This window comes from Podarcis pityusensis (assembly GCF_964106645.2).
Source record: "Podarcis pityusensis genome assembly, chromosome: 3".
Taxonomy (NCBI): domain Eukaryota; kingdom Metazoa; phylum Chordata; class Lepidosauria; order Squamata; family Lacertidae; genus Podarcis; species Podarcis pityusensis.
In genome coordinates, this window is record NC_138026.1 from 91,629,011 (window position 1) to 91,701,099 (window position 72,089).

The following is a 72,089-nucleotide window of genomic DNA, read 5'->3' on the forward strand; positions in this document are numbered from 1 at the left end:
AATGACATGTGTTGTGCATGCCTATGAATGCAACCCTAACATAGGATGCGTATGACATCCTTTAAAATGCTTTCACTATCCTTTGGTTCATAATCGGGGACCAAGTAATAACTGCATTTCGGAGCAGGGGGCAGTTTCCCCTTTGACTGGCTACTGACATCACACACACACACACACACACACACACACACACACATACACACTCTCCTCCTCCCAGCATTCTGTGGCTTAGATTTACTTGCTTGAATCAGTCAGAGAAACTGGTCTGTTTTGTACCTGTTCCCATCTGAAGGCAGACCTGTTTAGGGAAGCTTTTAACGTCTGATGTTTTATTGTATTTTTAATATTTTGTTGGAAGCTGCCCAGAGTGGCTGGGGAAACCCAGCCAGATGGGCGGGGTATGGATAATAATAATAATAATAATAATAATAATAATGGCGGCTGACTAGAATTTAGATTGTGGGGAACCTTTGGTCCTCCAGATGTTGCTGAACTACAATTAGAAGTATAAAATCATAGAATTGTAGAGTTGGAAGAGAACCTGAGTGCTGTCTAGTCCAACCTCCTGCAATTCAGGAATCGTGGCCAAAGCCATCCCTGGGTGGGCTTGAATCACCAACCTTCTGGTTAATAGCCAGATGCACTGACCCATTGCACCACAGTAGGTCTTGTTGGCTGGCTTGTGGGCAAACCAGAAGTGTCATTGCTGAGCGGTCAAAGAACCCCCACAGAACTCTGGCTACATTTCCCCTTAGAGCCATTAGTGATTTCCAGTTGCTGAAAGCAAAAAGTATGTTTTCCCACCAGCAGGAAAGTTAACACCATATAAATGAACATCCTTTCATTTAATCATTTTCATAATGGAAAAACACGTAGGAAAAAACATGGAGCCATTTAACAAATCACATGCTTTTCTTGTCCTTCCTCCAAAATCTCAGGTGGCACTCATGGTTTGCACACACATACACTGCCCTTGCCTCTATCTTGTGTTCACAACAACCCTGTGACAAAGACTGGACTCCAGAAAGTTTAACTGGCCCAAATTCACCCAATGGGCTTCATGGCCAAGCAAGGATTTGAACCCAGGTCTCCCCAGTGCAATCGATCTACACCTTATGAGCCTGAACCTGAGATCAGGGGTTTTGATCAGCCCTGGCTAGAGGTGACTGAGGGCAAACAATGCCCAAGAAGCTCTAAACAGTGATGGCATTGGTTCACAGATTTAAGGACAGTAAATTTAACTTCCTTTTGAGAGCCAGCGTGGTGTAGTGGTTAAGAGTGGTAGACTCGTAATCTGGGGAACTGGGTTTGCGTCTCTGCTCCTCCACATGCAGCTGCTGGGTGACCTTGGGCCAGTCACACTTCTCTGAAGTCTCTCAGCCTTACTCACCTCACAGAGCGTTTGCTGTGGGGGAGGAAGGGAAAGGAGAATGTTAGCCGCTTTGAGACTCCTTCGGGTAGTGATAAAGCGGGATATCAAATCCAAACTCTTCTTCTTCCTTTTCTCATCTTGGAATGTTGAGGTGCAGGGTTGATTCCTTTCTCCCAATTAATGCTTAGAATATATGTAAGACTATCTGTGTGCACCCTGGGAGTGTTGGGCACAAAAGCTAGGAAACAGACAGAAGCCACAGCTCTACTGCACACGGGCTACAGAATGCAATCTGTTGTATATACACGTTTCCAGAGTACAGTAACATTTAGTGGCAGTGTCTTCTCAGGGAGCTGGTAGGGGGAGACTTGCTCTTTCTCCACTTACTATACAACAAGACTGAAAGATTTGTTATTAGAATATCTGAGAAACTGTGCCTCCCACTCCCACCCCAGAACAAAGCACCCTCATAAAACCAAGGAGTGATGATGGATCTTGGCAAGAGCCAGCTTCTCCCGTCCTGGCTGACAACAGATCCAAACTTGTTTTCAGCATTCAGCAGGCAGAAGATGGCAGGATGCATAAACAGCTGAGCTTGAATCACCTTAACAATGACATAGAACGTACAAAAGCAGCAAGCAAAATCTCAGGATGGCTGAGGAAAACTGATTGTCAACGAGCACCATTAAAAACTACATACACACACACTCAAGAGAGCAAGAAAGGCCTCAGCTTGAACCCTCCTGCACCCAAGAAATAGTCAAGGGGTGTCTCTTGGGAAACAGGTTGTCCCATCCAACTCTTGCTTTTACATCTATAAATGTATCTATAAATATTTCATTTGCTTCTTTGATATTCACACCAGAGCCGTTTCCTCAGCAAATCACAAAGGAGGCGAAATGCTTCCAAGTGTTCCCCACCTGCAGATGGAGAGAATGGTAACATCTCTAGCTAGCAGGTCCCTTTCCTTTGATGTTTTGCTCCATTGCCATCCTCCTCGGTGACATCTCAGCCTAGCCAATGGCTCCCCTCCCGCTTTTGGAATGGCTTGCCTGTCACGCCGGAGCATTGGCTGTGCTAGTCCGAAAATCCACAGGGCAGCGCCTTCACAGTGGAGTTGGCTGTCAAAGTGATCAGTGAAGGTCACTCTCTGCCGCTCTGCACCTCCGCTCCGCTGGACAGAGGAAAAAGAAGGACAAAAACGAAGTTATCTTTGTGCTTCATTGGTGCCAAACCGCATCACAAGTGCTGAGGGATCCTATGTTCGTTGTACCCTGTGAGAGGCAGAAGAAGAATGTTCCCACAGGTTATTTTGTAGTTGAAACTCAAGTGAAAGCCATCATGCAAAATAATACCAGTAATACTCTTGTGGTCCCTTTGAGCCATAAGACTCCAAGGGACCAGCCCCCTGTGGGATTGCATGGAGCTGGTGTGAAGGTATAAATCAAACAGAGGAAGCGGAAGGCATCTTCAGAGGGATCATTGTGCAAGACGGTGTGCATTGCGTAGTTCTGTGACTGCAATGAGTGCACAAATGTTTTGCTTTTATCTGCATGGTTTTGTTTCTTTACGGAGTTTTGTATTAAGACTAAACAGATAAAATTCACATAAGGCTAAATGAGCAAAACATGACTACTACTACTACTACTACTACTACTACTTCTACTAACTATTTCCAGCATAATTCATGTGCAAGTAGTTACTGGATCACTTAGGAATACATTCCAAGTGAGCCAAATGTTACATGAGAGGAGTCTTTTCAGTGTACTTCTAATGATTTCCTAACAAAACAAAAACTAGTCTGCAACAAGAACATTTGAAAGCTAAGAAAATCTTTGGTCGTATAACACTTGAACATATTAGAATAGCTTTTACATTATCCCACAGAAATGTAAGTATTACTACCAGGGAGTAAAATATAACCAAGTGAAGGAAAGCAAAATTACTTCACAGGGTCAGAAATTTGAGCATGTAGAACATGCACATCCCAGTTATAAATTGGGAAGAGGACCCCATCTTATACTCTAGATTTCTGATGGATTTTACCTTAGAAAACACAATACTAAGTTATTAGTGTACAGTAAAAATAAGAAAAAGAGGTGTGTGGGAGAAACATACCTTGTGAAACTTTTGTTGTTCATTTAGAGAATGTGAAAGAAACATAAAAAGAGAGAAAAGGAAAGACGTAACTATCAGGAATATTCAAAGCACATCAATAACGGAAAAACACAAGCAAGTAAAGTGATAAGCAATTAAACAGAAATTTACTACAATTAAGAATGGGCTTGCAAAACTAATAGAGGATTTCCCCCCAGCTCCATAAATTGCAAGAACTTACATTTGGTTTTTATGAATGAAGTAACCACAACAAAATTATAAATTTAAAAGCTTGTGCCTACTTCAAGCTAAGACAATAAGACTTGGTGCATGGAGAACAACTTACTTAGCAGCACAACTATGTCATGCATGCATTTTAGTTAAGAGAAGTGGACATAAAACAGAAGGTACAGGAGAGCACTACACAAAGTTCACTTTTAAGACCTTGAGCCTATGCAGACTTGATTGGAAGCAAGGGCAAAGTGATACACATTAGGGCAAAGAAACACAACCTCACATGTACAGTGATGGTATCTGAGCTGGCAGCAGGGCCACCATCTGGGGTGGCTATGAGGCGCCCCAGAATTTTTTCAAGAAATATTGGAGGTATGGTCATGTTGACTTGCCCTGTCTGCTAGTACAGAAACTGCAAACTTCCGTGTGATTCTTCTTCCCATTTGTAAACAGAGAACAATGACAGCAACACCACTTGGGGAAAAGGGCAAATAACTGAGAAGTGGAGGGCTGTATGTCACAGTATCCAACACGGTTTGAGTTGAAATCACAGAAAGCCTTGGGAAAAGAGGGCGCCTTAAATGGCAGGTGTCTCATCAAGATGAACTTTAAGCCCCAATGCAGAGCTGCCTTTCCCCAGCTCTTAAATATGCACATTCTCTTAACATTAGGTCTACCTCTCAGACAGAAAGTGAAAACAAATGCATGTGGTTGGAAATTCACACAATGCATCATTTCTGGGTCTGTGCCTCTTCAGAAAGTTGGTGTGAGGTAGGTAGCAAGCTTCAACGCTCCTTCATTTCAAAAACTCCCTGCCAGTAGAAAGCTAGAATGTGCAAAAAAAGTAAGGTCATCTTTCTTGCTAGCTTTCCAGGAGCAGATGAAAAATTAAAAAGTCATTGAAACGTGATATTCTCCTTCTGAAATGGTAGTGTAACAGGAAGACTTCGTTGCGTGGTGCTTCCACACATGGGCATCAGCACGTAGATCCACATTGTGTGCCCTCTCGTAGTGGATGTCATTGAAGGCATTTTCTGTGGCAGTTCCTAAACTGTGGAATTCCCTTCCTGACGGTGCATCTGCTGCCTTCACTGTATAGCTTTCATCATATCTCTTTATTCTGCCCCTTGACACCTGAAATACACATTTTTAGGACCCACTTTGTTTTCTCTGATTATAAATTACTTTAACAAGAGTTGAATATTGTATTTTTATATTGCTGTACTCCACCATGGAGACCTTATTGTATAAAGTGAGTAAGAAGTCCTTTATTCTTATTTTTTCATTATTGTTAATAGAAACAATGAATGCTTGAATGCACAGAGGCATGGCAAAGCCCTTCATATGCATGCCCTCTAGAGGCCTTCCACCTCCTGTCCAATGAAATGATCAAAATACTTAGAAAGAAGGCAGAAACTGGGTTCACTAATAGGCCAAATTTGTTTTCTGATCTGTTTCTTTCCAGCTGACATATACGAGTGATACAAAATGAACATTTTTCTTAAAAAGAGAAAAAGAAAGATACACGAGCTGCTTGCATACAGAAGGCTTAGTCAGGCACAGTTTTAGACAGATAATTGGTTCTATTAATTCATTGTGTGTCTCTTATCAAAAGTTGCTGTCCACCCACCTTCACACATGAAAGGGTGGCAGACCTGTGTTGCCGTGGCTCTCTGGAAGAACAAACGTGGGCATGGGCTTTTTGAAGCTCCGTACAGTCATAAAAATATAGCAGCCCTGTAATAGCTGTCAGGTTCAGAGACCTACGATTACTCTAGGGCTGAAAAGTGGACTGCAAGATTGCAAATTAACCTCTAATTACTACTCCCTAATGCAGGCGTAGCCATCACGGTTCCTAACAAATCCTTTAAATCAGGAGTCTGCCACCCGTTAGCACCTAGCTGACACTCTAAATCAGTGTTTCCCAAAACTGGATCTCCAGCTATTTCTGGACTACAGTCCCCATCATCCCTGACTGCTGGTCTTGCCAACTAGGGATGATGGGAGCTGTAGTCCAAAAACACCTGGAGACCCAAGTTTGGGAAACCCTGCTCTAAATAGTGGGGAACTCCAAGCATGAACTCTCCCCACTCAAAAATTCTGGCCCTACTTTGAGGTGGGTATGTCCCTCTCAAAAACAGTTCTGTGAAGCCTGATGTTGTACCCAACTGGGAGAGCAGAGTAGGTCAAACCATGTGCCTTTTATCAAGGAGAAGGAAGAGTGGATGGGGCAAGGATGCAAACTCTATATTTAGCCCTTGCAATCAGATCCCACCAACAGGACAAACCACAAGATAATAGCCTTAGCTTATTGTTGCCAGATGGCAAAGCGGTGAACTTCCTCAAGCCCATAAAAAGAATGAAAAAAGAGGCTATTGCAACTGTACTTACTGGCAAGAATGACCATGTCCATTCCCCAAAATATACTCATGATCCAGCCAACCATCACAATCGCTGTGAGGATCTGAATCAGAGCTGCTGCAATGTTCAACCAGAACACACAGCAGATGTGCCTGTCGGGGAGGTCGGTCCGAGCTCCACACAACACCGTGAAGGCAGACACAAACGTCCCTGTGGAAAGAAAGAGCATCAGTGAGGATGTGGAAGGAAGCAGGTGAGGGTCACATGCATGCCAAACAAAACGAGAACATATCAAACCAGCTTCATTTCATTTCATTCCTTTATAGAAGTATTAACACACCGTTAGTTTATGTTTTTTAAAAAACACAACCACCACCACCGCAGTTTACAAAAGCGGTAAATAAAATCATACCATAAAAACTACATAGAATTGTAGAGTTGGAAGGGATCCCCAAGGGTTATTTAATCCAAACCTCTAAATGCAGGAATCTTAACCAGATCATTACATGACAGATGGCCATCTAGCCTCTGCTTATAAACCTCCAAGGAAGGAGAGTCCGCAACCTCCTCAGGGAGTCCATTCCACTGTCAGACAGCTCTTGCTGTCAGAAAGTTCTTCCTGATGTTTAGTTGGAATCTCCTTTCTTGTAACTTGAAGCCATTGTTTGGGTCCCACCCTCCAGAGCAGGAGAAAGCAAGCTTGCTACATCTTGCATGTGACAGCCCTTTAGACATTTGAAGATGGCTATCCTATCCCCTCTTTTCCAGGCTAAACATAACTAACTCCCTTAAACGTTCCACATAAGGCTTGGTTGCCAGGCCCCTGATCAGCTTGGCTATCCTCCTCTACCAGGGAAGGCTGGCGGGTACAGGGAATGGAAAACTCTTTTGCAGGTAAAACTGAATCCCCAAATGTGTTTGATCATGTTAATAAAACACAGAGCTCTGTAGCTGTGTTATATGAAGAACTCTTTGTCACTTGGTCACAATCAATTTTAATTTTACAGGTAGGTAGCCGTGTTGGTCTGCCTTAGTCGAAACAAAATAAAAAAAATTCCTTCCAGTAGCACCTTAGATACCAACTAATTTTGTTATTGGTATGAGCTTTCGTGTGCATGCACACTTATCTGAAGAAGTATCTGAAGAAGTGTGCATGCACACGAAAGCTCATACCAATAACAAACTTAGTTGGCCTCCAAGGTGCTACTGGAAGGAATTTTTTTATTTTGTTCCTTCATAAAGGCTAATACTCTGCCCGTAGAAGATACATTTTATAGGAACATGTTTTTGATAGGGTGCATTTGATACAAGTGGTACAAAACATACAATAGTTTTTTATAAAAAAACACCTGAAGGAATTGTTGTGAGCACTTTAAACTTCTGGGGAAAGAAAATGGAAAAGCAGGATCAATGGACTGGAAGAGACACCCCTGCCTCCATAAATTTCAGCCATGGCAAACCCACCAAATCTGCAGTCTACTGATAACATGAATATCTAAGCATCCAAGGAACATACACAACATTAGGGTGAAGACATGGACTAATCTAGCGCCTTAGGTTCTTTTTTTTTTTTTAATATATATTTATTCAAGTTTTTCAATACATAAACATATTTAAACAAATAACATTAATTATTTGACATCTTTTCATCATTACTTTGGACTCCCCCACGCCTCCCGCACACACTTGCATCGTTAAAGAATTGTTTCCAAACAAATTATCATTTTGTTCATAATCTTGGATTTGATCATTAGCGTATAGTTTAAACTTAAGTCTAATTTAGTGGTAGACAATTACTTCTACTCTGACATCCCAATCAACATTCGGCCAAATTACAATACTTTTGCAGATAAGTCTTGAATTTCTTCCAGTCTTCTTCCATCCTCTCTTCTCCCAAGTCTCGAATTCTGCCGGTCATCTCAGCTAATTGCATATAGTCCATCAGCTGCATCTGCCATTCTTCCAGCGTAGGTAGATTTTGAGTTTTCCAGTTCTTAGCAATCAGTATCCTTGCTGCCGTTGTTGCATACATGAAAAATGTTCTGTCCTTCTTTAACACACTCTGGCCGACAATGCCCAAGAGGAAGGCCTCCGGTTTCTTAGTAAAGGTGTACCTAAACACCTTTTTTAACTCATTATATATCATCTCCCAAAAGGCCTTCACTCTCGGGCAAGTCCACCAGAGGTGAAAAAAGGTTCCTTCATTTTCCTTACATTTCCAACATTTATTGTCAGACGAATGGTATATTTTGGCCAATTTGACTGGGGTCATGTACCATCTATATATCATTTTCATTACATTTTCCTTCAAAGCATTACATGCAGTGAAGTTCAGCCCAGAGGTCCATAACCTTTCCCAGTCTTCAAACATAATATTATGCCCAATATCCTGTGCCCATTTTATCATTACCGATTTGACCATTTCGTCTTGTGTGTTCCATTTCAGCAACAAATTATACATCTTTGAAAGTACTTTAGTCTTAGGTTCTAACAGTTCAGTTTCCAACTTTGACTTCTCCACCTGGAATCCTAACTTTTTGTCATTTTTAAATACTTCTTTAATCTGAGCGTAGTGTAACCAGTCTCGCACTTTATCTTTCATTTTCTCTAAACTCTGCAATTTCCAATTGTTACCATCTCTTTCTAATATCTCCCAATATTTTGGCCAATTGGCCTCCATATTGGCTCTTTTTCGGGCCTTAGCCTCTAGGGGTGACAGCCACCTCGGAGTTTTATTCTCCAATAAGTCTTTGTATCTTATCCAGACATTAAATACTGCTTTCCTGACAATATGGTTCTTAAAGGCCTTGTTTGTCTTAACCTTGTCATACCATAAATATGCATGCCATCCAAATGCATTATTAAAACCTTCTAAATCTAATACATCCGTATCTTCAAGAAGTAGCCAATCTTTTAGCCAGCAGAAAGCTGCCGCTTCGTAATACAGCTTTAGGTCTGGCAGGGCAAAGCCCCCTCTTTCTTTCGCATCCGTTAATATCTTAAACTTAATTCTGGGCTTTTTGCCCTGCCAGACAAATTTGGAAATATCTTTCTGCCACTTCCGGAAGCACTCTGTCTTGTCTACAATCTGTAGTGTCTGAAACAAAAATAACATTTTTGGCAATACATTCATCTTGATGGCAGCTATTCGGCCTAACAAAGAAAGTTTTAATCTTGACCAACTATCCAAGTCTCTCTTAATTTCTAACCAGCATTTTTCATAGTTATCTTTAAATAAACTCAGATTTTTTGCTGTTATGTTTACCCCTAGGTATTTCACTTTCTTGACCACCGTTAACTCTGTCTCCCTCTGAAACCGTTCCGACTCAGTATCTGTCAAATTTTTCCCCAATACCTTGGTTTTTTGTTTATTTAATTTAAATCCCGCCACTCGACCAAAGTTTTGAATCAGTTGTAATACTCTTTTCGTACTAGATTCCGGCTCCTGTAATGTCAGAACTAGGTCATCTGCAAACGCTTTAAGTTTATATTGTTTCGCTCCGACCTGGATCCCTTCCACCAGCCGATCCCCTCTAATCATATTCAGGAGCACTTCCAGAACCGAGATAAATAGTAGTGGGGAAATCGGACAGCCTTGTCGTGTACCTTTTTCAATTTTGAACTCTTCTGTAACCACATTGTTAACTATCAGTTTAGCCTTTTGTTCTGAATATATTGCCTCAATCCCATTCTCAAACCCCCGTCCCACTCCCATTTCTTTTAGATTCCCTTTCATGAATTTCCAGGATATGTTGTCAAAGGCCTTCTCCGCATCTATAAAGATTAAAACTGCTTTAGTGTTTATGTTTGTTTGCAAAAGTTCCAATATATCTATGATGTTCCTTGTATTAGCATACATATGTCTACCTGGGAGAAAGCCTGCCTGGTCTTTATGAATTACTTCATTTAGAACTTTCTTGAATCTACGTGCCAAGACATCTGCAAATATTTTGTAATCCACATTTAAAAGGGAAATGGGACGGTAGTTCTTTAGTTGTGTCTTTTCACTTTCCGATTTTGGTATCAATGTGATAAAAGCTTCTTTCCATGATTCCGGCGCCTTCTTCCCCTCCATAATTTCATTGCTGACCTCCAACAATGGTTGTATCAGGTAGTCTTTCAGTGTCTTATAGTAGATGGAGGTCAGCCCATCTGGCCCTGGCGATTTGCCCTGTTTCATGTTCTGGATGGCCTGCTCAATCTCTTGTCGTGTTATTTTACCATTCAAAATTGTTTTGTTTTCTTCTGACAGCTTTGCTAATCCATTTTTCTCCAAGAATTGTTTAATCTCAATTTCATCTTGTGGCCTTTGAGTATATAACTTTTTAAAATATTTCTGAAAACACTTTCTGATCTCTCCAGGGTTCTGGATGTTTCTTCCTTCAATCTCTAGGTTTGTTACCGTATTTAGTTTTTGTCTCTTCTTCAACTGCCAAGCTAGCAGTTTTCCACATTTGTTAGCCGATTCAAAAGTTTTTTGCTTCATTATTTTAATCTTCCATTCTATTTCCTGATTTATCAATTTAGAATATTGTGCTTGATAAAGTTTAATTTCTCGTAGAATCGGCTGGGACTTTGGGTTAGATCTTAACTTCTTCTCTAGCTCTTTAATTTTTTCCAAAATTTTGTCCTTCCTTTCATTCTGTGATCTTTTCTTTATGGTATTCTGTTGTATCAGGAACCCTCTCATCACGGCCTTGCTTGCGTCCCATATAGTTCTTTTTTCCACCCTGGTGTTCATATTAACCTCAAAGTAGTCCTTTAGAGTTTTTTGGGCCTTCTTTACAATCTCTTGGTCTCTAAACAGGCCATCATTCATCTTCCATCTAAAGGAGCCGGTTGGGATCAGTGTCATATCCATTCTCAGTGCGTTGTGGTCGGAGCATGTCTTTGGGCAGATTTCCACCTTTCTAATCTTAGGTGCCAGACTTCTAGTTATCCATATTTGGTCAATTCTTGTCCAAGTCAGTTGGGCTTCAGAGAAGAATGTTCCTTCTCTTCCCAGGGGGTTTCTCACTCTCCAAATATCAATCCAGTCCATATTGTCAGTCATTTCAAAAAAGGTCTTTGGTAGTCTTCCCTCTTTAGTAACATTTTGATTCTGTGACTTATCCATATTGGTTGATACGACTCCATTCATGTCTCCCATCATGATGATGTTGTTGTAATCCAGATAATCCAGCATAGTCTCATGCAACTTCTTATAAAAATCCGATTTTCCTTCATTTGGGGCATAGATTCCTAATATCAAAATTTTTTCTCCTTGATGTTGTATTTCTATTGCCAAAATTCTTCCATTTTCATCTTTAAACAGAAATTTAGGTGAAAGGCTCTCTTTTGCATAAATCACTACGCCTCTCTTTTTGACTATGTCAGAAGATATAAATTCCTGGCCGAGTCTTTTATTTATTAACACTTTTCTGTGGAGCCTAGTCACATGTGTTTCTTGTAAACAAATAATGTCCAATTGTTCTTTTTTTAAAATGTGAAAGATTTTTCTCCTTTTCTCCGGACTGTTGCAGCCATTTATATTCCAGCTCAGAAGCTGCAGAGACATCCTGAATAAATCTGGTTATTCTTGCTGGGGTGGTACCTTGTTCTCCGGTCCTTGAGGGTCCGAGGGCGCAGGCTCCCCTGAAGGTTCGGGCCCTGGTGCTCCAAGTCCTTTGTGAAGATCTTCTCCGTGTGCTTCCAGAAACTTGTCTCTATCCTCCACTGTTCTAATTTTGATCTTTTTCCCTCTGAAAGTAAAAGATAATCCTTGAGGAAACTCCCACCTGAAGATAATTGAGTTGCTCCTCAACAATCTTGCTAGTTCCGTGTAGTCAGATCTAAGGTCCAACAGTTGTTTAGGGATATCCTTGTAAATTTCAATTCTCTTGTCCAGAATGTCCAGTGACTTCCCGTAGTGCAGGCCCAAAATCTTATCCCTTTCCTCCTTGGATCTCAGTATAATCAAACAATCTCTGGGCTTCTCTTTCCTCCTAAATCTTCCAAGCCTGAAAGCAGATACTATTTTAAAATCTTTTTCCTCTAACTTCCAAAACTTGGAAAATTCTTTGGTCAAAAACTCAATTAAATTGTCTTCTTCTCCTTCTGGTATTGACCGTATCCTCAAGTTGGCCTCCCTGTTCCGCAGCTCTGTCATCAAAAAGTGAATCTGATGTTCTCCAACTTGTTTGCTGAGTGGTCTAACTTCTTTCTCCAATTCTCCCAGTCTTTGACTAGTATCCTCAGCCAATTTCCGGTTTTCACCTACAGCCTCCTTCAACTCTCCAATGGATTGGACATTCTGTGCAACTTGTCCAGTTAATCTATTCAGACTTTCTGTATTCTGGTCAATTTTAGCCGTTTGCAAATCAACCTTTCTATCCAAAGCCTCCAATTTTTCAAAAATTTTATCTAAAACAGAAGCACTCCCTCCTGAGGCCATGTCTTCCAATTGTAATTCTTCCGTTTCTCCCTCCCCTGCCTGTGACAGGGAAGCCGCCTCTGTCTCAGGAGGCAAAGTGGAAGGCAAAGCAGGCACAGATGATCTACGCTGTGAGGCTGCAGATAAAGTTAAGGTTGTTTGTTTGGTTCTTCCCCTTTTCCTTGTTCCACTCATTCCAAAGTTATCTAAAGACCAAGGTCAAACTGAGTTGTTCCCATGAGAATGTAGAAGCCCAGATGCAACAGTCAAACAGAAGGCCGGGAAAAGGAAAGTAAAACACAGTCACTGCTGTAAGTCCAAAATCCTCTAGAGGGAGCTTAAAATGTCTTAAGGGAGAAAGTCAAGTCCAATTCAAATTTATAGATCTAATTCAACATCCAACGACCTCCACAGAGTTAAATTTTTACAGAGTATACGTAAGGCAAAACAGTGTTTCAGACAGTGCCTAGACTGCAGATGTTTCAAAATAACAAGTTCCAGCTCAGAATGTTTCAAAGTCTAAATTCAAAGTATCCAATGTTGCAGACTGGTGCTCAGTTACTCAGGCAGCTCCAGCACCTGGGATTCTTATTTAATTTGTAATCCACTGGTTCAACAGAAGAAAGATATCCTTGTTCCCAAATAAGTCCAAAAGCAAACAGCTTAAAATCTCTTTGCCCTGGTAGCTATTTTAAATAGGTGCCAGCAATTGATTAAAGCATCGCTTTTAGTCTCCACTCCTCCTGTTCTTTGCTTTCAAGTTCAATGTTAGCGGAAGACGGGCTTCCTGTTTATCGTCACTCCGCTTTCAGCCAAATTCAAGGTTTTAAAGGTCTCCAAAAATTCTTAAAGTCCAAATTACTCACGAGTTGCAGCTTTTCCGAATTTGAAGATTGCAGGAAGAAAGGTCAGTGCTCACCGGCAACAGCAACGCGGCTTCGCTCCGTTGATTGCGCAACGACCCACAGCGCCGCTACCCCCTCCGCGATCCGGAGCCCCTTACGGGGTCCCTTCAACGTTTTGGGGGCTGCTTCTGACGCCCGCCGGGTCCCGAGACTACAGGCTGCTGCCGCCTGTAGTTTTCCTTAATGGGTCTCCGCTTCGCCCGTTTTCAGCGGAGCTACCCTCTCCTTACAAGGATCGGGCAGCCATTGCCGATCGCGCCGCCTCCGGAAGTCCTAATCTAGCGCCTTAGGTTCTTTATTGCTGCTATGATTTTCAGTTATTGTTTTAATTCAACTGTCCTGGAAAAATAGTATCAGAGGAGGCTTAAATCTTCTAGTGCTCATTTCCTAATATAGCAGAGAGGCAGGTGGGTGATCAGGCAGAGGTGAAAGCAGTGTTGGATGTGAAGCTTCAAGCACTTTAATTTTGGGGGAGGTGGATGCTCGTCTCCCAGGCCTCTTGGGAAAGACAACCTACTTAAGAACTCCCACCAGTGAGAGGGGGGAAAATGTGCCATCCCTGCTCATTTAAAAAACCTCAAACCTTTTGCAAACTCAAATTAAGTTGCTTTCTTCTATTGTATAATATCTCAAGACACTCCCCCCTCTTTTCCTGCTGTTGCCTTTATTTCCAACTCCCACTTTCTCCAAACTCTCCTCAAGCTAGTTTAGAAGCACTGCAGAGAAAAAGAGTGGGTGGGAGCCGCTGAGGTCGAAGAAAGCAACTCTATATTGAAGCTGGAAGGTGGTAGTGGGAAGAAAAGATGGGGAGACTCTTCTCTTAATGAGACAATATCCTTGAGGGCTTCATTTTCACAAGACTGAACAGCTGTAGAAGCCCAAGGGTGAGATGATGCATTTTATAAGCAGTGCCTGCTTGTAGGTGGGGGGTGGGGTGGGGTGGAGGAAGAAATTCAATTCACTTAATATTTAAATATGAATTTACTTAATTCGCACTTTCCGAAACAATAAGCGAATCAAAACACAGCCGTTCTTTGAATTCCACCCATCTCCCAATTTTGCGGTGCAGTTCTCCAGACACATAATGTGTACAAAAAATTGCACATACTAGGGTAAAGTGTACTTAAAAATGCGTGTTTTACCAGAATATGAATGTGTTAATTGCCAAAATCGTTTTGCAAAATTGCACACAAACATGTATATAAGGGGAAATGTGCACTAAAATGCAGGTGAATTTTCATGAGAAAAACAACAACAAAAAGCAGAATTTTTAAAGGCAGAATCAGGAATTCAAGACGACCAAGCTGCTTTAAACTGTGCCCCTAAATGACCATGTGTGCAGCCTGGGAGTTTATAAGTGTGTGGTGTCATATTGTGTTTTTACTACTTTTTGTTGGGAGCCGCCCAGAGTGGCTGGGGCAACCCACTCAGATGGGCAGCATGTAAATTAACAACAACAACAATACTTGAAATGCAGTGATCAGTGAGTGAAGTCAGAGCTGGGCTTAGTAAGTGAATTCTTTGGACATCAGGCAATAGGAAACACAGGGGTCCTAAAGAGGTACCCCCCCCTTTGCGCTTTAGTGCACTTTCCCTGCTTTCATTTTATTTTCAAGTCCTTGAAATCTCCATAGCTTGCTCCTTTTCCTCTATCAACAAGGATGCATCTTTCCTGTGGTGGGCTCATCTGTGACCAGGTAGTTCCTAGAAGTTGGTGTTTTTTTTTGCACAATACTACACAGTAAGTATGGGTGGGTTAAAGAACCCCCACCACCACCGAAAGGCAAATGTGAAAACTTAGGCTTAGCTATGTGTCTCTTGTAGTGGATAAACCAGAAGCGTTGCTGAATAAGTTTTATATTGCAGAAGGCATGGTTCATAGTTTTTCTCATGCCCCCCACAGCAGTCATTTTGTGACTGATGCCCACAGCACTCAATCAAAATTTGAGATATACTGTACCTACTGGCCCCAAAATATTGTTGATCCCTGTATAAAAATTCAGTCTTTAAAAATGTGTCCCATTATTACCAACCTCATAAACAAACATCTGTTTATACCTTGGAGTGGGGGAAGGGGAAAAAAGTCATGGGGAAGTTTAAAAAGATTCATGTTCTTGTTTGGTTCCAGTTAGGCAACATACTACTTCACAAATTGAGAGGTTATACCTTTGGAAAAAGAGGTAAATGAGATGCAAAATGCAACACCTAATTGCTAACGTAGTGGTAGGTGTTACTGAATGACTCAGCCACTGGCAGTGAGCCAACTCTCTGGTTCTTTGACCCAGTGCTGCAGTTTCTACTTGATACCATGTTTGGTTATATTGCTGTTCTAAATGTTTGTGTTCTTACTTCCCCACACGGTCACAGCAGGTTAGAATGACAAGCGCTGGTGCAGATTCTTCCGAAAGGCTTCACTCATATAAATAAATGTTTGGTCCCCTCACCTCCACAAATCACAGAGAAGGAAAAGTGATCTTCCACGAGTGTCGCCCTTACACAGCTCATGTAAGCAGACTTCCTCCCAAGAGGAGTTATTTTCTTGGGTATGCTGGCTCCAGCTCTAATGAACTTTTCCGACACCAGCACTTCAAATGTTATTCTTAGCGGTATACTAACGTTAGCTGATTCAGAGCCAAGCAGGGCATTCTGTCATTCCCACATAACACTGGAGAGTAGACCTGCAAATGTTTTAGCACTAAAAAAAATAGCTTCATAAGCATACACACACACACACTTGTGTGGTACAGATGAACCACACTTAGCCTCTGAAGAAGTAATCTTTCAAAAGGTTGGACTCACCCACGTTTACTGTGTAATATTGTGCAAAAAAAATAACTTCTAGGAACTACCTGATCACAGATGAGCCCACTCCAGGAAAGATTCTTTCAGCTGTCAGCTGTGATGATATGGTAAGGGCCCCTTAAGATGACCTGTTTATTGAACAGTCATCCCTATTTGCTTGCAGAAAGCTTGTGCAGAGATTATATACAATGCCAATTCTCTGAGCTCCTGTTCCTATTTGTTTGCAGGGAGGTTATACAACAGGGAGCATTAATCCAGATTTGTGTACATGGTGGTTGTTTGGCTTTCCATCGACTGATTGTTTCCCCATCATATCCAGAATTCTGTTCCCGGAGTGGCTAACCTAATATTTCCAAGAGCTGGACATGACTGCAACCCCCCAGCAAGTGGTACTCAGAGGCACACTAGTCAGAGTAGCCATATTGCCTTCCGTGGATATAGTACATATTGTCTCTGATACTGGAGGCAACATGGCTGTCATGACTAACAGTCATTGGTAGCCTTATTTCCTATCAATTTGGCTAATCCTCTACATCTTGTGGTAGCAAGATGTATGTGCTGTGTGAAGCCACACTTACTTTTGTCTGTCCTAAATTGCCTCAGTATCATTATTGTTTTTATTAACTTACCATATAGGAACATTCCCTATATTTGCTGTTTCCTGGCCACTTATGGCTGAAAAAGGATGTCCTAATAACTATCACTGCACTGACAGTCAGATCTCTCAGGTATTATCTACAGTGGTACCTCCAGTTACGAACTTAATTCGTTCTGGAGGTCTGTTCTTAACCCGAAACCGTTCTTAACCTGAGGTGCACTTTCGCTAATGGGGCCTCCCGCTGCTGCCACACCACCGCCGCACGACTTCCACTCACATCCCAGGGTTAGCGGAGTTCGTTACCCAAAGCGTTTGTAAGGAGAGTGGTACGTAACCCAAGGTTCCACTGTACTGTGAGGCATTGACAGAGACACTCCAAAACTGACTGTGCTCTTGACTGAAAGTAGTCTTTCTGGTGGTTATTTGCAACAGTTAACTCCTCTTGATTGGTCCAAGGTTTGTACTCCAAACTATCAGTCAAGGGCTTGACTGGAGTTTGCTCTTTTCAGGGATTGCTATCAAATCACTTAGGAGGCCTTCATAAATGGAATAGGGATGTGCATAAGGAAAGCACATCACAAACTGAGTTAAAACATGAATAGCTCAGTCAGCAGAGCATGTGACTCTTAATTTCAGGGCCATGGGTTCAAGCCGCATGTTGGGCAAAAGATTCCTGCATTGCAGGGGGTTGGAATAATGACCATCGTCATTATTCTACAATTCTACAACTCCAACTCTACAATTCTATGATTCTATTATCTCTAAGAGTCAGTGCCATAAGAAATGCAGATAAAAAGAAATTATTAAGTGAAGTGGAAAGTGGGGAGGGACCCAAGAAGAAAAAAGTACCCGAAAAGATGTGATGGATTCCAGGTGTTGATACTAAAACCTCTTTCCGGGGGTTTGTTTGATATAAATCTAGGTGTCTTTCTTAAAACAAAATCAGTCAAAAGTAAACAGAGCACAGTGGGGGTTTTTTGGAATGGAGCCGTACCCTGTGCCTCATTGTCTCCTCACACACAAGCAGCCTTGAGCACTTTTTAAAATAAATATGTAATGTAAAGGTGAAAGAGAAATGCTAGAAAGAATTAAAATAAATAATCCAAAGTTTGAATGAAGATTTCAGAATTTATGCTTCTGCTGGCTTCATCCCTATGTCCCTTCAAAAAGCAAATATTGACATTGAGTTATTTTGAATTCCCTATTAATATAAGCTGTATAGCAGAAGCCTTTACACTAAATGTCAGAACTGAACATACTGAATACAGGCATCCCCCCCACTTATGTGTGATTGACTTGTGCAATGATCATGAATATGCGTGGCACAGGGGAATGAATGAATGAATGAATGAATAAATCCAAACCAGGAAATAGCAAGAGAGTGCTGGAGAGTCCTTGTGGCTCACGAGGAGACCCTCCACAGAGCCCAAAGAGGATTTCAGTGAGAGCGGAGGAAGCCTCAGTGACACCAAAGGCACAGCGGGGCTTTGTTTAGGCTGCTCAGCCTCCCTGCCCAGCAGCTGATGCACAGGATAGCGCAGCAGCAGCAACAGCCATCGCTTTTCAGCATGACCTCCGGCCTCCAGCCTGCCCCAGAGCTTCAACTCTAGTTGAAGAGAGAGTTGTATGGAGCAAGAGAGAGCAGGAGAGCAGAAAAGAATGAGCATCTAAATAGTCCTGGAGTCAGCAAATTATCCATCCCTGACAGAAAATGGCATGAGAGAGAGATAGTTCTTTGTTGTTGCTGTGGTGGCGATCCATCTGTCTCAAGCGACAATGGAATGCACCTCCTGGGGTGAAGTCAAACTGCTGTACTAACAGCACTGAAGTGACCTCCCTGGGGTACAAGCCTAGGCAGTGTGTATGGAGGTCCTGGGCAGCCCCAACAAGAACACCCTGCTCTGGGCCTTGCTGATGTGGCCCAAAGGAAAGCAGAGCAATACTCCAGCTTGGCTGAGGGAGTTGCTGGAAGGAGGCATACAAGGCGCTATCCAACCATCTTAGGGTCTCCACTCCGGATTTGTGTAGGCTTTGCTCCTCAGCCTTTTCTTCCCCAGTGAGCAGTTGAGCTGCCAAATTTTGTTCTAACTGCAGCTTCCGGGGCAGCCTTTGAGAGTAGCCCCACAATGCTACAATATTCATTTTAAAATGCCAATAGAATACCACATTGTTTGAAATAAAATGTTGGTACTGTATGAAAAAGTAGCATGTTATGTTGTCCAGCAGACTTGGTCACTCCTAATGTGCAGCTGACTGATTACCTCTGCTGAATGGTAACTGAGAATGGAGAGGGCACAGATGCTGTGACCAGATTCCCTCTGAAGTCAAGTCTGTATCTCTTCCAGAAGTGCCACAAAATCTTTTTATTTGAGTTGGCTTCTGACAAATACATTTAACCCGATAGTGCAGGATGGAGTACCTTTTTCAGTTCCAGGACCACATGGTGATCACATGCCGGGGTGGCTGCGACCAAAAGCCAAAGTGACATGTACAGTTGTACCTTGGTTGACGAACGCCTTGCGATTCGAATGTTTTGGCTCCCGAACGCTGCAAACCCAGAAGTGAGTATTCCAGTTTGCAAACGTTCTTTGGAACCCCAATGTCCAACGCGGCTTCCGCTGCTTCCGATTGGCTGCAGGAACTTCCTGCAGTCAATTGGAAGCCATGCCTTGGTTTCCAAACATTTTGGAAGTTGAATGGACTTCCAGAACGGATTCCATTCGACTTCCAAGGTACCACTGTACTTTTCTTCAGGAGGCTACAGTCCAGCTATGCAAAAAACCCAAATACAAATCAGAGGTTTATATACACACACACGCAGCCGGGTAAGTAAAATACATTATGGCAGTGCAAGGGCACATGATGACAGGAAAAAGCACTTGAGCAAGGTGTGGGGCAGGGCCAATGTGGGCTGCCCTAGAGGAGGGCTGCTGCTGGGGCAGAGTCCTAAGGGCCAGATAGAAAAGTCTGGAGGGCCACATTTAACCCCCAGCCTTGAGGTACCTCACCCCCATGGCAGTGATTTCTAGATGCAATTCTTTATCTTTATCTTAAAACCTTACTATGTTCTGAGTTTCTTCACTTGAGACAAATCCCAAATCCATGTGGTGGGAGAATTCCAAGTCCAAAAATAAGTATGACCAAGAACTTCCAGCCAAAATATGTTGCCTGGTGACTCTTCCTTTTTTCTATGTTAGCAAGGAAAAACACGGGTTAAAAGGAAAACAACAAAGATGTGGGTATCAGGCACGGCCATGGACTTTTAGAGAAACCGCATCAGTATGTTGTTAAAGCAAAGCTTCTTCTCCCAAAAGTCAACAGCCCAGCTGGCAGCAACAATGAAACACAGAAGAATGAATGATAGGAGATCCATTTCCAGAGCATGTAATCTAAAGGATGGTTCCTGTATCTGCTTTTCTGCATGAGAGCAATGCCTTCCCTGCAGCCCCTTTGTTGGTTATTATCAGCCATCTAAATGTCTCTGTTTCATGAAACTAACAGCCCAGATGACATTCTATGGCTTATAGCCCATCACAGCCATCAGATCCCAAAATGTCTGTCCTATTACAATTCACTGCTGATACAGGAGCTTGTTTCTATTTTCTCCCTTTTTATAGCCCACAGACCTCAATCGTTTTCTACTGACAGACATCCCACTGCTCTGACTATGAGCACACTGTTTTACAGTTTTGCTCTAATAGCCTACTTGCTTTAAAAACAACCGCACTTACATGCCCCCTTCTATTTAATAATGCTCAAAGCTGCTTCCAAAAATAATGTAAGAGCCATTTTAAAAAACCCTTCCAAACATGTTAACAAAAAAATAGCAGAGCCAGTAAAAAAAAATTGCCAGCAACATTAATATTTAATTTATTATTTGAAATATTTACAGGCCGCCTTTCAGAACTGAACTGTCTCAAGGTATAACTGGATGGCATGCTGGAAGGGCTGGGGAAATCAAAAAGCATTCACCTGGCACTGTAGGAACATCAAGTTTGGCACCAGTCAAGCCTCCCTAGGGAGACATTTTGCATTCAGAGCACCGCAATTGAAAAGGCCGTCTCCCCAGTGCTGCCCTGTCTAATGTCAGAAGATGGGAAGACTCGGAGGCTTCCAGTGAAGATCTTTGCATCTAGGTTCATGCAGGTAAAAGCAGTCCTAGAAATACTTTATAGATAAGCACTTTAAATGAGGCTTTTTCAATGCATTAGACAACCAGCGCAATGCCCCAACCCACCCTGGCTGGGAAAAAGTCAACTCACTAATATAAAGAATATTAATACACACTTTAGTTTCATACACACAGGGTGTGACCTATGCTTCCACTGTGCTAGCTTACTTTAATTTGTACAGCAATCTACTTTTGTTTGGACCTTCCAAGACCTTCTACATCCCCCATGAAACTTCTCAATCTTTTCATATCTTAGATTCTCTGTCCCCAATATTGGTTTTCATCTTTTACAGGGAAGAGTCAGAAAAGAAAGGTGGGCAGATGCATTCTGCTCTTGAACAACTCACCTCTGGACTTTTGATTCCTAAGAAGTATGAGTAGATGCATTATTTTAGGGTTGCTATATTTGACAAAGTGAAAATCTGAATGCAAAAGTTGTAGATTTTGGGCAAAATTGCAAACAAAACTGACTTTTAGAGCTATTATAAATGAAAATCTGCAAAAACGACACTGCTGACATGGGTTGCCATATGTCTGGATTTCCCCCAGACATTTTTGTCGCTTTCTGCCCAGACACTGCTTCCAACTGCAATATTCTGGGTATGTGCGGAAAATTCTGGATGTATGGCAACCCTAATGGCCCGTAAGATCAGAAAGACTTGGAAGTGAACAGCCTCAGACTTAGTGACTAAGCCTAGGAGATCCACTTTTATAGATGAAAATCTCAATGCATTATCTGGGTCACATCAGTTTGATTCTGAAAGATACTAGGAACTGTAGTCCCAGTCCTTCAAAACTGTAAAGCATTCATTTATGTTATCAGTACTGGAGTTCCACTGATCTTATAAAGGCTTTTATTTTATGCAAGTACTTTTTAAAAAGTGAAAGTTAATTTCTAAGGTAAAAGGGCATTGGAAAAGGGCATTCTTAGAAAAGGATACAGGATCAACATTAAAGTGTAGATTTAAGAAATTGCTCAAGGGCAGAACTTTGTATCTTGGCAAACACATGCTGTGTTTGCAGAAATGTCATGTGAACTAGGGATGGGGGCTTGCAAGAGAAGATACTTAATCGTTTCTACACCAGGAAGTCTTTCCTGCAAATAACCCCCAGCCTCAAGAATCAGCAACACAAAAAATAAGGTTGGAATTCCTATGTTTCTTCCTATGAAGGATCTGCTTTAAGGTTGCCTGAATTAATTAATGACTGTGAAATACCCTATAGGATACTCAAAGATTCCATCTTGCCTACAAAGCTTCCCCTCCACCCCCAAACCAAAAACCTATATATGCAATCTTTTTAGGAGGTCTATCCTGTGCACTGAGAACCCTTTTTCTGCTGGCTATTCCAGTACGTACCCCATTCCCCTGAGGACACACTACACTGGAAGCTCAGAAATTATGGAACCTACACAAACATTATCTTAGAAAAACCCATAAATGCATTGTTTTTTATATCGAGCCTAAAACATACTAGAAGCTTTACAACTTTAGGATGCCCAGGCCACTTGAAAGGCAAGGCAGATAGTAAAACATGAGACTAAGAAAAAAATATTAATGTACAAAAAAACACCCACACATACATACACACATGGGGAAAGTATATGCTTTCTTGTTAGGCAGCCCAGTCTAGAACTAATCCATGCAACATATTCCAATATAAACAAACAAAAAAAGGACAACCCATTCTAGTGGATTGTCCTGAAATGAAGATTTCCTATTAGGGTTAAGGAAACTCAAGCAAAATAGAGGGGGCAGATATTTATCAGTTGTTTTCTTTGTCTAAAGCCAGAGGTCATTATAAGCCTGACCTTTATCAGCAGCACCAGACAAACTGTACATATTCATAAATATATCTGGCTTGACTTCCTGGAAGAATTTCAACACTTAATGAAAAAATTAAGATATGCTTCGGGATCCATTGTTGGGCATGCTAAAAAGAAAGAAAGAATCGCAGCTATAGGAATGTTCCATTTGTATGAACATTTAACAGTATACAGCTGTTTAGCGGTAAAAACAAATGTCCGGATTAGAAATCCATATTGAAGGATGCAGACTGAAATACAGATATACAACTTTCATGTACCTGGTTTACCTTGCTTTCATTTGAATGGTATATGCCTGGTTTCTTTGCATAATCCAGGGCAAATGTGTTTTAATATTTGATATCACTTCTCATTCATTAACCTCTTCATTATCTAAAATATGAAAATTAGACTTACGTCAAAGTTACCAAAAGTAAATCCAATTGGCCAGACTGCCCATAGTGCTTGGCAGCTATACTATGATGTCACTGAGGACAAATTAATTATTATTAATTATTATTATTATTATTATTATTATTAATTATTATACCCCACCCATCTGGCTGGGTGGCTTGCAGCATATATAAAACATAGTAAAATATCAAACATTTAAAAAACTTCCCAATACAGGGCTGCCTTCAAATGTCTTCTAAAAGTTATGTAGACTAATAATCCTCTCACAGTCCCTCATGTCCAAGTATGGGAGGAAGAGCAGAAGGAATGAATTCCCAAAGCCCAAGGAACTGGGCTGGTGCTCCCTGCCATGCTAGATTATAGAGGCAGTTTCACCGCCTACTCTAGTCACACATAGTTATCAACCAGTGACAAGTTGGATGAAATGAGGATGCACATCCCATTGAAAGAAACCCAGTGCAGATGACCAACTTTCAGATGTATATCCCCTTTTCATTTTGATTCAGCTAGTCAACTAAATACAACTAAATAAGATGAAGGAGAATCTGCTTAGTTGCATCAACAATGGGGACACATTCCACTTTCTCTACCCTTAGACACCTGCCTCTTCACAATTTGTTTTGCACCCTTTCCAAAAGGAATGTGTGAAGTTACCATAAAAGGGGACACATTTCACAGGGAGAATGAAAAAAAGGTGTGGCATGCACTCCCATTTTGGCTCAGATCTACACACATGGGTGTGAAAGGTAAGGCAGCATCAGAAAGGATGTGGCTACAAATACCAAGGGTAACATGTGAATCTGGCTATTTTCCTACATACTTTACAACCTGAATATTTATTATTATTATTATTAGTCCTTTTTCTGGGGGTATGCAGGAGTACGCATACCCCTAAACATTTTGTGAATCTAATTTTGGCCTCAATGAGGTGCGGTATTTAAATGTGAGTAGGAAAATGAGAATATCCCAAAACATTTTTTTTAAGAAAAGAAGCACTGATGATTATTATTAATTTATTACCTGCCTTCAGATGCCTTCTAAAAGTCTGGTAGTTGTTTGTCTCTTTGACATCTGGTGGGAGGGTGTTCCACAGGGTAGGTGCCACTACTGAGAAGGCCCTCTGCCTGGTTCCCTGTAACTTGGCTTCTCACAGCGAGGGAACTGCCAGAAGGCCCTCGGCACTGGACCTCAGTGTCCGGGCAGAACGATGGGGGTGGAGACGCTCCTTCAGGTATACTTAGACCGAAGATGAGATGGGAGTGCACAAACCCAGTGCTTCACTCAAAATTGTTGCAGCTTGAACACATAGCACTGAACTAGGGTTTAGTGTTACATGAGAATCTACAGTTTTAAATAGTAAAGGTTGTGTCCATTATCTACCGCTTCAACGGTCTCAGGTAGGAGCAGTTTGAATGATAATTATGACCCAAATAATATTGTAACATTTTAAAGATTTGTCCCCCACCCTTCAAAGTCCTTAACTCCCTTCGAAAAAAAGATAAAAGTTTTGCTTGCCAAATGCTGTGGATTATTAGCAACCAGTGTACACACCTATTTATAATGTTTGGACTTTTCTGTATCTAAATTCAGAAACCTCTGTAGCAATGTATTTTCCCCTGATGAGCCAGATGAAGGTAGTTTGTGACCTCCTTTGCAGCCTAAAAGAAGAACTGTAACCTGGCTAGAAACTCATATCAGTGTCTACAAGGCAAGTGGATTGTAAACCTTTTATATCAGCTAAGTTGGGGGGGCCTTCTGTCAGATTCCTCTACTCCCAGCCCACAAATATATTTTTGCATGTAGTTTTGACAAATGTGTACATTTCTGCAAGCAATTTCCCTTAATATAATGCATTTGTATGCTATTATCCACTAATAGGTTCATTTTTTGATCATGGATATATACATTTTTCTGAACAATGGTCGGTCGGAGAACTGCACTGCAAAATTTGAGTAAGTGTGAATTTGGAAGGATGGTTGCATTTCAGCTCTCACATTGTTTTGGAAAGTTCAGATTTGAGAGATTCGCCTTTAAGTATGAGCTGAATTGAATTTCTCCCACATCCCTACCTCCCACGGAGTTTGCAACTCAATTCACATTTCGTACACCCCTTCACCGTACACTTGCAATAGCTGCAGTGAAATGTGAACAAATGAGGAGCTCTCTCCTAACCCTTGCCCTTTGATAGCTGGCCTTCTTCAATCACTGTTATACAGCTATAACCATTAACACAGGTGATAATATAATAGTTATGCAACACCTGAGCTATAAGAACTTCACAGCACTGTTCTCTACTTTTGTATCAAGATCTATCTCTGCTCATGGCCTTCCCTCTTCAAGTCCCACCACCCTCAGCTGTCTGAAGCTCTCCTTGTTCTCAAATGACTCCACACTTTCATTTGGAAAAATTACGTGATGCCTCCTCTTGCTTCTTTCAACTCCCTCCTCAAAGCTTATACCTTCCATGAAGCCATAACGCAAACCCCTAATACCTACACCCTGTAATTGTGATAATATATTAACTGAAATAAACACACAGCCTTCTGTTGTTTGTGAGTTGTCCGGTAGCTTTCCATTTTGTATTGTGTCTGTCAGTTTGCATGCTGTTATTTTAGCTTATAAACCGCCTTGAACACATTGGCAGAACAGTGTTATATGCGTTTATTTTTCCCTAATTTATATCCCGCCTTTCCTCCAAGGAGCTCAAAGTGGTGCACTTGGTTCTCCCCCAGATAAATGAATGCAACACAAAGAATATTCGCCAGTGGCAGTTCCAGTCTTGAGACACAAGTGTACACCACAAACAGAAGCTGCAGGCTCTTTGCACCACTGCAAGCCAACTTCAGTGTGAGGTGGGAAGCATCGAAGCTGCTGTTCATGGAGAAGGAGTCACATGGCCTGCAGCCAACAAATAAGAAGCAGGTGTCAATTGGGGCAGTTCAATGCAGAATGTAAGAAAAGCCCTGTGTGATGGGGCCAAATACACATCTAGCACAGCTTCCAGTTTTTACAGTGGCCAACCAGATGCCTATGGGAAGCCCATAAGCAGAACCTGAATGCAACACTCTTCCCACATGGGTTTTGCAGCAACTGATGTTCAGAGGCATATGGCCTTTGGCAACGGAGGTATATAACACAGCCTTCATGGCTAGTAGCCATAATGGTTGTGTGAACTGGCTTTCAGCTGCCTATTAACAAGTAATACTCCTGTCTTCTCTGCATTGGCAGAGCCTGTCAAACTCTGAAAGATTCTCACAATTCCTTGTACCCAACCAGCTTTTTTCCTAGCCTCCTTCCCTTCGCTTTATTCTTCAGGGCAGCTTTTTTACAACGTTGGCATCATTCACAAGGATTAGATGCGAACCGTTGCTAGGGAACAAGTCCCAACTGTGCCTTTAAAACTCAAATTTTAAACATTGCGTTTAAAATTATTACTTTTTTTCCCCTCCAGTAAAATGCTTTGTGTGTGCACATTTATCTAAGCTTCATTTTTATTCTCACTAGACAGGCTGAAGGTTGCATTGACTTTGCAGCCTTCTAGTGAAGGGCCTGCTATTACTGGGCTATCTGAGTGTTGCTGTGCACACCAATGTCACACACAGCACAGGAACAGCCACCAGAATTATAATTAGGGAGGGGGAAAATACTACCCAAACCCCATAATGCTCCATTTGCCCATTCAGTAGGATTCTTGTACAGGTTAAGGAGAATAAAGAATATCTTAAGAGCTTATTCCTTCTTCTTTATCCCAATCTTCCCCTTTCTTTTTGCAAAAGCATGATGTTCTTTGATCCTCTTCCAGGGCTAAACTGTTATGACAATAGGAAGCAGAGAGCCAGTGGGGTTGGAGTGTTGGACTAAGACCTGGAAGACCAGGATTCAAATCTCCACTCACAGCCATGAAGCTCACGGGGTGACCTTGGACCAGAATCTCACTCCCAGCCTAGCCTTTAAGGGTTCCTTGCAGTGTTGTTGTGAAGATAAAATGGGGAGAAAGAGAAAACTTGTGCACACTTTGAGCTCCCTGGAGGAAAGGTGGGATTCAAAGGCAATAAATAAAAAATAAATCTACCAGGGTTTTTGACCTGACAGCCTAGAAACTGGGGCCACGCTCATAAACAAGCAGGGCAGGGATGGAAGGAGTCAAGCAAGGCTCCCCTTTCCCTGCTTGCTTATGGGTTGCTGTCAATTAAAGCCCCAAACAGGCTTTTTTGCATTTAAAGCCATTACAAATATGGACACATTACCAATGCTGTCTGTTAAGTTGTGGGTGAACATATCAGACGACACAGCGATTCTTCAAACAGCTCTTGTTTATTCACAGGCCAGAACAGAACTGAAGGGTTCAGCCAGCCTGCTTATATAGAGCTCCAGTACCACGCAACTGTAACAACTTTCTGTAACTATCCAATCACTGAACATCACTTTCAATCCCTTATTTGCATATGTGAACCTGAGTGAAAACTATCTACAGTATCCCCCTGCTGGCCCAGGGTGAGAACTTCAGTACATAACACTGTCAATGGGCTCTGTCAGAGCCTTGAAAGGAGACAGTGCAGGAGAGCATGGACAGCCAGTGTGGAATGTAGCACATTGCTCCTAGTGGTTGCCCATCCTAGGCCCCTCCCAGTATTTCAGAAGTGTGGTGGGGAAAGGCAAGAAGAACATGAGGCCTCTGGTAAGCAGAGTAGGGGTAAGCAACTCCTTAAACCAGAACCATTTTAAAAGAGCAACTGCGGTTCAGCACTGCCCACCTTAGGAAATCCACTTCTGCCATCTTACCTCTGGTGGACAGATCTCATGAACAAACTGGAGCTTGGGCACACTGCCATTCTACGCACCTGGATAAGGTCTGCAATAGTCTGCAGATTAAGCCCTTGGGGATTTCGAGCAAAGCATGTGTGTGTGTGTGTGTGTGTGTGTGTGTGTGTGCTTTGCATCTATTGGCTCTGGTGTCTATGCTCCATTCTACCTGATCAAGTACAAAACAAAAGCAGTTGGTGTAGCTGCTACGCACAGAGTCAAAACTCTGGAGTAGGTACCTTCTGCATTAAAACAAAAAACCCGAGGCAAAAAACTGAGAAAATAATGGCTTATTTTGCAGAATTTATTTTGCTTTTGCTGTACAAGAGATGGGCAAAGGCCTAAGGCATAGCACTGAACTCTAACACCCTGACCACTACTCTCCTGCATTTCTTAGATAAAAATAGGTACAAGTTTGAAACTCTGTTTTTGTAAATATAGCTTCCCAAGACTCGTTATTATACATGGCTGAAGGTTCTACCCTGCCTACTTTATTCATTTATTCTGCAAAAGCCTGTCTGCCACCAATTTAAAAGTCAAGATTATGTCCCAGCAGCTAGAGAGTATGAAATGGCATGTTGTGTACTGCATGGCGACATACAAGTTCGTCTACATGCATTTATATGCTCATGACCTAAAAACAAGATGGACCCCACTTTTCTGCTGCATAATTTTTTAAGTTCTAGGGATCTTGAGGAGGGAACTCAGCCCCAAATAATGACAACTCACACTAATCAGCCTAGCATCTCATGCTAACTCCCCCCCAACCCATTTATTTTTATGTATTAGAAATACCTAACACGTGGTATATGATTTTCGCAATACAAATACAGGTGTAGAAGAATCTTGGTTTCGTTTCCTGAGTATGAAAAGTAATGCCTCGGGTTTGCCCTAAAGGAACAAAATTAGATGCAGGTGTTTATCAGAAACCGCTTCCACAAAATGGCAGTTTCTAGTAAGCATGGAAGTTAGGAGTTGATGTAGCCAGCAAATAAATGATTTATCTAGATTTTGAGTTTCTAACTAGATACCACCATTTTCCAAGCCTTTATTTGCAGCCCTAAGGGTTCCAAAACCTAAGCTTCTCAGGACACTGCATTCTATGCAGAATAGCTAGCTCATTTGTCTCTCCATCACCAATCCCCATAGCACAAAATTTACTCAGAGTAAATTTCAGAATGCTCAGTGGGGCTTAAAAAAAAGGTAAAGGAATCCCTGACCATTAGGTCCAGTCGCTGATGACTCTGGGGTTGCGGTGCTCATCTCACTTTATTGGCTGAGGGAGCCAGCGTACAGCTTCCGGGTCATGTGGTCAGCATGACTAAGCCGCTTCTGGCGAACCAGAGCAGCGCACGGAAATGTTGTTTACCTTCCCGCCGGAGCGGTACCTATTTATCTACTTGCACTTTGACATGCTTTCGAACTGCTTAAAGTGGGGCTTACTCCCTGATAAATATGTCTAAGATTTGCAGCCCCCATCTACCATATTTTAATTTTAAGCGCTGCAGGTATCTGCACTTACCTCGGACCCTCATATTCTACTATATAGATTAATTATCAATAGTAGAAGCCTACTAATCCACCTTCTTTGTAACTCACGACTTGCAACTGGCAGTTTCTACCCACTACCTAGCAAACCTCCTGTCAATCACTGGTAGAAGCCTAATGTTGCTAGGATTTTATTCCCCCACCCAACCTCCTTTACACAAATTATTCTACAGAACTTCAATGCAACGTACCTAAAATAATAAAAATTAAGCTCTTCTTGTTAGGTGAAGAATAGAGTAAATTTTGCAGTACATTATTTTTGGATTTCCAAGCTTGGTTACTTGCTTGCTTGGAAAACACAACTCACAATCAGGTTCTCTGTTAAGAAGTAGCAGCATACAGTATATTCTTTTTTAATTCCTTCAGCTCAATTTGGGGCCCGGTAAGTAAATAATGTTAATTTAATTTTAATTCAGTTTAATTTATTTTAAAATATTTCTAGGCTGCCTTTCGGGACAAGGAAAATCCAAGGTGGCTCACAACCATAAAAATATGAAAAGCATCAAAACCTCTCAAAGTAAAAGCCAATACAGTCAACCAACACTCCCCCACAGCAATAGCGACCATAGTTCAGCTAACAAAAAGAATAAGCCAGCTAATCCAAAATCCTTGAAGCATGGCAGCCTATGGTAGATGCACTGGCAGGGAGTGCCAAAGGTGTGAGGCAAAGAAATTCTGCTTCCTTGTGGCTACCAACCTCACAGATACACAGGAAGGGCCTCCATTTTAGGCCTCTATGTGCAAGAAACCTGATACAGGTGCAAGTGATTCAACAAATAGCTTGAGCCCAAACTGTTTAAGGCGTTAAAGGGTGAAATTGAGCATTTTAAATTGTGCTCAGAAATCCACAGGAAACTATTGCAACTGGTACAAAGGTGTTACCAAAATTGACCACCTCACTCCCATTATGTCTATGCTGATTGGCAGGGGCTGTCCAGGATTTCTGCCGGAAATACGCTTTCTCCATCACCAGTTACATGATTCTTATAACTTGGGAGATTCAGGGACTGAAACTGGGACTTGAGTATGTGCTCTATCACTAAACTATTCTATTGTGAGAAACTACAGTTTCACATTATGTTTGTCTTAAGACAGGCATCTTCATTATTTAGCAAACGGTGGCTCCGGGGGACCGCTTAACAAACTGTTGTATCAGAGCTTTCCCCCTCTCTTTCATTCCATTCCATATTTCTCAAGACCCAAGTACTATTTCCTCCTGTGTTGGGGTCATATTCATGTCCAGAACAGATGGCTCTCTAGAATAGGGTTTTCCCGTCCCCCTTTTATGGTCATCATCAATTCATGAAGTGGTAAATTTGCCTCAGCTCCAGATGGAGTTTGCTCAGCCGTTTTCCATTTTTGCAATATTTTAGATTCCATTCCTCCAATCTTGGTACAGTTTTGTTTTCTTTACAAATGCATACACAAGGAAGTCTGGTTTATGCTAACCACAAGTTTCTGGCTTTCACTATTAAGATAAGGCAGCTGTTAAAAACTTACAAATGAAAAAAGGACGGTGTCTGTCTGCAAGGGAATTTTTCCCATCCCTTGTTTAGTACTTACACTCCAGAGAGGGACCTGAGGGGGAGATCACCATGGTAAACAGAATATGCTAAGAATCATAGGAACCACCTCCTAGGGTCCAAGGTCCCTTTGCCCCCCAATAAAATATTTGAGGGGGTGAGCCCTCCCCCCCCTCAGTTCATGGGCATAGCCATTCAAATGGTGTGTGTGCCCCGTTTTGTGATCAGTTATGTGGGGCACAGCTTACCTGGGTTCCCCTCCAATATTTTATTCAAGTTGGCACCCTTGGTAAAGATGTCCCACTATATTTAAAAGGGCTATTATTTCAAATGTAGTTGTGTGTGGGCAAGGGGCTTTAAAGAGCTACGTTTTGGACCTTGCTGTATTTCAGCATGAACTATACGTTTTAAACCTCAGTAAACTGTGCTGAAGAAAGCCTTTTGTTTCTGTGTGGTCTTTGCATGGTAAAAGCTCCCCATGCGTCGGCTAAGCTTCCAGTCCTCTGCTAATTCATGGAGACGGGAGTGTCTCTGGTTTTTGAGCACTGCACCTCGTCACATTTAACAAGGCTTAGATTTCTCTTTACAGCAGCAGCAGTAGGGAAACCAGGGGCAACATTCCCTCATGAACTACACGTTGGGGGGGGGGACATGCTAGTGAGGGGCAGGGACAGTGGCAAAAATGGGTTTGGATAGGCAGACAAAATAAATGCAACTCTTTGCACAGGCTGCATTCCAGCCATGGGGTTTCTACAGATACACATATCTCCATTATCACATTCCAAATCGGTAAAAGTACTTGAGCAGGGTGCAGGGCAGAGCTGGCGAGAGTTGAGGCCTGTGGAGAGGGACCTGACAGAGAGGCAGTGCCCCCCCTAGACCTGTGGTTCCCTGCCCTGAGTCTATACACTTAAAACTGTTCCGCTATGAAGATAGAAGGGTGGGCTTTTCCAGCTGCCTCAATGCTTACATGAGTGACACAGTAAATCAAATCCAAGACAGGTATTAAGTATATGAGGAGGTGGTAGCAATGATGGAATTTGATGGATTGTTGCCTGGGGTATCCTTATGAAACAGTTATGAGATATTAATATTACTCATATGCAACTTTGTTCACATCACTGCTTATTATAGGCCATTTCTGAATACTTCACCTGAAATGTTCTCATCAGAACATCTAGAATTGTGAACAATTTGAACAGCGGCAGGGAACCTACAGAAGCCTAATTCCATGCAGCCCTCCAGACTCTGGGTGTGGAGAGTGCAGCTGAATAGGACACAGACTGAGGAAGTGCCATCCACCTTGGGCCTGTCCACAAAAAGCAAGTCTAGGGAGACTAGGGTGATGTCTGCTGTTTCTGGGAACTCTCCTTGCTGTGAGACTTTTATGGGTGAGCTGAGAGCTTGTTTGGAGTTACTGGGTGAGAACCTAGAGGATGAGAGGGAGAGTATGCCAGAAGGAAAATGAATTGATACTGATTTATAGATATTAGTAACTTTGTTATTAATGCAACATTTTTATATGTAACTGTATTTTTGCAACATTTCGCTTATCTGTTGTTGCTTCAGTTTTCTGTACACTGCTTAGATTTTTTAAAAATATATTAAGCAATATAGAAATTAAAAAACCAATCAATAATCAATTCTCTGGGATTCACTTCATCTTCTGCTGTGTGTCTCTCTCTGTGTTACAGATAACTAGCCACATAAAAGATAAAATCAACTGTTTTGTGGATTTTAGCTGTGTTTATTCATGATTTTATCATGTACACTGCTTAAGAGAGCTTTGCAAATCTTTCTAAATAATTGCATAAAATAAACCAGAAATTGACAATCAATGAACATATAGAATCCCTAACTCATCGTGATCTACTTCACACAGCCACTACAAACATTCACTACCTCAAACATTGTCTCTATCAACCACTCATACATTAACCACTCATACTCAACAATATTACAATCCAGATGCAAAGAGCTACTACCAAGCATAGGCATATAAGGTACTCTTCCTAATCTCTGAAAGACTAATGGACTCATGCCCCACACCCACTGAACTATGTAATACTTCTTTCCTATATATCACTTGAAAGGTATAGGAGAGAAGTGAGGCAGCCAATTTTATTGACTTGTGGCAAGAATAAAAACAGAATTGCAAAGGGTAAATGGGCAGCAAAATAGCAAGAGAAGTTTAATATACACCAAGTGACACACACTGGGGGGGGGGGGGAATCCTAACTTCACATATACTCAACTGGCAGTGACTGGACAGATGGCAGGTCCTAAAGCCATAGTTGGTAGCTTGACAAAAATGCTGTGAAAACGGTGGATTTCATGTGAGCGACCATTAGGAAAGAGAATGAAAATAAAACTGTTTATGTCACAACGCCATCATACAAATCTATGGTGCAACCACACATGGAATACTGGGCACAGCTGTGATTGCTGCTCTTCAAGGAGCAGAAGCAACTTCCCTATGAGAAATGGTTGGAACATCTGGGCCTTTTTTGTTTAGAACAGGTGGGGAACCTCTGGCCCCATGTGCCAAATTTAGCCAATAAGGCCTTTCCCCCAAATCCTACATACCTGCCCCACCCTTGACATAATATGTGATGTCAGCTGTGGGAGAAATGGAGGCATGGTGGGTTCCTGCAGCTGGAACTGATGAGAGAGGAGTTAAATCCTGCTTCGTTTGGATGCCAGAACAAGTTCCCCACTAGGAACTCACTGACACATGCTGTCCCACAGGATGGGGACATAAAGATCTGGTCCACTGGACCAAAAAGTTTCCCCAGAACTGGTTTGTTTGGGTGGGATGGTGGTGGAGGTAAATTGAATGCATAACTTTATGAAGAAATACTAGGACTTGGAAACATCCAGTAGAAGATTCAGGACAGACAAAAGGAAAAGATCACTTCAAATGGTGCATACATGAACTATGGAACTCATTCCCAGAAGATATAGTGAAGGCCATCTTTTTGAATGGCTTTAAAGGGAGATTGGACAAATTCATAAATAAGCCTATCAAATGGCCACTAGTTATGATGTCAGCCTACTACCTCCAGTACTGCAGATGGCATGCCTCTGAATACCAGTTGCTGGGGAGCATGATAAAGAGAGTGCTGTTGCACTCTGGTCCCGTTTGTGGGCTTCCTATAGGCATATTGTTGCCACTGTGAGAAGAAGATGCTGGTCCAGGTGGGCCTTTGGTCTGATTCAGTAGGGTGCCTATATTCTTATCAAGGAATGTAAGATAGGTGCACAAAGAGATACACAGAATCATGTTTATGGAGAGGAAATTGTCATGGCAACAGGAAAGGTCTCACAAGTATTTTAAAAATAGCAAATTAACAAGACCCATTTATGAAATCCGAAATCCATTCTTTTATGAATACACTTAAACACTTGCCTGCCCCCCTGCATGCAGAAAAACACAAAACTGGGTTGGATTGACAGTTTATCAAATCTCTGGCTGAGATCATTTTAAACTGTTAGTAAATTTTAGAAAACACATTGCATTAGACCTATTTTGTTTACAAAGTATCTTCACACCATTATGTAAAATAGTTTGCAAAACTACAACTCTTCTAACTTTTAGCCTAGTCTAGAATAGTGATTAGTCCTGAAATTGTATGTGGGAATTTCCATTAAAATCCAAGTTTTTGCGTCTTTCAACAGTCCTATAAATCTGCAGTCAAATACACTTTTCTGCTTAGCAGCCCTTTTTATTATTTAAAACAGTTAACAAACCCAGTCCAGCTCTTGGAGAAGGTCCAATAATCCTATCCATGCTTATGTTGCAATAAGCCCTTCCGAATACATATTATTTTTGAGTCAACATACATAGGTTAGGCTAGAATGTTCTTATAATTCTTTGTTTTTAAAAGATACTTACATTCATGAGATAATTCAAACTGGAAGTCTGGCTCATCCTAAAGTTAGCCAGTGGCTTTATAATCCTGCAGCTAAGAGTTCGTGACTGTTACAAATGCATGCTGACTTTTACCATCCTCAAGAACTTGTCAAGATACTGTTCCTAGTTCTAGTAATAATTGCAACATATCGAGGACTTGTAGTTGCAATCTGCCATACTTATGAAAATAGCCAGCAAATTTATACAAACAGATTTGCAAAACAGAACAGGCACCATGCTCATAATGTACTCCAAATGTGGCTCTCATTGCAGAACATCCCTGGTACTAGAATCTAGTAACTAGATCCCTAGATTGCTATAGTAGTTTTATTTTTAACAGCTTGCCTGGTAGCCACAGGCAACCAGGAAGTCCACGAAGACATGCAAGGCAGCTAGCAGAAGGACCGAATTCTCCATTCCTCCTTCACAAGTCTGCTCAGCTTCCAGGCTAGCTGTGTTTGAAGTGAACCCCATTTCTTAGTTTAGAGTATATGAGCACCACTGGGCCATGTCAGATGTGTGAACATTTTTCAAAACTTTAATAAAACAATCTTCCCTTTCCCTACTATTCATCCTCTTTCACCTTCACTTTAATCTTTGTAATGCATCTGGCTCAATTAAATTAAAGGATGAATTAGATTAAGAGATACCCAGCAGTGTCTTTTCCCACGTGTGTTCATTCTCTAATCCACATCAATAGCACTCCATTCATTAAAATTCACAATTTAATATTTTATTTCCAGATATTTAAAGTTGTTATAGTTACAATCTCTGCACAGTGTGCAGCAAAACAACTACAATACTCAGGTTATGCAAAAAACATGGCATGGAACAGATCTTTTTAAAAGTCATTTTACAAACTCAGCCTGGAAAGTAACAAGCAAGTAAATATCAAAGGTTTTACAGCATCATAAAATAGGAACTTGGTTATCTGAAACTCACAGTTTGGTTCTTGCCTATCTACAGTAAAGGGTGCAATATTTGGACACTGAGGTCCAGCGCCGAGGGCCTTCTGGCGGTTCCCTCACTGCAAGAAGCAAAGTTACAGGGAACCAGGCAGAGGGCCTTCTTGGTAGTGGCGCCCACCCTGTGGAACGCCCTCCCATCAGATGTCAAGGAAATAAACAACTATCTGACTTTTAGAAGACACCTGAAAGCAGTCCTGTTTAGGGAAGTTTTTAATGTTTGAAGTTTTATTCTGTTTTTAGTATTCTGTTGGGAGCCGCCCAGAGTGGCTGGGGAAACCCAGCCAGATGGGCAGGGTATAAATAATAAAATTGTTGTTGTTGTAATTTTATTCTCATAACATTGCCCAAGGAAGATTAGCCTGAGTTATTATGACTCCCTGATGCCTACCTAGAAAGACATAGCTGAACAGGATATTCTTCACTGAAGACAACGAGAAAGCCCTTTTATACATGTAGGTCAATAAGTGCAGTTAAACCCTTATATACTTGATTAGAGTCAAATGGATCAAAGCTATTCCTGCTGAAGGTGATTGTAACACCACAGGGGAGGAGGGCTTGTTACCTCATGACGATGGCCCGATTCAGTTCTATGTTTAAAAACTGAGGAGGGGTACACTAATTGTCACCCCTAGCCAAAGAGAACCTTTATGCTGCAAAATAAGTTGCCGCTTATTTACAATATTTTTGAAAGGCATTGTCTGCAATGTGTCCATGGGTGAACATACTTCAAGGAACAGGAGAGTAGGATAGGAGGCAAAAATGTAATGTATTGGCTCAGAAACATACTAGGGAGCCAAATCTGCTTCTCACAATGACTGGCACAAAGCAGCTCTATTGGGCACAGCCAAGTCTTCTTCTCAGTTCCTAGCTGGGTACAAACTAAAACTCATTTCACATATGAATGGATGGGGTCCAGGGCTGGCAGTGGCTTACAGTGCAATCCCTACATGACTACTCAGAAGTAAGTTCCTCTGAGTTCTGGGCTTTATTTCCAAGTAGGTAGGTGTAAGATTGCAACCTCAATCAGGCAAGAGATCTTCAATCCATGGTGGACAGTGAAAATGTCAGCTCAATGTGCAGTGATAAAATATGCCAATTGTATAACTAGCACAATTCTACATAGTATATAGCATAGTAAGAACATATATAGGGTATGTTGCGTGTCCTACATTTTCTCCTAGGTCAGGATTCTTTCCCCTGCCCCAAACGTAGAATGATGTGTTCAACATAATGGAAGAGATTTCAAATTTAGCCAGGGGACAGAAAAAACTTTAAGAAGGGCTCTGTTTAAAACAGAAGTAATTAAACTAACTGAGGAGAAGGTCACACCACTGAGTCATTTAAATTCACACCACTATGTCATTAGAGGTAGAATAAAATAAAGCTCTCATCCCTGGAGTTGACATTTTTTATTGAAATAATTTTAATTAACGTTACATTCTGTCATAACTACACACTGCTGAGCATCTTTCATCACAAGACACTCAAGTTATATTATATGTACATACATAATTTTATGTAAATTCATGGGTGGCTGCTTTTACTTTCATAAAGACAAGAGCTTTGGCGTTAAAATCATTGCCAGAACAAATTATGATGTGAGTGTGTATTTATCTCTTTATTTCGCAAGATTTATTCACTGCTTCAGTGTAATAAAAACATCAACTATTTACAATGGTGTGTTTTTTTAAAAAAAAATAAAATTAAAATCAACAGTAAGCTAAAAACCAGATTAAAACACATGTCAACATTCCACTCTTTGCGAAGAATTGATCTGACTAATACGTGTCATCCAAGAATACATGCAGCTCCCCCACCACAACCCTCCTCACCAAGTAAGCATATAAAAGATTACACCCTGGAGGTATATTAAGACTGGGACACACACCTCTTTAAAAGGGATCATAGGAGCCAACTCCCAGGGGCCAAGGTCCCTTCTGCCCCCGCAATAAAATATTTTAGGGGGCCGGGGCCCTCAAAGTTGATGAGCATTGCCATTCAAATGGTGCGCATGTGCCGCATCATGTGATCGATTGTGCAGGGCGGGGCTTACCTCCCCCCCCCCCCACTGCCACTATTTTATTCAAGTTGGCACCCCTGAAAGGGATTATTAGTCAAGTGTTCAGACAGCCACTAGCCTTCCTAGTTCCAAAGAAATAGCAACTTAACATTCTTAGCCCTGGGCAGCAAGTTCGTAAATCACCACCTCCCAACTGGGAGCTATGTACTTCTGCCCTTGGGGATGAAGTGGGTTTATTCATTAGATTCTATTTTCACTTTTCATCTGAAATCCTCAAAGCAGCTCACAACATTAATAAAATGGAGCTGAATACATTAGAAGCCGCGCACTTCAAACAAACACCTGATGATTTCTTCGTCTGCCTCCTCCCTCCCTCCTGCATTGCAGAGGAGATTTGCTCTTAGATTGGGGAGTCACATGTCCCTATTTTGTCCATTATACAAGAAGCACAAGAAGAAAAGTCACTTCCTCTATCAGCCATTCTTTGCGAATGTGCAATAGCTAACTTTCTCAGAAATGACTTGTCACCTCAATTTTAATATCCAAAGTATGTGTGATCAGATTCTCATAGATTTCTTGTTTCAAGATGCAGAGAACACAGTGGGTTCATTTTATTGCATATTTTAAAAAACGCACCATACTTTAACAGATTACCATTTTGTAAAAGGTTGGCTTCAGTGGCTTAGCAGAGATACCACAAATGAAAACCTGAAATGAACAATCCATTCCTCGGGATAGTTCCGTTGGTGCAGCATGAGACTCTTAATGTCAGGGTTGTGGGTTCAAGTCCCACATTGGGCAAATGATTCCTGCATTGTAGGGGGTTGGACTAGATGACCCTTGAGATCCCTACCAACTTTACAGTTCTATGATTCTGTTCTAGCCAAACCTCTAGTACAGGTTTGATGCTAGGGTACACTGAAAAGAAAATGTGAGAATTCCTATATACTTTCTAAATTATTATTACTATTCTATTATTATTATTATTGACAGAGGACGAGATGGTTGGATAGTGTTATTGAAGCTACCAACATGAGTTTGACCAAACTGTCGGAGGCAGTGGAAGACAGGAGTGCCTGGCGTGCTCTGGTCCATGGGGTCACGAAGAGTCGGACACGACTAAACAACAACAACATTATTATTATTATTGAATCACCTCTAACATGCATCTGGAGGTGATTTACAAATATATGATAAAAGCAGCTAAAATAGTACAAAAACATATTGCTAGAACACAAAGGTTGTTTTAAATGACTACAGCTTCCACAATTGGGTTCTTGTATTGGTACAAATGCACAAGAGAGGTAGCTAGATATTACAAGAGCTTTGGCTTCATTTCCCAGACGCTTTAAATATTCACATTGTGGCATTTCCATCATTACTTTTAAAAACAAGTGAAAGACATTGAGTAAAGTACAAGCTATTAATTCCTATTTCAGCATATGGAGCATAAATGTGCTTTTACTCCAAGAGGCGGAAAATTTTGATGCAACTAAAGTGACATTCTGTTGCTTCCTTCCCTGTGACTGTGCTCAGAGGTGAAAAATGACAGAAAAGCAAACAAGTATTGCTGATTCAGTCTGTATGGTGCAGTGTGTGTGTGTGTGTGTGTGTGTGTGTGTGTGTTTTAAGGACACCTTTGTAAACATACAAAATAGCAACAGCGTTTCATTTTGTAACAGAATTAAGAAAAAAGCCCGATCAAACAAAAAGTGAGTCATGTTGAAGAAGGCAAGGCTTTAAGGCAGTGTTTGAAATCAGCCCGGTGTCAGGTGCATTTCACACCTGGCTATCAACCATTTGTGACCAAGTGAAGATGCCTGGGTGCCAGGATTGTGCCTGATATCTCCACCATCTGGAGGTTCATGCCTGGGGATCATTGGATCTTGGCGGTTTTCACACGCTAATACCACATCCTGGAGAATTCTATCAGTTATATTTTATCTGCACAATTGGAATGAATTTCAGGAACCTAAATGCTTTTTCTGTGCAGCCTGAGTAGGAGCAGTGAACAATGTTATAGTTAAATTGTTACAGCTTGTCTTCGCTTACCCCAACCCACTCCCCTGCTCACAGTATATATATGGACTGTCCTTGGATCAAGTAGTCATCTGACCTAGCCAGATGTTTAATAGATAATCAGTCACAGTCAGTCCATCATTTAAAAAATAAGATTTTAGAGCTGTCTTACCCCCAAATGGCAACTAGACATTCCGTTTTGGCGACTGTAACTTTGCTTTCAGGAACCATTTGGTGCCAAGCTTATATATCTGAGTTTCTAACACTACTTTAAGGTGGCAATCTTATGCCCAGTTTCTTAGGAGTGAGTTTTCAATGAACACAATGGAGATTACTTCTAAACCACCATGCACAGGATGAGGCTGCATGCCCCCTCACAAGAATATAAACCTTTATATATCCCTGAAAATTAACCTTTAAAAAAAGCATACAGAAACAGATTTTAGACTGTGATGGAAGAATGAAACTGTTTTGACCCTTCAAGTAGGACAAACACATAAATAGAAGAAGAGGAGTTTGGATTTGATATCCCGCTTTATCACTACTGGAAGGAGTCTCAAAGCGGCTAACCATCTCCTTTCCCTTCCTCCCCCACAACAAACACTCTGTGAGGTGAGTGGGGCTGAGAGACTTCAGAGAAATGTGACTAGCCCAAGGTCACCTAGCAGCTGCATGTGGAGGAGCGGAGACGCGAACCCAGTTCACCAGATTACGAGTCTACCACTCTTAACCACTACACCACACTGGCTCTCTAGGGCGCATCTCCAGTTCTTGATAATGGAATTTGTCTCAAGCTTAGTCTACATCACAGGGTCATTATGAGAATAAAGGGGGTGGTGTGGGATAAAAAGGATAATAGGTGCTAGTGGACAATAGATTAAAGAGAAACAAACTAGGACCCATATAGGGTCTTAGCCACTTGCATTGATAGGTGCATCCCAAGCTAAAGACCTAATGATAGAAATCCTTTAATACTGCTACTACCAGCAATTAATAATAATAATAATAATAATAATAATAATAATTTGTACTCCCCTATCTGCCTGTGTTGCCTCAGCCACTCTGGATGACATCCAACAGAATATACAAAACACTACACAACATCACACATTAAAAGCTTCCTGATACAGGGCTGCTAATATTATTGCTGATAGTGTGCTGTGGAGAACCAATTACTGCTACATGTATTGCTTCTGTAGAATACAAACTGGATAAGTGAGAGTTTCTTTTTTTCTCTCAGTTCACCATTCAGAGACCAGTAAAGTTAGCCAGGAGAACGTATTTGATATCTCAATAGGTCCAGAGTCCTCCAAAATCCACCCACAGCTCAAGAGAACCCACAGAGCCTATTCTGCAGCAACATCCTCCGGCTACAAAGCAATTCACAAGGTGGCAACACACCACACACACACAATATATATATAATGTAATTTTAACAACGCCAACATCTGTTAACACCTCGTTTCACTCAACACTGTACAACTGAATGACAGCTAGTCACCTCACAATCAGAAGGGGCTCTGCCAGCTCTCAGTTTAGAAGGGGTTATTTATCATTTATGCATTCAGTCATCTTTTTGACTATCACTATAATTTATTTCTCACTTATTTGGAGTCAATCTAGATCAGCATTGTCTACACTGACTGGAAGCAACTCTCCAGGGTTTCAGACCAGGGTCTCCCCCAGCTCTACCTGGAGATGCTGGGGCTTGAACCTAGAATCTTCTACATGCCAAGCATGTGCTCTGCCGCTGAGCCACCATGACCCTGCCCCACTACGCAGCATCCTTTTCAGTGTACTGTTTAATTCCCCACCATATATTCTCCCCAAAAGTATATACAAGTGGGTTTACAAGTCAAGGCATCCCAGCTGAGAGAAAATACATACAGGTGAAACTCGGAAAATTAGAATATCATGGAAAAGTTCATTTACGCCATGATCATCACAATTATTACAAATAAAGGCTTGACATATCTCGCTTTGCATGTCATGAGTTTATCTCATTTATTAGTTTCACCTTTTAAGTTGAATTACTGAAATAAATGAACTTTTTCACGATATTCTAATTTTCCGAGTTTCACCTGTATGCCTACAGGTGTTTGGGGGAAGAAAACAGTTCATCCTGTTGTCAGATGGTCACTTTTGTTCCAACCACAGGTAGAAATGCAGTTTACTGCATGGATAGAAATCCCCTTTCTGCAGCTCCATATCAGGAAAGCTAGTTTTCACTGAATATTTGCTCCTATGCAGCTATAAAAGCTTGTAGCTCCTTTCAACAGCCTCACCCGTGAGACATCCTGAAGATTCTTCAGTTTTGCTCTTCCCTCAGCCCTCCTTTTTCTGTTCAGAGCTGCAAAGAAGCTATACGGCTCCTTTTCCCACTCAAGAGGAGTTTCACCCCTTGGAAAAGTTCTACCTCTTCCTCCTTGCATACATAAAACCTTGCAGGCTATCATTGGAAGAGCGGCCTCTTCCTGCATGAGAATTCAGCGAACAAAACACGCCGGGAAGCCGACAGTGAGCAGTTTGTCCTGCAGGTAGGGGATATGCTAACCCAAAGTTGCTTCCGCCTCCCTTTATCTGTAAAGGTCCCAACAAGATTGGCAGACATGGGGGATGCAGAATCAGCAATGTTATCCTTGCGGTTTCTGGATTACGTCCTGGAATCCAGACTGCAGCCCTGAGCTTCACACTCAAAACACCAATACTGTATTGATGATCATTACCATGGCTGCAGGCATAAGAAGAAACCGATCGGCGGCAGCTTCAGGCTAGACAAAAGAAAGCACTTCTTCACACGCGCTGGCATCATTAACTTCTGGAATTCAGCGCCACAAGTTGTAGCGACGGCCACCAGTTTCGATGCCTTGGACAGAATTTTAAGACCTATTCCTAATATGGAAAGCAAGCCCTCTCAATGGCTAGTAGTCAGGATGGCTATAGGAAAGCTTCCGTGTCCAAAGACAATGTACCTCGAAGTAACACTCGCGCGAGTGAGTGTGCGTGTAAAAGGTGGCAAAGAGCAACAAAATGAGATTGCACTCAGAGCAAAGAGCAACAAAATGAGATTGCACTCAGAGCCTGCTTGTGGGCGTCCAGAAGGCTGGGTCACTTTGGGAAAACAGGATGCTAGACTTAGATGGATTTTGGGTTTCATCCAGCAGGGTTCATCTTAGGTTTAAGAGGGGGGAAAGAAGCCCACCCTGTCCCCGATCCCAAGCTGCGAAAAGGCAACGTTGTCCGAGGAGGCTAACCTATCCCTATGTGGGTTCATTTGCCCATATTAAGTACTTTTCCTCCCGCCAGCTTACTTGCGTCTCCCTCTGCCCGCCGCTCGAACAACTTGTTTGCGATCTCACATCGGCGACCCACTTTCACATCTCCCAAGTAACCGAGAGCAGCAGGTTGCAGGGAATTAATTGGCCGCTGCTCGTCAATAAAAGTAGCCGCGAGGGCGCGAAGGCGGTTGCCTGCTCCCAGGCTCCGCTCTCCCGAGGCGCTGTGAGGCAAGCAGCCGCCCCGACAGCCTTCAAGGGCAGCCCCTTGGCACATGGCGCTCGCCCGCCCGCCCGGAGAGGGATCTTCCCCGAGCCACAGGAACCCTCCCACGCCTTGGGCGCGTCCCATTTCCCGCCCAGAGCGCGCCCCCCCCCCCGGCTGAGGCGCCCCGAGCAGGGGCTGCTTACCTAGCCCTGGCACGAAGGTGTTGAGGAACAAGCAGATGACGGCCACCGGGAAGGGCATGTAAGGGATGGCGGCGCGAAGGGGTCCTTTCTTCTCCCGCACTTGCACCACCACGCCGCCAGAGGAGGCGGCGGCGGCGGCTGCAGCCCCTCGAGCGGCGTCGCCGGCAGCTGCCCCGGCCGAGTCCCCTTCTTTGGGGCCGTGGTCCATGACGCCTGTTGAAGCGAGGGAGGGAGGGAGGGAGGGAGAGACTAGCTGGCCGCGCCCCGCGGAGGGTCTCTGCCCGGGAGCAAGGAGCCGGAGCGCCCGTCCGCGTCTGCCTGAGGAAGCTCCCCTGCACGAGTGAAGGGAGAGCGGAGCGGCGCGCCAGGCGAGGCGCCGCGCTCAACACGCGCCCAGGCTCCCGAGTGAGCGGCTTAAAGAGACAGCGCGAGCGCGCTCCCCGTCTCCCTCGCTCACGCACTTTGCGCTTCCCCTTCTCACACACGCCGCCTCGAGCACGCCGAGGGGGTCTGGCCGGCGCCACCGCGCACGCGCCTGGCCTTCCCGGCGAAAAGCGCGCGGTGCCAGCCTCGCCCGCCAAGTCCTCAGGCGCCTCACCTCACAGAAACTCTCTAGCGCGCGCGTGCTCTCTCTCTCCACCCCCCCTTCCTTCAATCCAGCGCTCAAATGATAGAAAACATCTTGCGAGACCCACCCGCTACCTTTTTAAAAAAGCCATAGGGGAGGGTTTATGGATTTCATAAAGGCAACTTTAATACATTTCCCGCCATAGCCACCTAAGCATTGCCAAAAGAGAGAGGCAATCCATCACCAGGAGGAGGGCTCAGATATACACAAAATTTGTATAGGTATTAATAGCTAAATGTACATGTAGATAATGTGATGAACTTTGCAGTAGTGGAGTAGAGGAAACACAGAGCTTGCTGCATGGCAGTCTCCATGTGGCAGCAGGTATTTTAAGTAGCTTCTACTTCCTTGCATGGGTTTGTTGGAGCAAAGCAGGACTTAGTAACAGGGCTGGCCCAACCATTGACCAGAGTAAGGTGATTGGCTCAAGCAGAGGTGGATGGTTAAGTCCAGTCAAAGGCGACTATGGGGTGTGGCGCTCATCTCGCTTCAGGTCGAGGGAGCTGGCATTTGTCCACAGACACCTTTCCAGGTCATGTGGCCAGCAGGACTAAACTGCTTCTGGCACAGCATGACAGAAGCAAGAGCGCATGGAAATGTCATTTACCTTCCTGCCGCAGCGATACCTATTTATCTACTCGCTCTGGTGTGCTTTCAAACTGCTAGGTTGGCAGAAGCTGGGACGGAGCAATGGGAGCTCACCCCATCGTACGGATTCGAACTGCCACCCGCCACTCACTGTTAGAAGACAGAGCCATGTGTGCCACACAGCCTTTTCTGTACCTCCTAAGCTAGACTGCTTCCCTTGGGTGTGCTGGAAGACACCGTCCCATTGCTAGTATGGCAATGTGCAAAATAAAAAGTAGGGTATGGCCAGTGAGTGGAAGTGAAAGGAAAGTCCAATGCTGCAAAGAAAAATATTGCATAGGAACCTGGAATGTAAGAACCATGAACCTTGGGTAGTTGGATGTGGTCAAAAATGAGATGGCAAGAATAAATATTGACATCCTGGGCATCAGTGAACTAAAATGGATGGGAATGGACGAATTCAGTTCGGATGACCATCACATCTACTACTGTGGGCAAGAATCCCGTAAAAGAAATGGAATGGCCCTCATAGTCAACAAGAGAGTGTCAAAAGCTGTACTGGGATGCAATCTCAAAAATGATAGAATGATCTCGATACGAATCCAAGGCAAACCTTTTAACATCACAGTAATCCAAGTTTATGCACCAACCACTGGTGCTGAAGAAACTGAAATTGACCAATTCTATGAAGACTTACAACACCTTATAGAAATGACACCAAAGAAGGATGTTCTTCCCATTATAGGGGATTGGAATGCTAAAGTAGGGAGTCAAGAGATAAAAGGAACAACTGGCAAGTTTGGCCTTGGAGTTCAAAACGAAGCAGGGCAAAGGCTAATAGAGTTCTGCCAAGAGAACAAGCTAGTCATCACAAACACTCTTTTCCAACAACACAAGAGACGACTCTACACATGGACATCACCAGATGGGCAGCATCAAAAGCAGATTGATTATATTCTCTGCAGCCAAAGATGGAGAAGCTCTATACAGTCAGCAAAAACAAGACCTGGAGCTGACTGTGGCTCAGATCAGCAGCTTCTTATAGCAAAATTCAAGCTTAAACTGAAAAAAGTAGGAAAAACCACTGGGCCGGTAAGATACAATCTAAGTCAAATCCCTTATGAATACACAGTGGAAGTGAGGAACAGGTTTAAGGATTTAGATTTGGTGGACAGAGTGCCTGAAGAACTATGGGTGGAGGCTCGCAACATTATACAAGAGGCAGCAACTAAAACCATCCCAATGAAAAGGAAATGCAAGAAAGCAAAGTGGCTGTCCAATGAGGCCTTACGAATAGAGGGGGAGAGAAGGCAATCAAAATGCGAGGGAGATAGTGAAAGATACAGGAAATTGAATGCAGATTTCCAAAAAATAGCAAGGAGAGACAAGAAGGCCTTCTTAAACGAGCAATGCAAAGAAATAGAGGAAAACAATAGAATGGGGAAAAACAGAGATCTGTTCAAGAAAATTGGAGATATGAAAGGAACATTTCGTACAAAGATTTCCATAATAAAAGACAAAAGTGGAAAGGACCTAACAGAAGCAGAAGACATCAAGAAGAGGTGGCAAGAATACACAGAGGAACTATACCAGAAAGAAATGGATGTCTCGTATACCCCAGGTAGTGTGGTTGCTGACCTTGAGCCAGACATCCTGGAGAGTGAAGTCAAATGGGCCTTAGAAAGCATTGCTAATAACAAGGCCAGTGGAAGTGATGATATTCCAGCTGAACTATTTAAAATTTTAAAAGATGATGCTGTTAAGGTGCTACACTCAATATGCCAGCAAATTTGGAAAACTCAGCAGTGGCCAGAGGATTGGAAGATCAGTCTACATCCCAATCCCAAAGAAGGGAAGTGCCAAAGAATGCTCCAACTACCGCACAATTGCAGTCATTTCACACGCTAGCAAGGCTATGCTTAAAATTCTACAAGGCAGGCTTAAGCAGTATGTGGACCGAGAACTCCCAGAAGTGCAAGCTGAATTTAGAAGAGGCAGAGGAACCAGAGACCAAATTGCAAACATGCGCTGGATTATGGAGAAAGCTAGAGAGTTCCAGAAAGACATCTACTTCTGCTTCATTGACTATGCAAAAGCCTTTGACTGTCGACCACAGCAAACTATGGCAAGTTCTTAAAGAAATGGGAGTGCCTGATCACCTCATCTGTCTCCTGAGAATTCTCTATGTGGGACAAGAAGCTACAGTTAGAACTGGATATGGAACAACTGATTGGTTCAAAATTGGGAAAGGAGTACGGCAAGGCTGTATATTGTCCCCCTGCTTATTTAACTTATATGCAGAATTCATCATGCGAAAGGCTGGGCTGGATGAATTCCAAGCCAGAATTAAGATCGCTGGAAGAAATATCAACAACCTCAGATATGCAGATGACACAACCTTGATGGCAGAAAGTGAGGAGGAATTAAATAACCTTTTAATGAGGGTGAAAGAGGAGAGCGCAAAATATGGTCTGAAGCTCAACATCAAAAAAACGAAGATCATGGCCACTGGTCCCATCACCTCCTGGCAAATAGAAGGGGAAGAAATGGAGGCAGTGAGAGATTTTACTTTCTTGGGCTCCATGATCACTGCAGATGGTGACAGCTGTCACAAAATTAAAAGACGCCTGCTCCTTGGGAGAAAGGCGATGGCAAACCTAGACAGCATCTTAAAAAGCAGAAACATCACCTTACCAACAAAGGTCCGTATAGTTAAAGCCATGGTTTTCCCAGTAGTGATGTATGGAAGTGAGAGCTGGACCATAAAGAAGGCTGATCGCTGAAGAATTGATGCTTTGGAATTATGGTGCTGGAGGAGACTCTTGAGAGTCCCATGGACTGCAAGAACAAACCTCTCCATTCTGAAGGAAATCAGCCCTGAGTGCTCACTGGAAGGACAGATCGTGAAGCTGAGGCTCCAATACTTTGGCCACCTCATGAGAAGAGAAGACTCCCTGGAAAATACCCTGATGCTGGGAAAGATGGAGGGCACTAGGAGAAGGGAACGACAGAGGACGCAATGGTTGGACAGTGTTCTCGAAGCTACAAACATGAGTCTGACCAAACTGCGGGAGGCAGTGGAAGACAGGAGTGCCTGGCGTGCTCTGGTCCATGGGGTCACGAAGAGTCGGACACGATTAAACGACTAAACAATGGCCATGCCACAAGGTAAATGAAAGCTGCAGTCTCAAGCAATAAATGGGAACACACCTTAAGGTGCAGCAAAATGTGGACAGCTATCAAGATTGCCATAGTAATTGCCATCCTTGGGATGGGATTAACATCTGAGTAAACAAGCTTTTGATTGTGCTGCAAATTACTGAAAGTAGCAGTCCTTTGGAAGGTGGTAATGGGTAAGCATGTGCATGTATTCTGGACTAGGGTGGAGAGAAAGAATTTGAGCCTGGATATGCAAGCACCTTAGAGGTGTCTTTGTCATTATAGTGTTGTAGGCAGCTTTTTAGTCACAGAGCAATGTTGTGTTCCTTATAGCAACATAGGATAATGGTTGTCGCCATCACATTGCATGGGGTGAGTAAAGAGGAATTGAAGTTCATAAAAGGATTTAATATGTTAGCTAAGATGTCCCAGAATATACTATTTGCTCTGGAGTCGCACACATGCTTTTTTTCCTGGCACATATTAGAACACAAGCGTGGCCCACCTACACTTTTGCACATGAATTTTCTTGGTTTTCTCCCACACAACCGTTCATCTCAATGCACATATACACCCACAAAGGCTCTCTCAAGGCTGTTTCACACAAGGTGGGTTCCCTATATAAATCTCATATTTGCATAAAAATCATTGCTACCTCATATGTGTGCAGCCATGTGTGATGAGTGCACATATGTCTACTTCACTGTGAGCACATGCTTCCTACAGGAACCCACTGCAAAACTGGCTTTCCACTGGTCCCGAGGCACCAATGCTGTAATGCAAGATGTTTTCTGATATGGAGGCATGTGTAAATAAAATTTGATTCCTCTATTTAGGCTCAATAGAACATGCTTTTAGGGGAAAGGGCGGTTTGGCTCCCATACTCAGAGCAGGGGTTAGCTAACCAGTATGTTGTTTTTTTTTTACTGTTATTAAATCCTTTGAGCCATTTTCAGGTATTGTATATGTGCATGTGGGTGGAGTGGGATCACATGCACCGTACACATGCCAAACCTTCATATGTTCATCTTTTTAATATATATACCTCACCTTGCTTTCAAAGAGTGAAAATCAGACTACAGTGGTACCTCGGGTTACATACGTTTCAGGTTACAGACTCCGCTAACCCAGAAATAGTGCTTCAGGTTAAGAACTTTGCTTCAGGATGAGAACAGAAATTGTGCTCCGGCAGCGCAGTGGCAGCAGGAGGCCCCATTAGCTAAAGTGGTGCTTCAGGTTAAGAACAGTTTCAGGTTAAGAACAGACCTCCAGAACGAATTAAGTACTTAACCTGAGGTACCACTGTATTCTCATAACAACTACAACCAACAAAATTGAGAGATAGCGGTGTAAAAAAAACACACCAAAAGCTTTGAAATTAACAGTTGGTTAGAGCATGGTGCCGATAACACTGAGGTTGCAGGTTTGATCCTCGTATGGGGACAGCTGCATATTCCTGCATTTCAGGGGGTTAGACTACTAGACGATCTTTGGGGTCCCTTCCAACTCTACAGTTCTATGAGTTATAGTGCAGGAAATGTTCAGCCAAAGGTCTTCTAAAACCAAGTTTTTGCGAATATCTTAAAACAATAAAGAGTCTAAACTTGACAGCCTCAGACCTCAATTTTAAGGTGTTGGTCTGAGGTAGAGCTTGCATGCATGCAACTGTATACACACAGACAGCTCTTTCCATGCAACTGTAACCTTTGGCTCCCTGTTGCAAAAAGAGAGTCCTCTGCACAGATTGTTGAAAATGCATCATTTCCAACCTTAAGAGTAGGCACAAATTATACAGTCCTTTGCACCTCACTCTAGCTTCATAGAAAAGTCCGTGTCAGGTTTAGCAGAAGCACTGGTGCTTCCCAGAGTGGTAAGATGGCCATTTAAGCATTGTAGAAAAAGAATGGAAATGCAATAAAGAGGACACAGATCTGCATGAAATGTGTATGTGCTAAAGGTATATCTATAGGTGCAGATTCAGAAATAATTACTGTAATGTAAATAGAAAAACAATAGCTCTCATCACAGTAAAGACTGTGACCAGGTGATCTTTGTGCCTGCTCAGTCTGTTGTTGTGTTTCCAACAGCTGATGAGCAATTTTAACGCCTCTGCTCTCCCTTCTTAATTTTTTTATATAGTTAAACTGGACTTGGAGCTAACAGCTCTTCAAACAGAGGATGCTTAGAATCATAGAATTGTATATTTGGAAGGGACTCTGAGGGTCATGTAGTCCTACCCCACACAATGCAAGAATCTCAACAAAAGCATCCATGTCTGTTGGCCATCCAACCTCTGCTTAAAAACCTCCAATGAAGTCCTAGGGAGTCTGTTCCACTGTCAAACAGCTTTTACTGTCAGAAAGTACTTCCTGATGTTTGGTCTGAATCTCCTTTCCTGTAAATTGAATCTATTGCTTTGAGTCCTACCCTCCAGAGCAGGAGAAAATAAGCTTGTTCCATCTTCCATGTGACAACCCTTTAGATATGTGAAGACGGCTATCATATCTCCTCTCAGTTTCCTCTCATCCAGGCAAAACATACCCAGCTCCCTCAACCATTCATCATAAGGCTCCATTTCCAGACCCTTGTGGTTCTCAGAGCTGGACACAGTAACTCCAGGTGTGGTCTCACCAAGGCAGAATAGAGCAGGACTATGAATTCCCTTGATTTTAATGTATTTGTTGGTTAATTTTCAAGAGTACTGTGTATACAAAGAAACAATAATTAAATTGTTTCTCCCAATCCCTCTCCCCTCCCCACTCCTTGTGTGTCTGGCCACAGGAACATTATTGAGTACGGAATTCCTCATTAAATTGTTTATTGCCATTGCAATAAGTGAGTACATTATAATGGTGACACTTTTAAGACACTGAATAATGTCTTATGCAAAGTTTACACTTGGGGAGAGGAAGCAGGAAAATATAGGAAGGTATTTTATGTGATTTCATTGTTTTTGTATGTGAAAAGTGATTGCAATGCATGAAAGCAGCCCCTCTTTGGGAATAGAGGCTTTGATGTATGGACTTAAACCTGATAAAGCACTCCCCTTCAGCTTACCAAATGTGCTTTTGCTGCTTTCCCCAACATCTATGGACACTAGGCACACCTATTGGTATCATGAGATATAAAATGAATCCTTCCACTTGATGGATAATTATAATTCACTACACTGCCTGCTGTCTAGAATGTCAGTAGAACACAAAAGTGTATGTTATTTGAAATGGTGACAATGTTGGTCGCAGAAGATGTGGCTGAACTTCTAAAACAAAAATCAAAGGAATTATTACAAGCATTAATCACAAACATGAATAATTGTGTAGACATGACACAAATTTTGAACCTCTCCGGTAGCAAACAGTGCAAAATAAATTCAGGCCCTCCATTCAACTCAAGGCAGTTTTGACTTAAATCATCTGCTGTGAATCCATTTAACCAATTTAAAAGATTAATTTACAAAAGAGTGTGATGATGGGAACAATTTTACAGAAATTAGAGGCTTTGTGCTCAAGTTAATTTTTGATATGGTAAAGTCACAGGGATTTTGTTAGCGCTGTACACAATCTACATGCCACGCGGTGCAGGAACAAGTCTTAGGCACATAGTAGCTGCACATCCTTCTTTGCTCTGTCCTGCCATGTGCCTTCACCACCGCGGGAGAAGTGGCACCAGCATCAGTCCTGATTTGGGGTGAGATTATGTCAATTTCTGGTGAGATCTCATTAGATCTCATGCCCTCCCCAACATCACATCCATTTCAGTGAGATCTTGCTGGAAATTGGTGCGATCTCACCAGAAATAGGTGTTGATGCTGGCATTGCTTCTCCAACAACAGCAGTGGTCCTGGGGTGCCCATAGGGGCACTGCTTGAGTCAGCGGCCTCACCCTGCCTAACGACTGTGCCCGCCCTGCTACCACATGGCAGTACAGAGTGTTATTCTAGCCAGCAGGCATATGTTTGAGTATATCCATGTCAACCTAAACTCTGTCCAGACAACCCTTCCATCCATTTCTTCTAGAATGAGAAGAGTATACAAATAATAGATTATTGCTCTACAAATGCGGAGCAAAAGTGAAACATACTCTGGCCTGGGGATAGCCAAAATTGCACCCTCCAGTTGTTGTTGGACTCTCATCAACCCTGACCTTTGGCCATGCTGGCAGGGCAAGGCAGATGGGAGCTTTCTTCTCCTGCCCTAACCATAAAGGACACTTACCTCCAACTGCTGGTTGCCCCGGGACTGTAGAGCTGAAGGGAAGTACACACTGGGTTCATCACTTCACTGCTGAGTTTTGTCGGGTTTATTTGTTTGTGTGTATCTGTGTCTGTGTCTCTGTGTGTGTTATTACAACTTATTGTAAGCCACTTTGAGGGTCATTCAAACAAAAGATGGCATATAAATCTTATAAATAAATTAAAGCTATATTAGCTATATCATTTGCCTTTATGCCCAATCTCACAACATGTCCTTACTGCATGAGGCATGCACAAGACTGAGTCCTGCTTCTGTCCCTCACCATGTCTAGCTTCTTCATTCCAGCCAGTGTGTGATCCAACTCTAAACAGTGTCTGTGGTGCACATTTTATCTTAATGTGCATTCATAGGGTAAGCCCTGATATTCAGGGTCAAATTAGATATATTAGCCACCCCCACATAAATACCCCTTTTCCTGCTCTGATTACATTTTATAATCATATTCTTACAGCTGTTAAAATATTGGCTTAAAAACTGTAAATAGCAGCATTGTGAATTTTTTTTTAAGACTTGGTGACAGAATTGCAGATGTGCTATCAAACCACAGCAGACTTTGTACATGATCCATCCAAAATTAACCCATTTTAGGTCCCATTGATTCAAGGGAGAGTGCATACTTAAGTCTCTCACTGAAATAAATTAGACTGAAAAATGGCTAATCATGTCTTAGCTTGAATTAGAATTGAATTTTTAGAGAACTAGTTTATAATTAATGTGTAATTCAGCCAAGCCTTGCAACTAATTTATTTTTAGGTTTTTTTATCAGCTGCTTAGAGGTCTTCTATCAAGTAAGCAGTATTACTTATTTTGTAAAATAAATACATAAAAATACATATGGAACTAGATTTTTCTCTATATCAGAGCATGCATTTATAAAAATGGACTTCCCCTCTAAGCAGTTCTGATTTGTAGTTGAAATGTGTCTGAACAGTTGAATGATATGGAATTAGTTTTGAAATTAGAGGATTCTGGGTGGAAACTGTAATGTAATCCATAAGCACCGTTAAATTTGACTTCTTCTGTCCCTTCCTGAACCTGCCATGACAGAAGAAAAGTGTTTTTATCACAATTGCCAAGGGTTCAATCACGACAACAAATAACAGTGACTAAAATGTATAGGCTCCTGGACCCCATAAGGCAATTTAAATGCTTCTGACAATGAACTGTTTATTAATATTCCAGCAGATTGAAATTTATATAATGAGATAATCCATTAGGACATGCTATTTTTAAAAGTTCATTCAATATGATTGGTTGCATTTTCAATATGTAGAAAGTAAAACAGGCCTAGACAGACTTTAGAATTCTGGGATCTCCTTTGGTTTTTTTTAATAGAATCCTGTGGTCTATTAACTGAAGCCTGGTGCAAAAGATATACATTGTCTCTGAGCACATGCTCAGGAATTACTTTTCAGTATCATAAACTGGATTTACAATTATTTTGTTCCAAAATCCACTCCTGGTCCCATCCTCTCCCTGCTTTTTTCATTTCAGCAGACCAATTTGGAGGGGTTGAATGAAGCCTTTTGTTGTCCTTTTTAAACAAAAGGGAGTCAGAAAGCCTTGCCAGTCACCTGCAAATTATCTAGAGAGCCACCTTTTTATTTTTATTAAATAAAATTTTGTCCACCCCAGAAGTAAATGACAGCTGGAATTCCATATTATTGACTATGTTAATAAATCATATTGTATTACTATAGAGCTCCTTGCCTTTTAATAAACTAGCCCGATCCAGGCTCATATAATTGTCACATGTGCTGTGCAATCCTGGGCATGTTTATTCAAAAGTAAACTCAACTGTGTTCAATGGGGCTTACGCCATTAACAAATCTTAGGTCTCGGGAGTGTGTGTCAGTATAGGAAAGACCTTGGTTTGTCTTGCAACTGGCTTTATTTTCATTATAATTCAAGAGATGTTAGAGTTTTCTAGGCTTCAAGAGGACTCTAGGTTTCTCTAGGTATGAGAGTGGCAACATCATGAAGGAAGATGAGATAGCAATAAGATGAGACTTGGCAGAGCCAAGTGAAGCTGCACTGGTTCCCCAGAAGATCTGATCACATACTGAGTAAGCTGTTTCAGCTTGCAATATTATGTTACCCACACAGTAATTTGGTTCACCTTGTAAATTCTGCCTTGATGGCACAGGAGGTAAGGTGCTGACCTCTAGCATGTGAGAAATGGTAAGTATATGGCCCCTAGTGATTTACAGGAAGGAGGAAACCTAGAAAGATGATAGAAACTGAACATTGCAACTAAATGTCCTTTGTTATCACTGCAGTTATCACAGCACCAAACCAAAGCAAGACTGCTTGCTGCACAGATATGATTTTAAACTGCAAGCAAACCAAATGCAAAGATAAATTACATTCATTTAATGCAAAGCTTAAGGTAAAAGCATTTCCCAAAATAAGAGCTGCGAGGAAATGCAAATAACAGCTAATCCAAATCTAAGAAGTGAAATGTGAAATGCCTTCCTTTTTGTTAAAGGCACACGGTAAGCACCCATCTTTTGTTAAGCCAGTTGCATGCAAACTGGTCAGCATTCCCTCAATACGAGATAATTTGTCAAGCTGTTTTCTAGGAATGGGCAACTTACCTGTAGGGTTAAATCTGAAATTACTTCTGCTAGAAAAGATAGCAGTTTACATCTTCAGTTGAGAGCAGGGATAAGAGGCAGATAATTTTTAGTTGGAGCAGGCTAAAACAGGCATCTATGGGATGCAAGTACTCTTTTTGGGAACTTGATGCAGAATTGAAATCTCATCTGTCTGCTTTTTAGGAGCTCATTTGTTCCTGATAACCTCTGGTTGTAAATAAATAGGCATGCTAAAGGCCCCATGGGTGGAACCCAACATAATGCTAAGTGTCTCCTTTCATCAGTGCAAGGATTTCTCCTTGTGCAATGACAGCCCCCCCCCAAAAAAATCTGTTCTAGGGGTTCCCCCAGCCCTTTAGAATTGATTTGGGGAGGACATGGGTGTCCATGCAGGGGTGAGTAGGGGGTACAGTCTCTTTGTGCAAGTGGAAATCCTTGCACTGATGGGATGTGGTAGTTGAACACCATCCCATAAGTATTCAGTTCTCTGTTTTCTAAAGGAAACTAATCACTAGAAATCCTTCTGAATTTCTTATTGCTCAGGAATGTAGGGAGTGCTAGATACAAATCAAAATAGCAACAACTGCATAGCGCAACTAGAGCGCAAAAAGGGCAAGCCCTCTTAAGGCATACATATCATACAAAGATCTTTAATTCTTTCCAAGGCAGATTTACATAGTTGAGAAAGACCAAAATAGACCAAAATACAGCACATAACAAATTAGGAATGCTATTGGGGGGGGGGGGATGACCAGTAAGTGGCATATTTGCTGACAAACCCTTAGAGGGCTACATATCCCACAATATCCCACCTTCGTTTGCACATCGGAGTCACCCCATTGCTAGTATTTTTCAGTCTTTGTTTACATGAGTGATCTAATTTCCATAACTTTAGATTGCTTTTACTGCAGTAAGTTAATTATTTCTGTTCACATGGGAGCAAGGCAATCTTATAGATATATATAGTAACATAGCCATTACAGCATCAGCTGTGAGTAACAAATGTAGTTGCCCTGGAGAGAAACTAAAATTAGGGACTTCTGTTTTGCCCTTCGAGAAATGGATGTTCTTAGTTGAGGAGAAGGCTCTGCATTTCATCACTGTGGAGAAGCCAGCACAGGTTCAAATAACTTGTCCATAAATAAAATGAGACCACTAGGATTGTCATATTCCATCTGATACAAGGCCTCTGTTCCTTTAAGGACTCTTGAGTAAAGACTGAAAGGGGAGGGGAGCTATGCTGCACTGGGCAAGGTCTCACCACTTCTATAGGTTTACAGTGGTACCTCTGGTTAAGAACTTAATTCGTTCCGGAGGTCCGTTCTTAACCTGAAACTGTTCTTAATCTGAGACACCACTTTAGCTAATGGGGCCTCCCGCCGCCACCCACGATTTTTGTTCTCATCCTGAAGCAAAGTTCTTAACCCAAGGTACTATTTGTGGGTTAGCAGAGTCTGTAACCTGAAGCGTCTGTAACCTGAGGTACCACTGTATTTACAGGAGGGTCAGCTCCCATCTGTTTGTGGCACTGGAGCAAACATTTTGTCAGGGTTGGCCCCACCATTTGGCAGAATGATACAGCTGCCTCAGGCAGCAGAATTTGTGAGGAGGGAGAGGTGGACAGATATATAGCCTGCTCTCCAAATGCATCAGAGGGCACTGTCCTCTTGCCTGTATAGAGGTTAGAGCCAAGAACTGGTCCTTTGTCTCTAGCAGCCAAGTGCCTTGGCTTGCCACTGCCATTGGCTTTTTAAACATTTCCGTTGAATTGGATGGGGGAATTAAAAGCAGGGGAAATAAAATAGCAACAGCCTTCATTTAGCTGGTGGAAATCAACTTTATTTTCAGAGAAAATAAAGTTGATTTCTTTCCTTATCCTTTTGATACTGTAACAAGCCCCAGTCGCACTCCCAGCCCAATCCAGGACAACGCCTCCCACTTTCCACAATACCTTCACAGAAGGATGCTACAATGTTATATCCTTCAAGTTGGCATTGTTGGGGAAGGCGGCAGATTGCTGTTTGCAATTAAACATTGTGGAGAGAAATGGCCCCAGAGCCATCTAGGAACACTGCCATTGCTTGTCACATTGGCAAAAATCTAAACAACAACCAAAAAAAGGGGAATAAGTTGCCTGCACTATGCTGTATTTGAAAGGTAAGCTCCCCCACTTGAAAATTATATTCACTTTGCCTGCCTGTCCTTAAAATTGGCCAAAGGTGCCTTTGCAATTTCATGGCTGTAAAACTGAGCTATGAAACTTGGGAGAAATCCACTGCGCCTCAACTTTGTATTTCATTGGGACAGATCTGATGCCACAGTATTTAGTTTGGGCCTGAGTATTTTCCCTTTTCCTTTTTTTTTTTTTAAACAAAACACATTTCCAAAGGCAATGGGTTTTAAGTTTTATTATTTGGCTTTTAGCACATGAAATGCACACTTGCTCTTGATTTTAAAAGGGGATTCAGACTTCTTTAGCCAAGACAACATATTCATTGCTGAGATATACCATTTTCTCAATACACCAAAATATGCTGTAAATACAGTGGTACCTTGGTTCTCGAACTTAATTTGTCCTGGGAGTCTGTTCGACTCCCGAAACAGTTCGAAAACCAAGGTGCAGTTTCCGATTGGCCTCAGGAGATTCCTGCACTCAAGCAGAAGCCGTGTTGGACTTCAGCTTCCGGAAAATGTTTGCAAACCAGAACACTTCCGGGTTTGCAGCAATCAGGAGTCGATTTGTTCATCAACTAAACCATTCGGGAACCAAGGTTTGACTGTACTTAATTTCTGGGAAAATCTTATTCCTCCTGTGGGTGTGTTCTACAACATCCTATACTGCCCCTTGAAGAAGGCATCCTATGGCATTAAAAACCTGGAGGACATAAAAGGTTGTCCAACTGACCTCCAGCTCAAAGGAAGATGAACTGAACCAATTTGAAGACAGTGAGTTGGTGGCTTCATTCCTGGTGGCTCAAAAAATGCATACTGCAAGAAGTCAGATGGATCTTGTGAGTTGGGGGCCTTTTGAAAATGCAGAATGCGCACAACTATAGTTATAAATTATCATTTTCTATTGTAAAAGCAAAGGCAATCCAGACAAGATGAAAAGCTGCATTTTATTTGGCACCCACTTAAGGAAGCCTTGAAACTGAAGAACATGTGCTTTGCTCCATTTTTGTACAAGTTCACGTCAATTGAAAACCATTACGAAGGTAATTTATGTACGGATGTTCTGGTGCCAGCTGCCTGGTAGTTAAACCAAAGAGGAAACTTGAGTCCTCTATCAAACTGGAATAGGAAATAGAAAAGACAGTGATGTTTTTGCTTTCAAGCCAGATCTGGAGAGGCTAGGAAGGGGAAGTGAGCATTAGAACATTTTCACACATTAGCTTAAATCAGCCTGAAATGCAGAAGCTAAAATCGGCTAGAAATGGATATTTAATTTTAAAATTCATCCCACATGAACATTTATATATGTCACAAGCAGCATGTGAGAGAGGTTAAAATGTGCTTTTAGCATACTGTGAAGGGTGGGGTGTCTTTAGTTGTAAACTACTGCACCTCTGCAAAGGTGGTGGTGCCTGTTAGGCTGTGGCTCCAAATATGTTGGGAAATAACTAGTGAATACCAATTAATCCTGAAGTCCCATGTGTTTGGGAAACAACAAAAGAAAAATGGCTGGCTGCCTGAATTCAAAAACAAGTGGCTTGACTCATTCTTTAGCCAAAAGAGCCCCCAGCAACGGAAACCTATTCAGCATTTGCAAAGCATGGAAAATATAGGTTGTTAGACCTTTAAATAGCCCAGTATTAAGTGCTCACAATGTGCTCCCCCGTCTCTGCCCCTCTCAGAGTGAATGGACTACAACCTTAAGTAAGTTTAAATGCTTTACTTACAGTAATCAGAGCTCTCACTCATGCATTGTTCAGTACTGCAGCAGAAACAACTCAGGTAAGGTATTATTGAGTACAAAAAACAAAAAGTATCTTCAAATATGGAGTCTGGACATGGAGCCCCAACCTCATGTGTCTAGGTTAGTTACATAGTTCAAAGAGGAGGGGAGGGGAACAGGAAATAAGCCTTACTTCCTCTCTACCCAAAGGTGGATAGACTTGGGGCTTAGAAAGGAAACAGAAAGCTCTGTGACAGGAAGTCAGGGAGAAGGCCCCACCCATTTTCTCCCTGTGGCTTGATTGGATCAAAATGGTGGGTGATCTCATTCACAACCCAGTAAAGGCCTTACCTCTAATCTAAAGGCTGCAGGTGCTTTCTCTTAATGAAACATGGTGTCAGTGTGGTAGACTTTTAGTGTAGTCCTCTTGGAGCTAAATATATAACTGGTTTGTTTTTGGCCTCGCATTTTTGCACCTTAAAGGGGGAAAAAAGAGGAGAGCAAAGGCTTTAATAATGTTCTACACGAGAAGGCCTAGAAACAGATAGACTTATGATAAATATGCTGTGATTTGGAATTGGATGCTTCCAGTGCTATTTTTCTAGAAAAAGAGGTGCCGGAACTCATCATGAATGCCTTCCTTGTTCTCTTATAATGGCAGTGGTGTCTACCTAAGGGGTGCTGGAACTCAGTTCCTGTGAATTCTGGCTGAAAAAAGCCCTGTCTCTTTGGGACCAGGAAGCATTTTTTCCACTTAACATTTCCCCCCCTTCCCACTAGCACTTTTGCTCCCATCAGCTCTATGTAGGCATCTTTCTCCTTGGAGTGAGTTACTTAGGAAAGCCAGGGATTGAAGGTACAGCAGTGAACCTCAGAAAGGAGATTGCTTGCTTGACTGACTAGTGAGGATTCAGTGGAGGGAGCTGATGAGCTGCTGCACACCCATAGCTGTCAAGGTTTCCCTTTTTTAAAGGGAAATTCCCTTATTCCGAATAGGATTCCTCGCAAGAAAAGGGAAAAGTTGACAGCTATGTGCACACCCCAGAGCTCAGGAGCATCAAATCTCAAAAGGAGGCAGAGAATTCCTCTGCTACTAACACATTCTGTGTTTTTGCTCCTATCTGCAATCACACTTCTCAACTTCCAAATTTCACAACTAAATGTCTCACCAATGACCAAAAGGTAAAATGCCTTTATTACCTTTCACTGCAAATGAAAACTGACAAATAGGGCTTCAAGCTATATGCAACTCATTTTAAACAAAGTATCCCCCCTCATGCTGGAGATTAAAATAGGTTTTAAAAGGAAAACCAATTCTATCAAGTGTCCTCAAGCACCTCCCCTTCCTTTTTATGTGGAAGTATTAATTATGTTCTCCTGTTGCCAATTTGTATCCCAAAATGTTTACTGACACACTCTTCCACTTTCTTCTTCAGGATGAACAGCTTCTGTAATTGCTAGTGGCATTTCATCCTGACTTATTTTTGCTTACTACCCTTAGAGCCAGGAAAATTAGTTTTCATGAAATTTCTATTACTCTTGAGAATTGCCGTGCATCCTTTGGGATGCATCTATTCCACAATTAATTGTCTCATTCGTTTTGCAGGTCATATATGTAGGCCTTGGAAATATCTGCAGATTTCCTCCTGGTGATTTTAATTTCCTCTGAGTATTTCTTCACTCTTTTACAGGTTTAGTAATTGCCAACTGCTTCCCCCTCCTATGGCCTAATTTCAATAATTTTTCACCTGAACAGGCACCAGTCTGAGTCTGTAATCCTTACATGCATAGGATCAAGCTACAGGGATGTAGCATAGTTATATACTATACTGGTTTATATGAGCAAATACAACATTGCAAGAAACATGGGTCTGAAAGCAAAAATGGCATTCTTATATGTTAAGGATTCTCCCACCATGGTAAAATGTGTATGCTGACATTAGGAAATCATGCATTTCACATTCTCTACCATTTTAGGTCACTAACACAGAATAGGTGAGGGTATAAATTGCAACTGGTTATAGTTTACGTAGCTCAAATGACAAAGCATTAATTCTTCAGCGAGCTTCTTAACCTAAGCAATTTATATATAGCCCTACCTCATCCTGTTTATATGATTTGGATTTTTGCAGATCATATTCACTCAAGAAATCTAAATTCCTAATATTTTAAATATATTTGTTAAATGTGGTTCTTGCATCTTATAGACGCTGGAGAAAAGCCACTAATGTAGTTGATAATGTGTACACTGTAAGACCTGGATTTAAATGCAACCTGCAAGCATTTGTTTCACAAGGCATTTTCACACCTGAGACATACAGTGCACTCTCACGTATTTCTACTTGGATGTGCATTCCATTACATTCAATGGGACTTACTCCCAGATTAGTGTGTCTAGTACTATAGCTTTTGGATGTGTCATTGAACCTCTAGTGGTACACTGCTTATGCCATGCATCAAAGATGGGGCAGATGTTGGACTCAACAACATCAGTCCCATCCCAATCGTCAGCGATGATGGACATTGTATCAACAACATCTGCAAGGCCACAAGTGCCCCATCCCTGAATGTTGGACAAAATACAAGTTATTTTTAAATATTTGCATAAGTAGCTCCTTGGCATCACCTTCTAGCTTCATGCAGCTCCACAATCTGCCTGTTGAGCTGTTTCAAGTAGTAGTAAATGTGTTTAAAACATTCTTATGTGATCAGAGTAAAGAGGTTTTTCAAAATTCAGATATATATGAATCTGGCATATTGTTCCAGAACAGATGCTCAGAAGAATCTGCAAAGGACTTCTGTTAGAGTTGGAGAAAGTTGACAACATTAACGAGCTTTAAAAATGCATTTGAAACAGAAAGAGCACCCAGAATGACCAATTATAGTCAGTATAGTTTGGAAGAGGCATAGTTTGGTTCATACGTTCATCTTTGGCTGGAATAGTACAGCAGCTTTGGGACATGGTTACTGATTACTCCCAGGATTTTTTCCACATTAAAGTGCAGGTAACGTCCAAAATTATCCTACTTCATCATTTTAGTCCTCTATCAAGGCCTTGTTAAGCAATTTATACAGTGACAAACCTGTATACAGAAGAAGAAGAGTTTGGATTTGATATCCCACTTTATCACTACCTGAAGGAGTCTCAAAGTGGCTAACATTCTCCTTTCCCTTCCTCCCCCACAACAAACACTCTGTGAGGTGAGTGGGGCTGAGAGACCTCAAAGAAGTGTGACTAGCCCAAGGTCACCCAGCAGCTGCATGTGGAGGAGTGGAGACGCGAACCCGGTTCACCAGATTACGAGTCTACCGCTCTTAACCACTGTTGTTGTTTAGTCGTTTAGTCGTGTCCGACTCTTCGTGACCCCATGGACCAGAGCACGCCAGGCACTTCTGTCCTCCACTGCCTCCCTCAGTTTGGCCAAACTCATGCTGGTAGCTTCAAGAACACCATCCAACCATCTCATTCTCTGTCGTCCCCTTCTCCTTGTGCCCTCCATCTTTCCCAACATCAGGGTCTTTTCCAGGGAGTCTTCTCTTCTCATGAGGTGGCCAAAGTATTGGAGCCTCAGCTTCACGATCTGTCCTTCCAGTGAGCACTCAGGGCTGATTTCCTTAAGAATGGATACGTTTGATTAACCACTACACCACACATATATTGAAAGTCTCCAAAGCTACCCTCTAAACAGCTGCGGATTAATAAAATTTGGGACACTATAATTATGTATAAACTTAAATGAGCAAAGAATCCATATTTAATATAAAAAAGATAATATGGCATCATGGTATCCATAATAGTTATTTCCTGTGTGAAAGTATTTCAAGCTCTTATCAAATTCCAGCCAAGTACAGGTGTCTATGATTTTCCTGACTATGATGCATATGCAGTAGCGGTCAGTGGGTGTGGTTGCTCACCTGCTCTCCCAACACCAAGCATCACCGCCAGATCTTTAGAGGGAAAGGAGTGAGGCATGTGGGCACAGCAGCAGAGACAAGTTTGCAGGTGACGTTCTGATCCAGTGCGGCATTTTGCTATTTGTTATATTGCCCCGTATTCTCTGCATTTAGAACTGCTTTAATTTTCCCACCATAAGCAACCGAGCAGACTCCTGCTCTCTGTTCTCCTGCATTGGCTGGTTGTTCCAACATAGAATACCTGGACCAATTATCTAGGACTGAGCAAGGAGCATCCCTGAGTTGTAGGGCGACAGGGATTGTGATGGTGCTGGAGCTTAGCACATTCACCCCTTCTATCCTGTCCTAGCTCAGCTCAAGGTTCCCACCAAACTGGAGAAGCTAGGTTGAAGCACAGCCACATACTGAAAAGGCAGGAACACATCCAGAAGACCACCCAAAGAAAAGTCCAACAAAGCAGAATCAATGGCAAAGCAAAATCAAGGTACCGTAAACTATGCAGGAGGGATTACAGGCACAGCACCGCCTTTCAGGACCACGGACAGATCACTGTGGCAGGAGCTAACTGGAACTTGAACATTGTCTCAGGAGCATGCTGTGGCCTTTTGAACTGGCTGTTAATCCCACTCCCTTTTAGGAGCGATCTGTGTTTCTTAAAGGGCCATTGTCTGATTCTGCAACCACTGCCTCCTTCAGCAGGGGAGTGGTGAAGACTGTGGGGGCAGCAGTGGCCAAAGTGGGTGGGATGGGGGTGGGGGCGTTCTGAACCCAAGGAGTTGGGTAAAGCCATGTCCTCTAGGATGGAAGATCCTGGAGTGGGGAACGATTTCTCCTCCTCCTCCAAGTCTTCCTCTGAGCCAGACGGGAGCTTGAGGCCAGAGAACATGGCACTCGCTCTCCCTGCTTGTGCTGGTATGTCCCACGGAGGACCTTACGGTCTTCAAATAAAAACATTTTGGAGATCCTGGGCCACAGGGTGGTTAGGCTAGCCTCAACCAGAGCCAGGGCATTTTCGGCCATGGCCCCAATCTGGTGGAAAGCTCTGTCACAAGAGACTAGGGCCCTCTCCTTCTGTAATCCTCATAGAACGCTAGCCCAATGGTTGCCATTAATTTGATTCTGAGTTGATTTTAGAATGTATTTCAATTAATTGACTGTGATTTTATGTAAACTGTGCTATTTTTACGGCTGTTAGCCACTCTGAGCCCGGCTTTGGCTGGGGAGGGCGGGATATTATTTATTTATTTATTTATTTATTTATTTATTTATTTATTTATTTTTACATGTGAGCAGAATGCCCCAACAGTGTTGCTTTTATAAGATCAGAACTTGAGGGGAAATTGAGCATTAACTATAAAGTAGTACCTCAGGTTATAGACACTTCAGGTTACAGACGCTTCAGGTTACAGACTCCGTTAACCCAGAAATAGTACCTCGGGTTAAGAACTTTGCTCCAGGATGAGAACAGAAATCGTGCTCCGGCGGCGCAGCAGCAACGGGAGGCCCCATTAGCTAAAGTGGTGCTGCAGGTTAAGAACAGTTTCAGGTTAAGAACAGACCTCTGGAACGAATTAGGTTCTTAACCCAAGGTACCACTGTATCAGGAAGTCTCACAGCAGTGCTGGGCGGTGACACTCTCTTGCTCATCTCAACAAGTTTCAGCAGAAACCTCAAGTGTACTTCATCCTAGTTTGCTAGACCCTCTCTAGCTGACCTTCTGAGATAAAATATAACCTCTGGGAAGGCATGCATAAAATGCAGGTGGATTATTACCCATGGCAGCAATTGTGATTTCAAAGTTTTGTCTTATCTTTTATGTTTCTACTGGCATCAGGTACAATATTCCCCTCACCCCCCACTGAAAATGCATCACTTGGATCTTTATATAGCAAGGAAGGCATTATGTTAACCCATTACAGAATTGTGAATCATGATAGCACAGAAACTATTGTAGCTTTTGTGAAGTCTATTCGCACAGTAACTTAGCTGACAAATTAAAGTGCTTTCAATAGGGAAATATTGTTTCTTTGGTGTTCGTATAGCTCTTTCTCCTTTCCACTGCCACATTTACATGAGAAAGAAAAAGAACCTCTCCAGTCACACATAAAACCTGTTTTATTTCCAAGAGAACACATCACACATACCAGTTCTCTTGTATTGTTAAAAGTAGTGACATATCAATTGTAACCTGACTGAAAACACTGAAATTAGATCCGTTCTTTTTAAAAAATAAAATAAAATCTAAGCATACTTTTAAATGATTAGAGGTATGTAAAATAAGATTTCCCATTTATAAGCCTCCTTATAATTATCAGTGGGTTCATAACCATTGTAGAGGCAGGTCTTGATTATACATTGTTAGCCATTCTACAAATACACAACCTGTTCTATATGCAGTCCTGCTGCTTGTTGGGATATAGTTACAGCATTTTTTGTTCTAGGAGCAGAAAATTACAGCTATTTGTGACGTCTCTTGTAACAACATGGAAAGCCAGAAGACTGCAAGTATCCTCCAGCCATGTCAAACATTAGGGATCCCAAGAGGTGGGTATAGATTTCCTATGAGTTTTCTTTTTATTTATTTTTTTAAAGTTACTCTCTAGCCCTCCTAGAAATAAAGTTAGGAAGCAAAATGTGCAGGTACCTTCTATGTGATTTCTGTGAGGTGAGCCAGCCTGGCTGCTCCTTTCTTTCAGTGTATTTTGCCAATGCATGAAGTCAGAGTTCTGACTGATGCATGAGGTGTTTGGACACTAGGCGATAGGAATGTCTATGGTCATAAAGAGCTGCTGTTTCCTCCTCCCCTTAGTGCACATTTCCCAGCTTCTGTCTCATTTCCCTTTTTCCCTAACAATCAGGATGCATCTTTCCTGTGGTGGCATTCATCTGAGATCACGTATTCCCTATAAGTTATTTTCTGCAATAGGGATGCAGGTGGCGCTGTGGTCTAAACCACTGAGCCTCTTGGGCTTGCCGATCGGAAGGTTGGCGGTTCGAATCCCTGCGACAGAGTGAGCTCCCGTTGCTCTGTCCCAGCTCCTGCCAAGCTAGTAGTTCGAAAGCACGCCAGTGCAAGTAGATAAATAGGTACCGCTGCAGCGGGAAAGTAAACATTGTTTCTGTGCCCTCTGGTTTCTATCATGGTGTCCGTATTGCAGACAGACAGACATAAAACATAAAGAGAGAAACGTAAGTTATTTTCTGCATATACTACTGCACAATAAGTGCAGGTACCAAACGGATACATCCTTTTCTGGAATTTACTGGTTATTCCTTTAGGAGCCATTGGAGAAACCAACCATTCTCATACAGCTGTGTGGCAGGCATAAATTCAACAGGTTAAGCCTTTTCTAGTTGGCATCTATCTGTCTCAAGAGACAATGGAGTGCGCTGCCAGGGGAGAAGTGAAACCAAAGTGACTTCCCCGGAGTGCAATCCTGGGCAGTGTGCATGGAGGTCCTGGGCTGCCCAAAGAATAAGACCCCCATTCTTGGCCTCAGTGATGTAGTCCAAAGGAAAGCAGAGCAATATGTCTGGCACCAGCTTGGCTGCAGGAGTTGTTGGCGTACATCCTTCCTAGGGACTCCACTCTGAATTTGTGTAGGGTTTACTCCTTAGCCTTTTCTTTTCCCAAAGATATCCCACAAGACAGCAGAAGTCTAGTATCAGATTTTCCTTCTCCTGGATGGGCTATCTTCCCAGGTTGATGAACCCCATCAACCCCTCATTTCCCTCTACAGCATGTGCAGAAAACACCTTCTTGACTGGTGGACCCACTACTGGACTTATCTGCTCAAGTGGGGACAAAAGGTGGGCAGACTACTTCAGAAGGAGCACAATGTGTCCCTCACCAGAGGTACTTCCCCTCCCCTAACACTCCATACACCCCCCTTTTCTAGTATGGATATATTGTCAGGAGCTCAGCCTCCTCTCGAGAAGGACCCTGACAGAGACACATGCCCGACTGGCATGTTCTCTCCCTCCTGGTCTTTCGTTCGGGAGCGTCAAAAGCTTTCTTCTGCCCGAACATCACAGTGACTGATGCCAACAGACATCAGCACAATTAGGGATCCACAGAGTCTTTGCAGCTTGCGTAACAGACCTCAGCAACTCAGCATTTTGGCTAATCTACTTTACTTACATATAAGCACACACGGAGCACTACAACATGGGTCCCTCTCTCTCTAGCATCAGACAGCAAAGAGAAAGAACAAAGGCCAACAGTCCCACTTCATGGAACACAGTAACACAAACATCCTGTCTCCGTCACTTCCCACTCTGTGGAGTCAAAACATACCATGTCATGTGAAAGACAACAATCCCATGACTGCAATCACGGAGCAGGAATTCTAACATATATATGGCAAAGGTTTTTCCTGTTCACTTTCTGTCCGTCAGGCATTTTACTATGTGTATGGCCTTCCACTTGCAAAAGGGGATACAAATTTGCATGTGACACAAAGCATATGCAATTATTATGCAAATCTGTGTCATCTTTTTGTGACTGAGTTGTGTGTGGGGGGGTGAAACTGGACTCAGAATTTACTCCCTACAATTTTAGCTAAATTGTGTCCTCCGCAGAAAAGGGAGCTATGGCAAAAGGCCAGGGGCTGGTCATTTGAGCACTGCAAATGGGGAACTGCTGAGTTTAAATGTGTCATCAGAGGGGACTTATGACTGCCTACTTCTGCAATTACAGGTGCCTCATACTAATCCTTTAAAATTGCTAACTGGAGGCTGCTGCTCCTCAGAATCTATTCTACAGTACCACTGTAAATGGTTCCTTAAGAAAACCAAGCAGGCATTTGCCATCCCTGGTATTCATTCATTCACAGCAGGCATGTCTCTATAACCTGTGATCTAGCAGCTGACCCAATAGAAACTTAAATGCTTAGCATATTGCTAGGGAACGAAAAGTAACTTCTCTCTCTCCCCCCCCCCCATTATGCCTTTTCCATTGTTCTTCCTGCACCTGATCCTGCGTTTGCTACAATATCCTCTTCTCCTAGGGAGGGAAATGTGTGGCACCATTTTTATTTATTCATTTAAAGCATTATTTATAGCTCAGTCGCTAGAGCATGAGGCCCTTAGTCTCAGGTTCAGACCCTGCATTGGCCAAAAGATTCCTGCATTTCAGGGGTTGGGCTTGATGACCCTCAAAGGTCCCTTACAGTCCTATGATTCTCTGATTCTACCCTGATCTTCAGCAGAAAAGTCCCTCAGCTCCCTCCCCTTAACTGGTTGATGTAAGATTCTTTCTCCTTTTGGCTTTGCTTCATTCAATATCATCACCAGGGCGCTCGACCCTTTGAAATGGATATAATTTTTAATCACTCATCTCTGTGCCCACCACCCACAGTGCTGGTAGGCATCTGATCACAGGCCGTACATCCAGCTTCCATTGTAAGGGCCAAACTGAATCCTGTCTGTTTTTCCACTGAACCCCATCTGCTTTCATTCAGAAGATTAAAGGATGAAAGTGGCCAGCGATTCTCAGTTCTTGCAAAATAGATTCCCTCCCTGACTCCCGCCTGCCTTCGGAACATCGTTTTATGAGGCCTCAGAACTTTCACAAAACCAGAGTATCTGCATCAGAAGAAAGCAGTCTGTGGGGATGCTGTGTCCAGTTTTGATCACCACGTTTTAAGAACAATATAGATAAACTGAAAGAATTCAGATGGAAGGCTCAAAGATAATGCCAGGTTTTGAACTCCTAGGGTGTACACATGAAAGGAAATCCTAGAATTAAGAAGTGTGCACAGCAGAGAGAAAATATGATGCAGACAAGGATGTGACAGCAGTTTTCAAATATCTAAAACAGCACAAGTGATGCCATCCAGATGTTTTGGACTTCAAAATCGAAAGCATCTAGAGGACACAAGGTTGGCAAAGCAGGTGACCTAAAAGATGCTATGGAAGGCAGGCAGGCATGTTCTAGAGCCTAAATGAACGAGGGAAATTGTCAAGCAGATTTGTATCATAACACTGTCGAGTGCATTTTCTCACCACTCTCTTTATCACAAAATGTTTGATCTTTTGGGAGAAGCAGGTCCATTGCTGGTTTGACCTCCCAAACAACTGAAATTTCACAATTGGGATGTACCAGCATGTGGCTGAAGCCCACCCCAAAAATAGCAACAGGCTAGAAGTATAAGCAAGTCAGCTTGTGAGCAATACTTGTAATGCAGACTAAGTGGTACCTCTGGGTAATCCAAGTTAGCTTGTGATCCCTTTAGCAGGAGTGGTGGTGCAAGAGATATGTGCAAGCCTTTTCAGCAGGGGGCCAGTCCACTGTCACTCAGACCTTGTGGGCGGCTGGACTATATTTTTTTAAAAAAATGAATGAATTCCTACATGCCCCACAAATAACCCAGAGAGGCATTTTAAATAAAAGGACACATTCTACTCATGTAGAAACACGCTGATTCCCGGACCGTCCGCGGGCCAGATTTAGAAGGTGGTGGGATGGATCCGGCCCCCGGGCCTTAGTTTGCCTACCCATGTGCTAGAGCCTAATCCTTGTGAGTCCTGCTTTGAAACCCCCAGAATCCCAGAAGATCTACAAAGCCAAGCCATAACCCACAATCAAAAGCCACCCAGAGCTAAAATAATTTTTTCTCTGGACCCTAAGTTGCCAATCAATCAGACCTCCAACTTGAGCAAAGCCCATCCTTTAAGTCTATCTATCGGCCTTTAAAAAGAAAAAGAGAAAACCCTTTCGCAACCAAACATTCTGGTTTTATTTGTAGCAATCCTCAATATGTGTGCCTTTATACGACGATGCGCAAGCATATTCTGCATAGTGATTCCAAAACTACATACAGAATGGAAATGGAGTGATATAGACACCTCAAGAGGATTCACCTGGCACAATTTTTTTAAAGCCCTTTTTTGTTGTTATTTGTTTGCTTTTCATTGCTTTTTCTCAAATTGATTTCAAGGTCCTTAGCAAAGAATATTTCTTAAAAACAATGCCAAGGTCATCCCAACAGGCCTTCTTTCCCACCCCTTGGAGAAATCTTGCAGAATGGGAGCCACATCTTATATCTGTCACATTTACTGTGCCCAGAACAGAACAAAATGTTTAAGTCTGGCAAAGAGCTTCTTATTTACTAAAGGTGCTTAATAAGAGAGAACAAGAGATTACTAGTGCCTAGCAAGACAGCCCTATACTAGTCATTTGCTTTCTCTGCAAGTGTAGCTTTAGAAGGCATTGTCATTTTAAGCGAACTTTTTCTCCTCTTTATGCAGAGAATGGTGTGTGTTCACAGGTCACATTAAACTGATCAGCATACCTGTCCACACAAATAGTTAAGCTGTGCACTCATACCGTTATTCACAGGTCTCATGCAATGTGCCTAGTGTATACTTGTGTACGCATCCATCTGAACTGTGCAGATCAACAAGTGAAGAAGAGGAGTTTGGATTTGATATCCCGCTTTATCACTACCCGAAGGAGTCTCAAAGTGGCTAACATTCTCCTTTCCCTTCCTCCACCACAACAAACACTCTGTGAGGTGAGTGGCGCTGAGAGACTTCAAAGAAGTGTGACTGGCCCAAGGTCACCCAGCAGCTGCATGTGGAGGAGCGGAGACGCGAACCCGGTTCACCAGATTACGAGTCTACCGCTCTTAACCGCTACACTACACATTGTACCTGGGCAGCTACAGATTGTGACTGTGTTCAGTCTAACATGTGAGCAATCCTCATAAAAGACTGCTCTGTAAAATGTCACATTTTTCTTCTCCCATCCTTTCCTGCCACCTCTTACTTCCGCAAGAAAAATGCCCTATGGATAACGTCCCTGAAAAAATTGCAGTATACAGGTGGAACTCGACATCAGCTATTATGAATGTTTCATCTGTGCAAGGAGCTCAGCTTGCCAGGTGGAATGATTCCCCCCTCTCCTCCCTCTGTTCTCCTGACCCCTCCACCCACCAGAGCCAATTTTGTGGGGGGGCACAGTGGGAAAAGCAGTGGGGAATCCCTGTTGTACAAGTGGAAGTTCTTGTGCAGGGCTTCCTCTAATGGGGTCCTTAAATCCCTACATGTTTTAGCAACAGAACGGGCAAAACTGGGAGTTCATGCCATAATTCCACACAACTCAGACATCTTTTTAGTCATGTTTCAAGGAAGAACCACTTGTTATCAGAAACATGTTTTCAGAGGAAGGCCCACAAGAATCTCAGTTCTTCCATAATACAGCGCACTGCCTCCGACAGCGGAGGTAGAACATAACATCAAGGTTTGTAGCCATTGATAGCTCCATGAATTTGTCTAACTCTTTTATAGCCATCCTAGTGGGTGGCTGTCTCTCCATCTTGTGGGACCACTTCCATGGCCTAATGTATGTTAAAGTCTGTCAGTGAAAAGTAGGCCATAGACACAAAATTCCTGCGGTCTCTGACCCATTGCATGCTTGATAATGACGCCTCTACTTTGCACAGTCTGGCTGCCTGCCCATGCAACTTGGCAGAGGAACTTGGATAAGGATTAATTAATCCAGTCACTGATGAGCAAAGATGAAATCTTGACCAATTAACATTTTGATATAACAGTGACACTGATGCACAAGGATGTTGCAGAAGTATTACTGGACATAGGAAGGAGAGTATTTTGGCTTCTTTGCTTCTGGCATTTAAATCTCCTGCTTATAGTGGGAGGCTTTTGGCCTAATGGTGAAATGTCAGTGGGGAATACATACCCTTTGGCTTCGGCAGATACTCCTGTTTCTGTTTCTTTTCTTTTGATTCAACTTATCCCAAGATCCGAGATCAATCAGAGACAATGTAAGCATTATAATTTAAAAGCACATTCGAAGAACATTCTTTCCCTCAAAGAATTCTGGGCACTGTAGTTTGTTAAGGATTGCTGTGATCTGTAACTCTGTGAAGAGTAAACTACATTACCCAGAATTCTTTGCAGAGGAAAATGTGCTTGGGATGTGTTTTAAAGGTGTAGTGTGTACGCAGCTTCAGTAACATAGATGTTGTAGACAGAGGCGGGCAGACTGCATGTCGAAGTTCTCAGGTTCAATCGCCAGCCTCTCCAGGTAGTATTGTAATTTTCAGATTACCCAGAAGCGGGTTTAGGACAGCACAACTGGTCCTGCTGCACTGGGCACCAAGCCTAGGGGGCACTGCAGGGCATCACAACTATGACATAGAGACTTGAGCATAACAGAAGGAGACAGGCAGGAGGCGCCAAATTTTGGGCTTGTGCAGAGTGCCGCTGAAATTTGAAAGACCCAAATCCGCCCCTGGATTACCCCTCCATGCATCCAGTGCATGAGGGGGGCTTGCAGTACCTCACCCCCACCACCAATGTGCCTCTCTGTCTGGCATGCATGAGAAGAGGCTCTATGCATGCACAGATGAAGTATGGGCACAGGGTTCCTCCACAGG

At 42.4% G+C, this 72,089-nt stretch overlaps 1 protein-coding gene across 2 annotated transcripts; it reads right to left on the reverse strand.

Annotated features, from left to right (window-relative positions):
* Positions 1–830: 830 nt before the first annotated feature.
* STUM (stum, mechanosensory transduction mediator homolog) lies at positions 831–44,210 on the reverse strand. 2 transcript variants are annotated; one of them, XM_081000340.1, is made up of 3 exons: positions 43,651–44,210; positions 6,086–6,274; positions 831–2,646 (listed from the first exon to the last, which is right to left on the reverse strand). In XM_081000340.1, the coding sequence occupies exons 1-3, from the start codon at positions 43,856–43,858 to the stop codon at positions 2,612–2,614; spliced, it is 432 nt and encodes a 143-aa protein (XP_080856466.1). In that variant the 5' UTR covers positions 43,859–44,210; the 3' UTR covers positions 831–2,611. The 2 variants fall into 2 exon arrangements, with proteins under 2 accessions (XP_080856466.1, XP_080856465.1); XM_081000339.1 differs by having other exon boundaries at positions 831–2,546; positions 43,651–44,209.
* Between the last annotated feature and the right edge of the window lie 27,879 nt (positions 44,211–72,089).

Excerpts from the sequence above, each read along its gene's own strand:
- STUM (XM_081000339.1), bottom strand. The coding sequence starts at position 43,858 with ATGGACCACGGCCCCAAAGAAGGGGACTCGGCCGGGGCAGCTGCCGGC. Across the intron at positions 6,275-43,650 it reads CACCTTCGTGCCAGGGCTAG|GGACGTTTGTGTCTGCCTTC; the intron begins GTAAGCAGCCCC and ends TTCTTTCCACAG. Across the intron at positions 2,547-6,085 it reads CATTCTTGCCAGTAAGTACA|CGGAGCGGAGGTGCAGAGCG; the intron begins GTTGCAATAGCC and ends TCCTCTGTCCAG.